The following is a 72,089-nucleotide window of genomic DNA, read 5'->3' on the forward strand; positions in this document are numbered from 1 at the left end:
GTGTCGAAACGCGTCGGGAAGCATTACTTGCACCCCACATTGCTTTTTTCTTATTAATTCCCTTTTTTGTGATCACTTTTTAATAAAACCTATAGTTTTTTTTTGATCTACACTATCCGGAGCCCTCTTTTTTTTTTTTTTTTTTTTTTTTACTGTTTTATATACCATCCGCATGAGCCCTTATTTGAAAGTGGAGTCTGGATACATCGGGTTTCCGAAATATCATCGCCCTTGAGTGGGAAAATATCGGATGGCAACTACCGGGAATACCTACCCCCACCTGGGACCGAGGACGCCTATAAGAGGATTATATACTACGACCTATCTCATCAAAAGCTGGAATACAATCCTCTGGGATTACAAGCGCTTTAGACCCACTGTCATAGAGCATGCAGGTCCAACATTCCTGGTAAGAGTACCTACCTTACATTTATCGAGTGTTGTGTCGTCAGATACCACTACAGACAAACAGATTGTTGCCGCTGGTCCTGTAGCCACCCTGGCCCATGGTCTTATGAGAAGATTGGCCACTCTTGTTTGTTATAATAAGAGGACTCTTCTATAGACTGATGAACTGACAATTTATTTTCCAGAATTGATGCTATGTAATCCCATTGTTACTACAGTACACATTTATAATTGTATTCATAGTGCATTGGGCATTGCACATCGTACACAATGGTGTTCACGTTTATCTCACAGTAAGTGTGAGACCTTTTTTCTTTCAGCACAGGTTGTTTATATTCACTTAAAAACAGTTTTGAGCTTTTTGGTGTTTACCTTTTTAGCGCTACTTTTTTTGTTTCACATTTATAGTAACCTTGTTTGTTTGATTGTTAGCTGCTAGTTCTATTATAGCAGCGCAGTGTTTTCCCCCTTTTTTTTGCTATATAATGGATATGGGCTGAAAGTGCACACTCTCCGGTTTAATTTGAGGGTATGTACATCCAAATCGGAGGAAGGCTTTTGGAATTACAGCTCTTTTACGAATAGCCACCCACCCCCCCCCCCCTTTTTCAAGGGAATGAAAGTAATTGGACAATTGAATCAAATGCTGTTTCATGGTGAGGTGTGGGCAACTCCTTCGTTATTTCTTCATCAATTAAGCAGGTAAAAGGTCTGGAGTTGACTCTAATGCCACGCACACGCGATTGGAATTTTGGCCCACAAAAGACAGATGACAGTTTTTTGTCAGGAAATGCGACCATGTGTACACTCCATCGGAATTTTGCTGGCCGAATTCCAGCCAGCAAAAGATTGAGAGCATGCCCTCAATTTTTGGGTCGGGAAAAATTCCTATCCGAAAATGCGATAGTCTGTGGAAATTCAGACTCACAAAAAACCCACGCATGCTCAGAATCAAGTATGAGACGGAGGCTATTGGCTACTGAACTTCCTTTTTCTAGTCCTGTCGTTCGGGTCGTACGTCACCGCGTTCTAAACGGTCAGAATTTGGTGTGATCGTGTGTACGCATGACAGTTTCAGCAGAACTCCGTCGGAACTCCCTCCTAAAAACCATTGGGGTTTATTCTGATGGGAAAACCGATCGTGTGTATGCGACATAAGTGTTGTATTTGCATTTGGGATCTATTGCTGTGAAGCTACATCATGCGTTCAAAGGAGCTGTCCATGCATGCGAAAAAGGGCATTGTAAGGCTGAAAAAAACCTTCAGAGATAGCAGCAACATTAGAAGTGGCCAAATCAACAGTCTGGTACATCCTCTTTAATGAATTTTAATGCGCACAAACACAAATAGAAACCTAACATAACGACGGGTGGGAAGAAGATCCCAGAGAGGCACCAGTGGGCAGCTGTATGGGGGGGGGGTAACACTTCCTACTGCCTGTAAAAGCAATCCACTGGCTAATTGGCCACTCGGATAGCTTTTTGCATACAAGCCGATTGCCTCCTGTAAAAAAGGATACCAGGATGATGCCAGTAGCTGCAGCCATCATCACGGTATACCATTTGAAAGCTGCAACGTACAGTACAGTACTATCTGAATGTTAAATTTAACCAGTTCCCAACCAGCGCACGCCGATGTACGTCGGCAGAATGGCACGGGCAGGCAAATGGGCGTACCTGTACGTCCCTTTAAATTTACCGCCCTGCCATCGGGAGCGCTCCGCCTCTCGTGCTGGTTGGGACCCCCGTGAGTCCGGTCGTGGGTCCCGCGGACTCGATCGCCGTGAGCATACCCTAATCGTCTCACGGGGCGGCCGAATGAAGAAATGCCGTTGTAAACAGCATTTCTCCATTCTGCCTAGCAACTAGTGACACTGATCTCTGCTCCATGTGATTGGAGCAGAGATCAGTGTTCACTAAATGAAAGCCCAGCCCCCAACAGTTAGTAACACACCCCTAGGAACACTTAACCCCTACACTGCCACCCACTGGTTAACCCCTTCACTGCCAGTGTCATTTACACAGGAATCACTGCATTTATATAGCAGTGATTGCAGTATAAATTACAAATGTGTCAAAAATGTCCGATGTGTCCGCCATAATGTCGCAGTTACAATAAAAATCGCTGATCGCCGCCATTACTAGTAAAAAAAAAAATTATTAATAAAAATGCCATAAAACTATCCCCTATTTTGTAAACGCTATAACTTTTGCGCAAACCAATCAATAATCGCTTATTGCGATTTTTTTTACCAAAAATATGTAGAAGAATACGTATCGGCCTAAACTAAGGGAAAAAAATGTTTTTTATATATTTTTGGGGGATATTTATTATAACAAAATTGTCGTTCTATTTTTGTTTATAGCGCAAAAAATTAAAACCGCAGAGGTGATCAAATACCACCAAAAGAAAGCTCTATTTGTGGGAAAAAAAGGACGTCAATTTTGTTTGGGAGCCACGTCGCACGACCGCGCAATTGTCAGTTAAAGCGACGCAGTGCCGAATCGCAAAAAGTGGTCTGGTCTTTGACCAGCAAAATAGTCCGGTCTGTAAGTGGTTAAAGAAATACTAACAATATACACAATATACAATTACGCTTCACTTACGCAAACAGTCTTTCTTCTACAGAACAAATAGCACAACTGACTTTCCTCACCTTCTCACAAGATTTATTTCAGTTGCTGCCATTTGATTAGTCCCCAGAACAAGAACTGTGATTGGCCAGTAGGGTTTGCACTTAACATCTGCTTCTTAACCACTTAAAGATGATATTACAACTTTCAAGTGGTATACCGGGATGATGCCTGCAGCTACAGGCATCATCCCGGTATTTATTTTTATACAGGAGGTGATCGGCTTTTATGTAAAAGTAATCTGAGCAGCTAATTAGCCACTGAATTGCTTTTATAGGCAGCAAACGATACAGGTGTATGGGCAGGGCCCTGCATGGCGAATTATTTTTAAATTGTTATTGCGGGTGCGGGGAGAAGATCCCCTGCCCATTGTCAAAGGGAGGGGAAGGATGGGGGGGGGGGGAGAGGCTTCAGACGCTGGAACATGTTACATGGTCACTGCAATGTGGACACTCTTCTGGCTTGCCTCTGTTTAGAGAGTATCCATTATATTTAGTGATGGTGTATTTTACAAACAGACTATGGCTTCAGAAGGCCAATTGACCGACAGAACTTGTTATGTAGGGTAATAAACCAAGGATGGCCAGCTGCTTAACCTACCATGTCATTTTTGTCATCATCCACTGTGTTTGGGACCGTAGATGACCTCAGGGAAGAGCATAGGTGAATGTCAACACTTTTGGTATTTTTTAAAAGCTTTACCTCAGGCAAACCAGTTGAGACAAATATAGGAGCTGTTTTACCTGTCAACGTTTTTGCATTTCTGTCTGTCCAGTCCTGACGTTTGTACAGCTCAACCAGACAGCCGACCCTGGTTGCTGCCCTTGACTTTGCTCTACTGCAGTAAGCAATCATTCTAAAGCCTCATACACAAGATCGGACTTTGTACAAACTTTCCCGTGGATTTTTGTACAAAGGGCGTCGGCCGAGATCTTGTATTGCATACACACGGCAGGACTTTTTCAGCCAACTTTCACCAAATCACGTGGTTTTTCTGCTCTTTACCGCCACCTTTGGTCAACTTCTGTATTGTTGTCTGATCTTTTGCATTGGTTCTGAGCATGTCTGTTTGTACTTTATACTAAAGTCCTATGGTTTTCTGTACACACGATCAGACTTTGCTCCATCAGACTTTTGTTGCCAGAAAGTTTGTCCGTTCGCACAGCCAACAAAAGTCAGATGAAAACCGAAAAAGTTTGTCCGATGGAGCGTACACGCGGTCGGATGTTGCTCCAAAACAGCTAATTTGCATGTTTGTTGTCAAAAAGTCAGATCGTGTGTACGGCCTTAAGTCATCTCCCACCCCTAGACTGTGATTGGACAGTGAAGGAGCAGGAGGACAATGATGAGGTCACCTGTTTGCTCTTTCTGTCAGCGTATTTCCTTTTAGCTCGATTGGCTAGCCCTCTTCCAGTCTGGGTGTTGCTGTACAGGGGGTTACGAAAAGCTGATACCAAGGCTCCATTCACACTAGTGCAATTTCAGATGCGGCTTGAGTGGCACAGACGACGCATGATAATATAAATCACATTGGGGGTTATTTACTAAAGGCAAATCCACTTTGCACTGAAAGTGCACTTGGAAGTGCAGTCGCTGTAGACCAGAGGGGGACATGCAAGGAAAATAAAAAACAGCATTTTAGCTTGCACATGATTGGATGATAAAATCAGGAGAGCTTCCACTCGTTTAAGATCTACCCCTTATGCCGCATACACACGACCGGACTTTTCAACGGACTTTCGGCTGACTTTCCAAATAAACGGACTTGGCCACACACAATCACGCCAAAGTCCGACGGATTCGACCGTGATGACGTAGGACCGGACTAGAATAAGGAAGTTCATAGCCAGTAGCCAATAGCTGCCCTAACGTCGGTTTTTGTCCATCGGACTAGCATACACACCAACGGATTTCTCAATAGGAAATGGGTTCCGGCGGAGTTCTGGCCGAAAAATTTGAAACATGTTCTATTTCTAAAGTCCGTCAGATTTTTGAACAGCAAAGGTCCGATGGAGCCCCACACACGATCGAATTGTCTGACAGATTCGTTCCTGTCGGACCTTTGCTGTCGAAAAACTCCAGTCGTGTGCATGCGGCATTAGATTTAGATCGACTGCACTTCCAAGTGCACTTTCAGTGCAAAGTGGATTTGCCTTTTCGTTAATAACCCCCAATGTTTGGGGGTGGAGCTAGCAGCCGGCATGTGAGCAGCTCCGTGCAGGACAACAGATCCTTCGATCATCCTGGGTGTCACGGACACTGATCCTGCTCCACACAGCCTCCGTTACACTACCGTGACCCGGCGGAACACAGCGGCATGGTAAAATACGGGCGCACACTTCTGGAATCTCCCGCTGAGCACCTCTCTCAGTTTGCATGGGGCTCTCAAGATGGTGGCGGCCATGAGGCGGACGAACGAGGCCCTGGTAACACGCAGCAGAGCGGCGCTGGGAGATCCTCCTCACATCCTGACAAGGTGAGCCCGCTACCCCCTAGAGCTGAGGGACCACGCAGGGGTCCCTCCAAAGACAGGCTACCAAGGGAAGAACTAGACGGTATGGCCCATACAGAGGGGGAGGGTGAGCCCTCCTTGAAGCAGATTATGGAGGCTATATGCACATGTCAGGCCGCACTAACTGAACATATAGATGGCATAAGAGCTGAAATGTCTTTCCTAAAGAATGATGTGCAGAATATTAGAGAAAGGGCCACCAAAGCTGAACGGCGAATCAGTGACCTGGAAGATGTAGTGCGCCCACTGGAACATAAGGTGCAGGATGTTCAATATGAAGTGACTGCTCATACTGATAAGCTGGGGGACATGGAAGACCGCCAGAGGAGGAACAATATCCGCCTTGTAGTTTTCCCTGAAAAGGCTGAGAGCAAACAACCTGAGGACTTTCTTGAGCTATGGCTTAAGGACAATATGGCGGAAACTACTTTTTCGCGCCTGTTTGCCATAGAGAGGGCTCATAGGGTGCCATCAAAACCCCCCCCCCCCCCTCCTGGTGCCCACCCACGGCAAACGATAGCCCGTCTCCTGCACTTTAGAGACCGTGAAAGCATCCTGTGTGCCGCACGCACAATAGGAAACCTGCAATACAATGAAAACAGAATCTCTATATATCCTGACTTCTCTGCGGCTACACAGAAGCAAAGAGCCAGCTTTGTGCATGTTAAGAAGAGGCTCAGAGATCTACAATTGGCTTATAGCATGCTCTACCCGGCGAAGCTGAGAGTGGTAGACAAGGGTAAAGTCTCCTTCTTTAACTCCCCTACTGAAGCATCGCGTTGGTTGGATGCTAGGGTGGCGTCCGAACCCTGAAGCTGGAAGCTGACAGCATAGTCTACATTCTTTGACCAAACCTGCAACAGCGTGACATCTATTCCTGCGATTAGCCAGGAGGCTGAAGATTATTTCCTTCTTTATGTTGTGACACTGCAATTATAAAGTAGCTAGTCCTGTGTGGTTCTGTCTGATATCTCGACGAACCGCCTCCACCGCTCCTCCAAGATAAGTTGGGGTATTTTTTTCTCTCCCTATATTTTTCCCCACATTTGGATTGTTTTTTTCTCTTGTTCTACCTTTTTCTAAAAAAAAATTTTTTTTTTGGATAGTAAAGGTCGCCTTCCTGACTGTGCCCTGAACTATACTACGCTAGGATTTGTTCCCTTTTTGGGGTTCTCCTGGTAGGGGACAGTGGGCGAAGGAGATAGAGGAACTCTCACCCTGAACAAAAGGGGAACATTCTTTTGCTGCCCCATTCCCCCCTTCTTTTTCTCCCTCGTCTCGGGAGCCCCCCCCCCCCTTCCCCCTCTTTTTGGGTTTTTTCCCCCCTCATTTTTTTATTTTTGATGTTTTGTCCTCTATTTAGTTGAATACAACCTATGACCCCCTGAGGTCGATATAGCTATGGTTATGGGGTATAGGCGCACGACATGTTTGGGTTGTGTGCAGGGTGGGATGGGATGGGTAGTTTTGTTGTGCTGGTTGGTGCTGTATGCTGTTGTCTCTCTCTGTTTGAATCCCCTCAGGTTGGAAAAGCTGGCCAAGACCTGGATAGGTAATGCTCTCCCAATGCATACGTTATATTATAACTGTCTTATACATGGTACGTGAAATAAGTATACTATCATGGAATGTCCGTGGTATGAACTCAAAGGTAAAACGCTCCCTTGTCTTTGATTTTATACGATGCTATAAACCTCATATAATCCTGCTTCAAGAAACATATCTCCAGGGTTCTAAGGTTATGGCTCTAAAAAAAGCCAACATTATGAGAGTCATACATGCTGAATATTCCACGTACTCCCGAGGGGTGGCTATATTAGTTACAAAAAAAGCAGCGGCACATATTATGCAGGTTAAATCAGACCTCAATGGCAGATATGCTATATTAGTTTGTCAAATGTTTAATGTGTGTTTGACTCTGGTATGCATGTATGTTCCACCGCCATTCTCCTTCCAAATATTGGACAGTATTCTACATGAAGCTGTACCGATAGCACAAGGCCCACTGCTGTTAATGGGAGATGTCAATGTGGTGTCGGATGGGGTTCTGGACAGGCATGGTTCTGGACAGGCATGGATGTGCATCTGGCTCAAGTAATACCCTTGCATCATGGCTGGACAGTTATGCTCTCACGGATGTGTGGCGCTACAAAAACCCGGTGGTCAGTGCATACTCGTGCCACTCGGAGACTCATAAGACGTTGACTAGAATTGACATGCTTTTATCCTCAATAGATGGTCTCCCCATTATCTCCGGGGTTAGGTACCTTCCCAGGGCGCTGTCGGACCACTCGCCTTTGGAGGTCACGCTGGACCTAAATATCCCTACTGGGAGACGACAATGGCGACTGCAAACACAGTGGCTGCAGGAGGAATATGTGACGCTGAAATACAAGGAGGCTATGGGTGACTATTGGAGGGAGAATGGTGCTGTGACCACGATACACACACAATGGGAGGTCTTTAAAGCTACCATTAGAGGAATTTTTGCTAAAGAGACGAAAGACTTTGCAAAGGACCTGAAACAGCTAGAATGTGACATTACTCTGGCAGAACAGACATACATACAGGACCCATCCCCTGACACTTATAAAGTATGGCAGGACCTGACGAGACAGTTTAGGTTGCTTCTGACGGATCAGACCACAAAGAAACAGCTCCGGCAAACCCGCTCCATTTTTGAATTTGGGGACAAGGGTGGCCGCTTGCTAGCCTTTTTGGCGAGACCACTATATGCTCCGACATCTGTATTAAGTCTTAGACGCCCAGCGGGCGACTTAGTGACTGATCCGCAGGATATCCTAAACACGTTTTTGGATTTTTACTACGACCTCTATCAATCCCAATCCAACTGTACAGACCGAGACCTCGCCTCTTATTTGGAGGATATAGCTCTCCCACTGCTGCCCCTAGAGGACAGTGCTACTCTAGAGCATTCTATCACCTCAGAAGAAATAGCTGATGCCATTTCCTCCTTCAGACCGAGTAAGTCACCCGGACTAGACTGTTTCCCGGCGGAATGGTACCAGCTCCATAAGGAGAGTTTAGTCCCTCGCTTTCTAAAAGTGTTTGTGGCTGCAGAAAAAGAAGGTATCTTGCCGGAATCCATGCGCGAAGCTTTGATCGTTCTGATCCCAAAGCCCGGCAAGGACCCACAAGAATGTGAATCGTATAGACCGATCTCTTTGATCAATACTGATGTCAAAATACTGGCCAAAATTTTGGCCTGTAGATTGCAATCGGTGATTCTCAAACTGATCAACTCCGATCAAACTGTTTTTATCCCAGGCCGCTGCACTCAAATGAACCTCAGGAGACTATGTGAATATGCAAATTTCCCATGCTAATATCGGTAGCCGAGTGATAGCCTCACTCCATACAAAAAAGGCTTTCGATTCGGTTGAGTGGAACTACATGTTCTCCCTACTGGATAAACTTGGTTTTGGACCGAGGTTTGTGAACTGGGTTAGATTGCTATATAATGACCCCCGAGCATGTATCAGATTGAACGGACATATTTCGAACTCTTTCCGGATTGGGAGGGGGACACGGCAGGGATGTCCCCTATCCCCTCTCCTTTTTGCTCTGGCCATAGAGCCCCTGGCAGCCAAACTTAGGACTCGGGGTGACATTGAGGGACTTTTGGTTGGGGATCTGGAGGAACGTGTTTCGTTATACGCAGACGATATGCTGCTCTGGAGGACCCTGACCAATCGCTAGCCAATGCATTCCGGGTGATCGAGGAATTCTGATACTTTTCTGGGTTTCGGATTAATTGGGCCAAATCAACGCTGTTTCCCCTGGACCCGCAGCCAGGTTTAATGCCTCCTCCTCGATGTCCCCTGACAGTCACAACCCAATTTAAATATCTAGGGATACACGTTCAATAGCCTGTCGAGTCATTCACGGAGGTGAATCTCTGGCCGGTAATTAGAGACTTTAGGGACAGAATACAAAAATGCTAAACTAGAGCTAAAAGTGGGACTTTATATGAGGCGATATAAGCTATATATATACACCTCCATCCCTGATATCTTGAAAAATAAAAAATAAAAAAATAAAAAGAAGTGGGACTTTATATGAAGCACATCACTAGACCGAATGAGCCAATCAATATACACATTGTTTATTGTCAAAAGTCATACACATGTATATCACCATAAATAGTAAATTGATATAACAATAAAATGATGGATCTCAATTGATAAATATAAACATAATATAGTATTACATGATTAGTTCAATATAGAAACATTGTAAAAAAAATCCATAAATGTCAATAAATAAAATCTAAACATTTAATGATAATATACAATTAATTCAATATAGTATACACATATAGTAATAGACTTTTAGTATGTAGACCGAGGTATAACTACCGTGTTTCCCCGAAAGTAAGACAGTGTCTTACTTTCTTTTTATCCCCAAAAGCCCCACTATGTCTTACTTTCGGGGTATGTCTTATATTGGAAAAAAATTGTTGAATTTTTTGTTTTAACCATAAAATTAACATTTATTAACAACCTGAACAGTATTGTATTCACCACAAAACAGTTTTATAAAAGGAAGTGCCAAGAATGTCTTGTTACAATATTGCATAACATGTAAAACAATGAAAAATGGTAAGAACGAACAGTGGAATACTGGAGGATAAAACAGATTTATGTGTGATACAGTACCACCTGCTGTATTTAATCCAGTGTGACACCTGCTGATACCCACTGGGTTACATACAGCAGATGATACCCCAGTATGCCAGTGTGTATGTTTTACTGATGTATGATTAATACTGTGTGCATTACCGTATTTTAAGCAGGAGGCGGCAGTGACAAGTGCAGGGGACGGCGCAGTGACGTATGGAGAGGGGGACGGCTCAGGCGTGGGCAGGAGGCGGCGCTCATTAAGATCAGAGGGAAATGGCAGACGCGGCGACGTATGGAGAGGGGGACGGTGCGGACGTGGGCAGGAGGCGGCGCGCAGCTAGATGAGAGGGAGGCGGCAATACCCCCGTGTTTCCCCGAAAGTAAGACATATGTCTTACTTTCGGGGTACGGCTTATATTAGCCGACCCCTCTGAAACTCCCGATACGTCTTACAATCGGGGGTGTCTTACTATCGGGGAAACAGGGTAGTAGTGACATTTGAAACATTAACAATAATGGTAGATTGGTTCATTAAGGTAGGATATAGTCCAGATATGTATAGATAAATACTGTGACAATGCATCATAAAAAAGCTCTACGCGTTTCGTGGTTACAATACCACTCATCAGGAGCAGATGCAGGATTTTTGGGGTATCTATAATGAAATAAAATTACCAAGTGAATAACATTTTAGATTTTAGAGAAACGTTTCTCTAAAATCTAAAATGTTTTTTACCTTCTGACGCCATCATCAACATTTGTACCTATTTACTACAGATAGGTGAGATTGCTTGGGACTTGTGTGGCTCCCCTCTCCCTTCTATATCGGTATATTCTGGATTATTATATTCACTTGGTAATTTTATTTCATTATAGATACCCCAAAAATCCTGCATCTGCTCCTGATGAGTGGTATTGTAACCACGAAACGCGTAGAGCTCTTTTATGATGCGTTGTCACAGTGTTTATGTATACATATCTGGACTATATCCTACCTTAATGAACCAATCTACCATTATTGTTAATGTTTCAAATGTCACTACTAGTTATACCTCGGTCTACATACTAAAAGTCTATTACTATATGTGTATACTATATTGAATTAATTGTATATTATCATGAAATGTTTAGATTTTATTTATTGACATTTATGGATTTTTTTTTTACAATGTTTCTATATTGAACTAATCATGTAATACTATATTATGTTTATATTTATCAATTGAGATCCATCATTTTATTGTTATATCAATTTACTATTTATGGTGATATACATGTGTATGACTTTTGACAATAAACAATGTGTATATTGATTGGCTCATTCGGTCTAGTGATGTGCTTCTTTTTATTTTTTTATTTTTTATTTTTCAAAAAATGGAAGGAACTCCCGCTCACTTTATTAGGAAGAGCTAACTTGTTTAAAATGATTTATCTCCCGAAATTCCTATATATACTCTCTAATGCCCCACAGTTTATCCCTAAGAAGACTTTCGGATATATTGACTTCTTGCTGACCTCCTTTCTGTGGGGTGGCAAGGCAGCTCGAGTATCGCTGACCATTCTGCAACTACCGGTGGGGAGAGGGGGTCTGGCAATCCCAAATCTTCGCATGTACTACTTGGCATCACAGCTAATTCAGGCTCACTGGCGTATGTTTCCGCAGCTGAACAATGCTGCGACGGCAGTGGAGGCAACTGCGGCATCCTCCTACGAGACGCTTTTAAATTTCTTCTTTAGGCTGGGTTCACACTGCTGCGGGGGGAGATCCGGATGTGATTCGCACCGCAAATCACATCCGATCTCCGTAGCGATGCGAGTACAGCCATACAGATAGTATGGCTGAATTCGCAGCGCTCCCACAGCAAACTCGCACGGGACCCTTTTTTTGGTCCGCAACAGAATCGGATCGCATGGGGGTTCACACCATGCGATCCGATTCCTGTGCGAGTCGGCAGATCGCACTGCGATATGCGGACGGATCTGGGGGTGTCATTAACATAACATTGACACTCCCAGCCGTCCGCATAGGGCAGTGTGAACTGCCGGCGGGAGTAATGCGATGCGGGAAAACGCTGCGGATTCGCGGCGTTCCCGCATCGCAGCGGTGTGAACCCGGCCTTAGAGGTGAAGTGCCAACGGAAAGTGGCATGACTGCACTCAAACCAGCTAAACAGGTGCTTGAGACATGTACAAGACATATACAGGACGCACCCTCCTATCTATCGCCAAATGCCCCTCTGTGGTTTAACCCTTGTTTGAAAGATTTTTTCCTCCTGGACGATGGACATAAGTGGGCGAGGCATGGCCTTGTCTATTTGCATCAGCTATTTGACAATGGGGACCTTAAAACATTTGCACAATTGAAGAGAGTTAGATATTCCTGACTCATGGGCATTTCAGTATGCCAGACTAAAAAATGCGGCTCATGCTCAATTTGGGACTGGGCCAATACTTTTGGAAAACACAAGAATAGAAAAATTGCTTGCAGAACCAGAACACACAAAAAAACAGCCCAGTTAGGAAAAAATGAGGAGCAGATGGACGGAGGTGATTCCAGAGCTGACTGAGGCCCAGTGGGAGGAAGTTCTAACCTCCTATGGGCCCACACAGTCATTTCAGCTCAGGACAAACTTATACAGTTACGATACCTTCACCAAATGTATTATACCCCACACAGATTATTTAGGATGGGCAGAAGAGATGACCCTATTTGCCACAAGTGCCAGGTGGCAGATGGTACCTTTATTCACATGGTGTGGGAGTGTGGTAAAGTAAGACCGTTGTGGTCACAGGTGTACCAGTTTATTGCAGACACTTTTGATCTCCCGAATATATGTAGCCCACTCTTGGGACTCCTGGGGGTAATAGAGGACGAGGTGATGAATAACAATACGAGACAGTTTTTAAGATTACTGTATTACTATGTCAGAAAACTTATAGTCTTGAACTGGATAAAGAGAGAGGTTCCACCTTGGGGGAGGTTGAGGTGGGTCTAAACGGGGGGGGGGGGGGCAGCGGATCCAGGATGACCCTTTGAGGGAAGGCACTGTTCCGTTTTTCAGATTTTATTAGAAGTCTCTGGTTGAAAAGCATTGGTTCGGTGGAATTGGTAAATATTATCGAAACAAATTTCTGATACTATATAAATTTTTCGGTTAAAATTTACTATATTGAAAGTCCTTTTTTTCTTTGATCATCTGCAGAATATACAATATAACTACTCCTTTCGCCAGGGCTCTGTTGTCTTTTACCCCCTGAAGAAGACCCTGACTCTCTGAAGGTCGAAATGCATTGGGGCAGCCCGGGTGCTATTTGCAACTTTTGAAAAAGTGTTGTATTTGTAAATTGTTCCTATAACCGATTTTGTATTAAATGTTGCATATACCGTATATACTCGAGTATAGGCCGACCCGAATATAAGCCGAGGCCCCCAATTTACCCCCAAAAAAACTGGCAAACGTATTGACTCGTGTATAAGCCAAGGGTGAGACATGCCTGTCCATCCCTGTGTGTGTGTCCGTCCATCCCTGTGTGTCCGTCCATCCCTGTGTGTCCGTCCATCCCTGTGTGTCCGTCCATCCCTGTGTGTGTGTCCGTCCATCCCTGTGTGTCCGTCCATCCCTGTGTGTCCGTCCATCCATCCCTGTGTGTGTGTGTGTGTCCATCCATCCATCCATCCCTGTGTGTGTGTGTGTGTCCATCCATCCATCCATCCCTGTGTGTGTGTGTGTCCATCCATCCATCCATCCCTGTGTGTGTGTGTCTCCATCCATCCATCCATCCCTGTGTGTGTGTGTCTCCATCCATCCATCCCTGTGTGTGTGTGTCTCCATCCATCCCTGTGTGTGTGTGTATCCATCCATCCCTGTGTGTGTGTGTCCGTGTGTGTGTGTGTGTGTGTGTGTGTGTGTGTGTGTGTGTGTGTGTGTGTGTCCAGCCTACCTGTGTCCCGAGCCTGTGTCCCGTGCCTTGCCTCCTTGCCTCCGTCCCGTGCCTTGCCTCCTTGCCTCTGTCCCGTGCCGTGCCTTGCCTCCGTCCCGTCCCGTGCCGTGCCTTGCCTCCGTCCCGTGCCTTGCCAGGATCGCCGCTCTTCGTCGGCGCCTCGGCGGACATTCTACCATTCAAACGCCGCGCCTCCGCCTTCGCCTGTGATAGGCGGAACACTGAATTTCCCAGCAGCCTGTGTTCCGCCTATCACGGACATCGTCTCATCCTCGTCCGTAGTACGAGGATGAGACGATGTCCGTGATAGGCGGAACACAGGCTGCTGGGAAATTCAGTGTTCCGCCTATCACAGGCGAAGGCGCGGCGTTTGAATGGTAGAATGTCCGCTGTCTGTCTGCTCGACACGCTGATCGAGCAGGCAGACAGCGATGACTCGAGTATAAGCCGAGGGGGGCACTTTCAGCCTCAAAAAAGAGGCTGAAAATCTCGGCTTATACTCGAGTATATACGGTACTCTTTATCCACTGATATGCTATAATATTATATACCAGAGCCTGTATTTTTAATCTATGATGGTAAATAAGCCGTTGAACCAATAAAACAAATATAAATTTTTACGAATTTATTTCTGCTTCTTGTTGCTGCCTGAAAACCCCAAGGGGAACTCTTCTTTTTATTCTCTCAAGAGAGAGGTTCTTACCTTATCCGCATGGAAAGGACTGGTTAACGCAAATATTACCCTGTACAGAATGACTTATGAAGCAAGAGGTAGTAAGAAAAAAATTTAACAAAATATGGGGAAGATGGATAAATTCAAAGGAAACTACACCATGCGACATCTAAAGGACATGACTATATTCAATGAGAGATGCTACTGGTGAGGGCATATCTGGGGGGGGGGGGGGAGATGACGGCACACAGCACAAATAGGTGTGGGGGAATTAACCTCCATGGTTTTGGTTTATAAATTGTTTTTTTAGTTAGTTTTTTGCTTTGCCATGTCACATGTTAATGGACGATATGAACCGTACCGAATACGGGTAAATGGTAAATTATACAGAAAAAAAAAAGCTATACGTGCTAACATATCTTTATCTGCGGACCGTGCAACCTTGAAAACAGTACATACTGCTGCTGCTGCCCTGTTGATTATGGTTGAGAATGTATTCTGTAAAATGATGCTTTCTTTTTTTAAGGTATGTAGACTTGGCAAATAAAACTTTTTATAAAAAAAAATAAAATAACCCCCAATGTTTCAAATGATGCACCTTCACACATCAATGCACATGAACTTTGCCAATTTTGGAAACGGTTCCTGTACTACTTTTGGTGAAATTCCAGTTGCGATTTTTGCCCTATAGAATATGCAAACCACATTCAAGTTACCTTACAAAATCGCACTGAAAGATCAAATCAAAGTTGGATCGCAGCAGTGCGAACCTAACCTAAATCGACTTTAAGCGCTTACATTTAAAAAATCCAGAATAATATACTCAAAGAGGCGCTGGGAATTTTTAGACTTGCACTTGCTGTCAGATAAAGGAAAACTTTAAACAAGCTCAATAGCTCTGGTGAAGCGGCTCCCACACAGCAAGGCTTCCCGCGGTGGACACCCAACAATAGCTCAACCCATAATACCCTGTTTCGCCGAAAATAAGACCTAGCGTGATTGTCGGTGATTGTAGGTCTTATTTCCAGGGTAGGGCTTATTTTTGGGGAAACAGGGTAGGGCTTATTTGGGGGGTATTGCAGCCAACACCGACAATCACGCTAGGTCTTATTTTTCGGGGAAACAGGGTAAAGAAGCACCAGACCAAATTCTGATAAATGAGCCCAAGATAAGCTTAAATGTGGATAAAAAAAAAAAGTCATATAAAAACATCCAACAGCATTTTGAGGGAAACCCCACTCCACCTTCTTTACGACTACAAGAATAAGCTAATTTGTTTTTATAGGACTTTTTTTTTTTTTTTTTCAAAAATTTTTATTGAAATTTTGGCAAAGAGAAAATTTTGTTAGGGTTACAACAGTCAGAACTCCGGTGTTCTGACATATAGCGTCCGGCCATCTAGAAGTGTCCGCCCCGTACTGCACAGGCGCAGCGCTTGCGCAGTACGGAGCAGAAGGAGATTCATAAAATCTCCGAAGATGAACGGCGCCTGCGCTGTGAGTCGAGGTGCAAGCCCCACCATCCAAGTGGACATAGGGCTGCACATATTAGAGGACCGCTCGCCACGCTTCGGGCATGGCCTCGCTGAGCTCGGCTCTTTTTATTCTGACTCTATGTCCACTTGGATGGTGGGGCTAGAACCTGGACTCACGGCGCAGGCGCCATTCATCTTCGGCTATTTTCGGAATGTGGTTGTCCTGTGTACTGCGCATGCGCAGTACACAGCGGACACTATCCGATGAGGGACATTATGTGATAGGACACTGGCTTTACAAATACCTCTACATCTCTAACCTTATCCCAAAATACCAACCAAGCCGCTCTCTTCGGTCATTCCAAGACCTTCTGTCCTCTAGCTCCCTTATCCCCTCCTCCCATGCTCGCCTCCAAGATTTCTCCAGAGCTTCTCCCATCCTTTGGAACTCCCTACCCCAATCTGTCCGGCTCTCCCCTAATCTATCCATCTTTAGGCGATCCCTGAAAACCCTTCTCTTCAAAGAAGCCTATCCTGCTTCTAACTAATACACTGTTTTACTTCCTCCATCAGCTCATCCCCCCACAGCTATTACCTTTTGTATCAATTGACCATTCCTTTTTAGATTGTAAGCTCTAACGAGCCGGGCCCTCTGATTCCTCTTGTCTGCCCTAATGTTGTAAAGAGCTGCGCAAACTGTTGGCGCTATATAGAACCTGTATAATAATAAATAAAAATACAGCGAATGACAAACATCTTTCCAAAACTAGAATGATTGTTAAAGATGGAGAAAATCAAAATGAATGCTGTGAAGCTTAGTAGCCTCGCACCGTCACAATGGTAAGCAGGACGGAGCATCTAGAAAAAATTATTACACAACTTACAGAGAGAAACTTCTCAATTCACTATGCAAAATGCACACACAAAAAAAGAAGCCATGATTACCAACTATAACCATTATAAAAGAGGAGAAGTCCCCAGCAGGAGGAACCTCAGACATGACAGAAAAGAATGGAGTAAAGAAAAAAAAAAGCTGAGTCACAGCTCTGTGTCCATTCAGACACAGAGCCCGGACCCCGCCCTGCCCCCTCTCTCTGCCGATTGGCTACCTGGCTTTGATTGACAGCAGCGTAAGCCAATGGCGCCGCTGCTGTATCTCAATCAATTAGGAAGGAGAATCTCAGGCGGTTGAGACACTTGTGGACATCGCTGGATAGAGAGGGACCTCAGGTAAGTATTAGGAGGGGGCTGAGGGGGGGGCTGCACACAAAAGGCTTTTTACTTGATTAGAATGCAAGAGGAAGTAAACGCTGATGGGTTTTACCTTCCTCTTTTGCTCCCTACAAATTAAAAGCATAATGGGCTAGTATGCATTGCATACTAGCCCATTATGTGACACTTACCTGCAAACGAATCCGTTGCTGTCCCCTGTGCAGGCCGCGTCCATCTTCGCCCCTCTTCCTACCCGGGGGGCCACGGACTCCGGCTCTGTGACTGGCCGGAGCCGCGTGGCGTCACTCCCATTTATGTGCACGGGAACCGTTGCTGGGGGAAGAAACGGCATAGAGGTCAGTTTCTTCACATTGCATGCACCGATTACATCATCGGAGCACTGCAAGTGAAATATCTCCTAAAGGGCGCACGTTTAGGAGATATTTCCACTACCTATAGGCAAGCCTTATTCTAGGCTTACCTATAGGTAAAAGTCACTTGGGAGGTGGAGGTTTACAACCACTTTAAGATAAAAAAAAAAAAACCTGCCTTAACAACCACTTTAAAGAGGAACTGCGGTCTGCTCACATACTTTGTAATAAAAACATCTTTGCCATTCTGAAGCTTCCCTCCAACCACTTTGCATATTATTTTATATATACTGTGATTCTCTGTACTTGACAAATATGCTGCAGAAATCTCCCTCCACTGAGTCTGGCTGCAGCCATTTTAACTGTGGGCAGCAGAAGCTGCTGCCTGTTCACTTTCTGGATTTACACAGACCCACAGGAGGCCCACCTCCAGCTCTGCAGCTCTCATTGGCCCTCTTATGACTCCCCCCTTCCCTTCCTGGCAAAGAGAGAGAGAGCGAGCTGTGCATGATGTCATAAGCTTAGGCTTTTTGCCAGACAAGAAACAGGAGTGGGCTGTATAAAGGATTTAAGAGTAGGGTTGCACCGATACCACTTTATCAAGATCAGGTACAAGTACCGATACTTTTTTTCAAGTACTCGCTGATACCGATTACCGATACTTTTTTTTTAATGTCAAGTGACAGTTTTCAAAGCACAATACAGACTAACGATATCTTCTTTATAATTATGGGCACTGATATTCAGGACTGATAGGTGGCACTGACTGATGGCCACTGATTTGCGGCGCTGATGGCTGGCACTTATGGGCACTGATAGGTGGCACAGATATGTGGCACTGACTGATGGGCACTGATTTGCAGCACTGATAAGTGGCATGTACTGATGGGCACGGATTTGCAGCACTAATTACTGGCACTGACTGATGGCCACTGATATTCGGCACTAATGGCTGGCACTTGTGGGCACTGATAGGTGGCACTGACTGATGGACACTGATTTGCAGCACTGATAGGTGGCACTGACTGATGGACACTGATATGCAGCACTGATGGCTGGCACTTATAGGTGGAACTGTTTGGTAGGCATGATAAAATAAAATCGATGATAGGTGATGACTGACAGTGAGTATACAAGAGCCCATTTTGATACACCCTGCACTCGGCCTCAGTAAGCCTACTCAGAATGCAGCAGCGGACATCTTCTTACACCCAGCCCATATAGTTAGTGAACTATATGGGCTGGGTGTAAGCCTTTGTACACACGGTCGGAGATTCCGACGGAATGTGTCCTATCGGACCGCTTTGTCGGATATACCGACTGTGTGTGGTATGCATCGGACTGTTTCCGTTGGAATATCCATCGGACCACATTTTCCAACTTGCTGGAAATATTTTCCGACAAACTGGTCCGATAGGACATACTCCGATCATGTGTAGAGAATTCCGATCGGACAAAGTGCCACGCATGCTCAGATCAAATTCCTACATCAAAGCTATTGGCTACTAGCCTGAACGTAGTCCCATCGTAACGAAATTATGTCATCACGTTCTGAAAGATCGGATTTTTCGACAACTTAGTCCGACCGTGTGTATGCAACAGTTTCGGACAAGATCCGACGGATTTGGTTGTCGGAATCTCCGATCGTGTGTACAAGGGCTTACAAGATGTCCGCTGCCGTCTTGTGACTGCAGACCACTGAGGCCGAGCTCAGGGTGTACCAACATGGGTGTCACCATGTACAGCCTCTGACGTAGACTCGGGCCGTCCCTTCCGTTAACGATTCTGGTCACCGATGCTGGTGATGGATGCACGCGGCTGCGACCCACACTCCTGCCCACAGGCTTACCTTCCTCCGCTGCACTGCAAGGACTCACTGTGCCAGGACTTGCGCTCTGCCTTCACCCACCCACTCTGCCCGCCCACCGACTTCCGGGAATGCAAGGTATCTTGGGGGGGAAGCATCGGGAGCATTTGCTCGAGTACAAGCACTCGGGCAAATACTTGGTGTCAGCGTCAATACCGATACTAGTATCGGTGCAAGAGTATTTATTTCATCGTAGCAGTCCAAAGACAACAAACCAACATGTATCTAGCATCGGTGCAACCCTATTTAAGAGTATTTATTTCATCGTAGCAGTCCAAAGACAACAAACCAACGTGTATCAGTGGCTATAAGGTTCTCCTTCATAAGGGTTAAAGAGACTTGAAACCATATATGTAAATGATATTGATGAAAGAGGAAGCTTATATCCCCTGAAATATTTTGGATTCTTGAAATTGGACTTCTGTGACGAAAGAAAAACTCTGGAGACTCATAAACCCTTGGCGTTACGCTCATTTTCACTACAACTTCTAATGTTCACCCGAGGCCCCTTCGTGTTGTGCAGCTTTCTAACCAAAGCCACTGTAGTATTCCCAGTATAGACTTACAGTATCTTCACTAAACCAACTCTGGATCCAGTGCCTTCCACCTACATCTTTCGAGCAATAGAGCTTGACAGAGGTTTCCAACCCTTTCCTAAAAAAAAAAATAAAGCAGAAAGTTGTTTACACAGATCTACATATAAAAAAAAAAAAAAAAAAAACAATAAAAATACTGTATGACCATAAAAACATCATAAGCCTTAGGCCTGGCTTTAGTCAAAGCATGTATTCTGTTGTTCGGAGTACAAAAGGCAGAGTTGTTCTTGGCATAATATGAACCGTTTGACGCGGGGGCAATGTGCAGGCTGTGATGAATGATCTCTGATAAATGAGTTTTGAGTTCTTCTCCAAGCCATGAGCACTGAGCTGATTCACTGACTTGCTGAAATCACAGTCAGAGGTCGTGGGAAGGAAAGTTAAGTTAGCTTAAAAGTGCCATTCTTAGTTCGCTCATCGAATATACTACCCCTGCTCATTTCTAAAGAGCCTATGACAAACATAAAGATAACATTCGATATTGTATATTGTGTGCTCACACACTGGGGCCAAGTTTATCTTTAACCGCTTGCCGACCAGCGCACGGCGATGTACGTGGGTACAATGGCACGGCTGCGCAAATGGGCGTACCTGTACGTCCCCTTAGTGACGCAGCATTGTGAGCGCACGTGCGCCCGCCGCATACTCCGTGACCGCGTGTCCTGCGGACTAGATGTCCACCGGTGTCCCGTGATCACGTCACGGAGAGGCAGAATGGGGAGATGCCTTTGTAAACAAGGCATTTACCTGTTCTGCCTAGCAACATGACAGAGATCACTGCTCCCTGTCACCGGGAGCAGTGATCTCTGTCATGCCCTAGGTAGCCCATCCCCCCCCCACAATTAGAATCACTCCCCAGGACACACTTAGCCCCTTGATCACCCCCCTAGTGTTTAACCCATTCCCTGCCAGTGTCATTTATCACCTCTGCGTTTTTTTTTATTTTTTGAGCTATAAACAAAAGAGAGAGTCACAATTTAGAAAAAAAAAACAATATTTTTTACTTTTTGCTATAGCAAAAAAATAAATTATTTCTTCAGTTTAGGCCAATATGTATTCTTCTACATATTTTTGATAAGAAAAAATTGCAATAAGCCTGTATTGATCAGTTTGCGCAAATGTTATAAAGTCTACAAATTAGGGGGAACAATATAGGGGGAAAAATTAGAGGGACTGAGACATTGCAGCGAACAGATCAGGCACTTTTTTTGGGACTAAAAATGCACAGATTACTGTGTAAATGTCACTGGCAGGGAAGGGGTTAACACTAGGGGGTGATCAAGGGGTAAAATGTGTTCCCTGGGAGGTGTTTCTAACTGGGGGGGAGGGTGGACTGACTGGAGGAGGAGCAAGATCACTATTCCTAAATAACTAGGAACAGCAGATCTCTCTCCTCCCGTCAGAACAGGGATCTGTCTGTTAACATTGACAGATCCCCGTTGTGGCTCTTTACCGCAATCGCGGGTGGCCAGCGTACATGGTGGCCACGTGCAGTGGGTGCGCACCCGCTATGGCTCTTAAAGGAGCTGACGTACAGCTAGGGCGATTTGCTGGAAGGAGCCGGCCTTCTGCAGTAAAATGATGGCGGCTGGTCGGCAAGTGGTTAAAGGAATCCCTTGGGGACCCCCTGGTCACCAGAACCAGTGTCCCCCATCTATTACTTTTCTGGGGACAACCCAAAAAGTTGTGATTTTCTTTTACTTTCACTTCCAATGATAATGGTAAACAGGACAAAAAGAGAGGGAGAATCTCCCTAACGGGGGGCACAGGCAGCAATAAAAACATGTTCCAATGCCTCTCCACTCCATCCAAAACAAAATGATGCCTTTAGTTATACTTTAATTCGATTATTATAAAGAATGACTCTGGGGGGAAAAAAAATAAAAAATTCTTCCCTTATGGTGAGGCTGCCCCCATTCACATCTAGAGCAGTGGTTCTCAACCTTGTCCTCAAGTACCCCCCCAACAGGCCATGTTTTCAGGTTTTCCTTTATCTTGCACAGGTGCTTTAAATCAGAGTCAATGGCTTGGTATTTTGGACAGAGAAATTCCCAAAGCACCTGTGCAAGAAAAAGGAAAACCTGCAAACATGGCCTGTTGTGGGTACTTGAGGGCAGGGTTGAGAACCACTGATCTAGAGGACAAGAGCCGTTTTACAGATGTTGGGTGGAGACTGTGGCGCACGCTGAAGTCTGTTGCCGCATACACGCGATCGGATTTTCCGACAGCAAATTGGATGCGAGCTTGTTGGCGGAAAGTCCGACCGTGTGTATGCTCCATCGAACACTTGTTGTCGGACTTTCCTCCAACAAACGTTGGCTAGCAGGTTCTGAAAATTTTCCGCCAACAAATTTTTGTTGTCTGACTTCCCGATCGTGTGTACACAAGTCCGTCGCACAAAAATCCACGCATGCTCGGAATCAATGCTCACCAAACACAGCAGAAGGGGCCCAAAGGGTGGCGCGTGACTACTGAACTTCCTTGTTATCGGCTTGTAGGTCACTACGTTCGTAATTGTTGTCCAACATTTGTGCGACCGTGTGTATGCAAGACAAGTTGGAGCCAACAACCTTCAGACAAAATTCCACGGTTTTGTGTCGGAAAAACCGACCGATAGTGTGTACGGAGCATTTGGCTGCTGTCTCCTGGTGAGCAGAGGCTTCTATGTAAGTGTCTTTGTTTGTATACTTGGTTGGAAGCATAATCGGACTCTAAGGTAAATAAATGGCTCCTAGCACACCAACAGACTTAGATCGGTAATAAGTATGGTGAAAAGAGTGCAGTGCTTAAAAACCAATGAAAACACCAAACTACAATAAATCAAACAGCTCATAGTAAGTTAGCAAAATAAAGTCCACCTTCCAATAAACAAATTCGGGCCTATCTTCCATTCACAAAAATGCAGAGAACCACGTTAAGGGTACCACACTGCAGTGTTCCTTCACCGCATGTTCTATAAAACAGGCTTACCAAAATAATTTGACCCTCTTACTCAGAGAAGTCAATATATGTATGTGAGAGACCCTCCATGGCACAGAGTAATCGTCCTTCTATATGGGTCTCCGTTAATTAGTCTCCAAGGCTGGGTTCACACTATTGCAAATTGGATGTGGGTTGGGGGGGGGGGGGGAGGGGGTTAATTGCACAGGTGTTCTTTGGGTCTTTTGGTCCATTTCAGGCCCAAATTCAGCCAAAGATTTGGTCTGAAATCAGACCTGCAATGGTGAATGGAGACGCACCGGAGTGGCTCCGTGTTATAGTGTGAACTTAGCCTTAGGCTCTACAATAGCCATAAAAGGAAAGCCAAAGTTAACAAAAGAGGTAAGGCAGACTCAATGGACCACTTAGGCTTTTTTTTGCCGTCACTTTTCCATGTGTAAAGGAAACTTGGAAGTTCTAAATATAATTGTATTCTATTTTGTATGTATTGCACACTGCCCTCCACTGTGCACACGGTACTAATAATGTTTTCAGTACATATTTGCATTCTTTCGAGTCCCGATTAGAATTAGCCTGCCTATGTTACGCCCCTTCTTACCATAAACGTACAGTTGTAATATTAATGTGATACCTACATAATCATGTGTATAAAAACCTTCAAATGAGTCATAACAAGGCAGAACAGTTATTTGGAACGATACAGAGTATCTTTTGTATCTGTTCCCTACTGCAGTAGTTAATTTGGAACCACTAATCAATATGAGGATAGGAGTTGCCCATCTATAAATCCCCATGTAAAACTGTAGTCTAAAAATAACCATAATACTTACATACATAAAAGAAACATTGCCTGCAACAATATCATGCCTTTCCTGGGGCTCAGATCGACCGCTCCTGGATTCCAAGATACATGACAACATCACGAACGTCAGCTTCGACCTACGCATTTCACCACAAATTACATCTTCAAGGGCGTGACGTCTTCCACGCCTCCGGAAGACGTCCTTTGTGACAAAATCCGCAGGCAATTCCCCGGTGTTGGGCTTGTGCATGAAGATCACTGCTGTATGGTGTTGAAGCACAAGGATGTTATACTTGGACTTTGCTAAGCAAGTAATGCCGCGTACACACGGGCGGACTGTATGGCGTACTTAGTCCGTCATACAATCCGACGGACAGTCCGTCATACTTTCGACTGAACGGACTTGACCACACACGGATGCACAAACAGTCCGTCGAAAGCTTGCGCAATGACGTGTACAGCACGTACGACGGGACTAGAAATAGGAAGTCCAATACACAGCAAAGCACCCTTCCGCCGTGTAAATCCTTTCTGAGCATGCGCCATTCTTAGTCCGTCGAACTAGCCTACTGACGAGCGGATTGTCCGCTGAAACCAAAGTACGACGGACAGAATTTCGAAAAATCCGAAATACTTAGTACGCCAGACTGCACGCTGAAAAAGTCCGCTGAAGCCCACACACGAGCGGACTGTCCGCTGAAATGTGTTTAGACGGACTAAGTACGCCATACAGTCCGCCCGTGTGTACGCGGCATAAGAGTACCTTGGACTTTTATTCCTTTTACAAATTTTGTTTCTAAGTTATGTTAGAATTGTGGAAGGGCTGCATTATATTTACTGCTCATCCAGAGTGTTTTGCACCTCAGCCAAGAGGTGTTGAAGCTATGCCTAAGACCAGCCCCTTGGCTGCATTCCTTCATCCTTGCTTATGTTCCAGCAGCCTTTTTGACTCCAAAGTCTCCAGTGACCCCAATTACTAGTGACTTCCAATGATTCTACAGCATCCCGTGTCATCCAGAGACCCCGGACCATTCTGTGTCTTACTTTGACTCAAGTACACTCCATGACAAATGCAACGCCACACAGCCCAAGACATGCTGGTCTTTCCTGGACCGTCTCTCAGTGGATACAAACCTTTGTCCAGGACATCGATCCTGTTCCACTATTCAGTTTTAATCAAGGACATTGCTATATACACATATTATATCTTGAATATACCGTATTTTTTCAGACCATAAGATGCACTTTTTTCCCCCAGAAATATGGGGGAAAATGTGCCTGCGTCTTATGGTGCGAATATACGCTTGGCACCGCCGCGCTCCGCGGCCTAGCTCCGGAGCGGCGGCCATCTTAGTGCACCCGGCGTTTGCAATGTGATCGCTCTGTCAAATGACAGAGCAATCACTTGTAAACAAACCGGCGTCATGATGATCAGATGGCAGCAGCACTGTGGGCTGCATCTGTAGTGCCCACAGCGCTGCTCTGTGACAAGTGCAGTCACAGCCATCCCTGCAATTACTTTCTATGGTAATGGTCACTCTGCATTTCATGGGCACTGGAAAATATTTTAGTACACCATTTGGTTCAGAATATTTTTTTTTCTTGGTTTCAACCTCTAAAACCTAGGTGCGTCTTATGGAGAAAAATAAATAAATACGGCAATTGAACTAATCCATGCCCATACAAGTCTGCATCAAACCAATGGAGATATTGCATTTCCTTTATTATTAGGTTCCTTATTTTCAGTTATCTACCACCATCATTTGGAAAACTTACAGATGAAGTCCTTTATTAGATGCAAAAAAAAATAATAATTAAAACTCTTGAAGAAGTCTTGTTGGGGGGGCGTAACGTGTATAGGAGTGGAACCTGCTGATGCTGTCATGACATTTTATATCTGGGAACTGGCAGTGAGCTGAAGTAGGGAGTTATATGTGATTTTTACAGATCTTTTAGGTCAGTATTTTTAACCCCTTTTTATTGTAATAAATTACATAAGGAGAGCACCATTAGTCTTCCCTTTTAATTTTATTCCATTCCTTTGATTGAGAGCTGTGGACAAAGTCTGCTGGAAGAGTAATTATTGGAGGTCCAATACAGAGTTAAGCAGACCCACATAACATACACTTCAGGCGATGTTTAAAAATGTCTACAGGTTAGCAGTTTTGAGTTACAGAGGAGGTTTAGGCCTAGAATTATTGCTCTCGCTCCACCGATCACGGCAATAGCTCACATGTGTTGTTTGAACACCGTTTTCTGATGCGAGCGCTACTCACATATATCATATCATACATTATATATACACACACACTTAGTTTTTTTTTTTTGGGTCACTTTTATTCCTATTACAAGGAACGTAATAGAAAATAAACAGCATGACAGGGCCTCTTAAATACGAGACGTGAGGCCTTTTTGACCCCAGATCTCATATTTACACTAAAATGCAATGCCATGGAGCGAAGCAGGGGCCACCTTCCCCTCAGTCGGCAGCCAGGCATCCACAGGACAGGACGCGATCATCTCCGCCGCTTACCGGCAGGGCCCGGTAATCGGCGGAACTGACCGGAGTGCGGCGGGTGGGAACCTCTCCCACCGCCAATAAAAATGGTCTTGCGGCGAATCTGCCACAGAGACCACTTTATCTTAAAGAGAAAACGCATGGTGTTCCCGAAAATACCAGGGGCTATGGCAGCTAGCTGCTGCCATAACTCCGGTATTTAGCATCAAAGTACAGACGTACGGGTACGTCGTTTTGCCTGAAGTGGTAAAAGTGTAGAGAAATGTAATGTGCATTCAACTGCATGGTACCACACTGTGAAGATAGGAAAGCGTCTACAGTTTAAGCAAGTGCATTTGACCGACTCCTGACATGGATTAAAAACCTTCCCCTAAGTAGCATCTACATTCATAATAAAATATATGCGAGGAGAGGCCATCCTGATGTGAACAGAAGCCAGCTGACACATGCACTAAGAACCCTTTCACAACAGGGCGTTTCGCAGGCGCTATAGCGTTAGAAATAGCACCTGCAATACGCCCTAAAGAAGCTGCACCATTGTTTGTAGTGTGAAAGCCCCGAGGGCTTTCACACTACAGAGGTGCGCTGGCAGGACGTCAGGGAAAAGTCCTGCCAGCAGCTTCTTTGGGAGCGGTGTGTTTACCGCTCCTCCACATCTAAATCAATGGGGCAGCGCTGTAATATTGCCGGCAAAACGCCGCTATTGCGGCGTATTGCTGGCGGTTTTAACCCTTTTATCGGCCGCTAGCGGGAGTTAAAATCGCCCCGCTAGCGGGCGTAATGCGCCGCAAATCTGAAGGTAAAACTCCGCTTTACCGCCCACGCTATGGGCGGTGTGGTGTGAAAGGGGTCTTCATCTTTTATGCCATTGGAGGTTCAAAACGGTTCTAAAACAACGATGACAGTTGGTTGCAAAACTAGCAACTTAATGCTGTAAAAATAAAACGGTTGGCCAATAAAAATTTTAGGAAGATGGTTGCCTGGTGTGCCCAGTACATATAAAAGAAACTCCCCAGAATAAACCATGGCACACGTTGGTCAGGAAATAAATCACAATACTTTATTAGAAAAGTCAGCATTGAGTGCAATTCCTCATGAAACTTTTAAGAAAAACATTACAGCTATGAAACAAAAGTAAGCAGAAAAAGTTGGCAACATACAACCAATGAGAACTCATGTCCCAATAATTTTTTTTATTTACCTTGGACTTTAAACAATTTTTAGGTCTCGTCTTTAAATCCACCAGACCTGTCCAAAATTCCAAAAGAAGAATCAGAATTTTGGGCCTCATTTTCATGTCCTTGTCCAGAAGCAGAATACTCGCCAAAATTATAATTCGGTCTTGTTTTTTCATCATTTTCAAGGCGGTTCATGAGACCCAAATACAAAGTATAATTAATAAGGTATTCTGCAACCAATCTCTGGTCTTCTCTCATTTTTCTCAATTTGCAGGCCACGGTCTGACCCAGCATATCCAACTCATCTTCCTTGGTGTTGAGCAGCTCTGTGACTTGGGTAAGAAATTGTTGGCCGTTCAAATCTTCAACTTGACCTTTTCTCCGTCTCCGGCGTCTTTGCTTACGAACTGTAGGTTCAGTGGCTGTCTCCTCCTCCATCTTCCAAAAAGATAAAAAAAAATAATAATAATATTAATGTAGACAAATAGAATATCATAACGGTCATGTAAAAAAATAAAAATAAAAGAAGCCTAGTACATTAACCACTTGCCACCCACTAACATACCGTTACCACCAGATCTAGGTGATCAGTACCCAGTTGCTGTGAGTAGCGGGGTATCATGCCATCGAATTGTACCAAATGTTAAACAGTCACGAATGGAAGCCATTCATGATTGTTTTGCTTACTACTATGATGCTGTGATTAGCCCACAGCTATCACATGGTACCTGGGCCAATCACAGCACCCAGTAACATTTGATTTAGCCAAAGACAGGTCACAATAGTTAGCAATCTGTCATGAATTAAAGCATAAACTATTGCTTACAACAATGAACATGGTTATAAAACAATAACCGTTAGGAAATCCCTGATCCGCTCCCCCAGAGTAGTACAGTGTCACTAGGTTGACATTGAACTACTCTGATGAAGGGAAAAAAAAAAAAAAAAAAAAGGGTCACTGGCGCCCCTGCACCTCTGGTCACATTCGGTATTGCACAACCCAAAGGCTTGAATCCTGCTCGTCTTGAGACACAGCTCGCAATTCAGGTCAGGATAAATAAAAATATATATATCTATCTATCTCTCTCATATTGCGAAACGCTCGTAAACTGAGTTACTCGTAATCCGAGGTATTACTGTTCACTAAATTTATGAAGAAAAAAAAAAAAAAAAAAAAACACTTTGCAAGCAATTTACAGAAACTAAGAAAAACATGTTTCTCTCTCCCCCCCTCTAAAAATTAGTAATTTATATAGAAAATATAAACCCCAGTGCAGTGGGAGGAGGGAGGGGGAGAGGGAGGGGGAGAGGAAGAGGGAGGGGGAGGGGGAGAGGAAGAGGGAGGGGGAGAGGGAGGGGGAGAGAGGGAGAGAGGGAGAGGGGAGAGAGGGAGAGAGGGAGAGAGGGAGAGAGGGAGAGAGGGAGAGAGGGAGAGGGGGAGAGGGGGAGAGGGGGAGAGGGGGAGAGGGAGAGGGAGAGGGAGAGGGAGAGGGAGAGAGGGAGAGGGAGAGGGAGAGGGAGAGAGAGAGAGAGAGAGAGAGAGAAATTGCTAAAGTAGCGCAGTGCTGAGGGGGTAAAACCTGTCAGAAGTCAAATGGTTAAAGCTAGTTATTACTTTGTTTTTTTAAAAGCTGAGCTCCAAGTTTAAAGAAAAAAAATAAAAAATATTGTACTTCTATTAAGGGGGGGGGGGGACAAAAACAAACCAAACACACGCTAGGAGGCCAATGTTCTGGGAACATTTATTTCCTTTCTGCTAAAGCTCCATCTAGTTTCAATGCCAGCTAACCATTCCATATACTTGGTCCCATCCTTCTAGTCTTAAGACTACAAGGGGATGTGGTATGGACACGCACTGCATTGCTTTAAGATGAACGTCACCCAAAAAAGGTAAGTTCCGCTCGTTTAAAAACAAGCAACTTTTGGTGGGGGGGGGGGGGGGCGCACGGCAGCGAGCGGGTACCTGGTTTTGACAGATACCTGCTCCCACTTCCGGTCAGATGCGCCACAGCAATCTGAGCTGTGTTCAAACCAAGAATCCTTATAATGAAATAGTCAGCAGCTACAGTATTTGTAACTACTGATTACATTTTTCTTTCCGTATTTGGAGAGGAAATCTCCTTTCCTCTAGACGTAAAGAGTGCCCCCTTGTCCTCTTTGTTGACTGTAAAGAGAATAACACGACACCAAGTTCACTATATGGACCCCTTGTATATTTATACATGGTGAATGGTGATCATATCCCCTCTTATCAAGAGAGAATAAATTCAGTTCCTCTAATCTTTCCTCATAGCTGAGCTCCTCCATGCCTCTTATCAGTTTGGTTGCTCTTCTCTGCACTTTCTCCAGTTCCCCGATATCCTTTTTGAGAACTGGAGCCCAAAACTGAACTGTATATTCCAGATGAGGTCTTACTAATGATTTGTACAGATGATATCTCTGGAGTACATACCTCTCCTAATACAAGAAAGGACTTTGCTCACTTTGGAAACCACAGCTTGGCACTGCATGTTATTATTCAGCTTATGATCTACCAACCCCCCCCCCCCCCCCGATTCTTTTCCACTATGGATTCCCCCAGTTGTACCCCCCTAGCATGTATGATGCATGGATATACTTAGCCCAAAAGTGCATAACTTTACATTTTTCATCATTAAACCTCATCTGCCACATAGTCACCCAATTAGACAGAGCATTGAGGTCGGCTTGTAAATTGGAGACATCCTGTAAGGACGTTATTCCACTGCATAGCTTGGTGTCATCTGCAAAGACGGAAAATTTTACTTTTGCCCTTGTGTGAACCAGCACTTAGTTTCCACTTCGGTAAAATTGAACACCGCCACCAGTTCCGATACATATCCTAAACTAGCCTGACTTAGTTGACCCTTAGGCTAACCACAAGTTTTCCCACTCACCCAAAACACCAAGCCATAGTCTAAAATTTCACCATATGAAATATAATATAGGGCAGTTATGTATTCATAAAAATAAAAAATAAAAACCCATCACACTATATATTAACATAAAAACAGAACTAGCACAAAGTACCTTATGCTGTCTTTATATCGGCCTCCTGTTATTCCCTGTCAAGTAGCACCCAGCCAAAGACTGGGAGGGTCAGTACTCTGCACCAATCAGGGCTCTAATGCTTTAGCACAAGAATTTAGGAAGATGGGTGAAAAACAGTATTCTGCTGCTCAATCACTGTCCTGGAACAGGCTGTAGTATCCAACTGCAGTGTACTCTCCAAAGACCAGGACCTGGCTATGGTGTCTGACAGGTGCCTGTGTCACAAGGTGGTCTGAATAGAAGTACAAATCATTTGGCAACCAAAACTATTAACTTTAGGCTTTAACTGTATTTAGTTGAAAACGGAAATAAAGCACACAAGTTTACACACAATACCAAAACACCCAAAAAAAGTGAAGATGTCATTGTCAGTTTTTGATATTGTGTAACAACTTTTAGATTTCTTAATAAATACATTTTTGATTTGTTAGCTTCTAGTTCTTTGGTTTCAAAAATAAAAATATTCCCTACTAAAGTCCCATCTAGCTCTGGACTTATTTACAACTTTACCAGGATTTCCTAATCTCCGATTAGATGTGGCCCTTCAGACTTGATAGCTCACACAATACTTGTTACTTACTGGATTGGTGCGCATTTGTTCAATTACTTTTACAGTTTGTATTTTCTTTATAAATAAAATTATAACATATACACACACACACACACACACACACACACGTCACCAACTCGCAGACAAACATTTTGCAACCGAGTTATCTGCAGTTTTTGCTCATTCCATTGCAGTTTTATGAAGTGCCTTGGTGAAAAATGTTACTCATTTTATAAAATGCCATACAAGACAATAGTTTCCCACATAAGAAGAAGAGGTTGCTACCAATCTCTGTAATTATTGTTTCTAAACAGCTATAATAATGATGTCTGCTACAAAAGCAGGCAAAGTCCAATATAAGTAGGTGTGCAAAATGCAGTTCATGTTATTACAAGTATTTGAACATTATTAGGTTTACCACTAACCCATGAAAATGGCTCAATCATGGCTGCTAATTAAATGCTGCTAAAAACCGGCAATTACAGTGCGGGGGTCATAGAGCAGAGCTTGCGGTCCCATGAATGATTCAGGTACAGCAAAGGAAGGAGCCAATAAAAATGACAATGATAGAACTTGAGTAATAAACAGGACACTGCTCCTGGTCTGCCTGCATTACAGGACTCAGTAAACTGGCGTTAGGAAGGTGCTAGGACAGTTCATAACTGCTCCAGGCATGTACAAAAGGCATTCCGGAAGGCTGCACTATTCAGATTCAACTAAGGCCATTTTTTACACCCATAAACATAAAAGCTGTGAACTCACGAGTTGGAAGGGGGGGGGGGGATGGGCAAGACATGGCAACCTGTGCATGAAATGCATTACCATGTCTTTCTCCCCCACCACCCCCCCCCCTTGATGTTGCTGCGTTTGATATGTTCATGGGAAATAAAGATGGCCTTTAATCACTTGGTGGGGGTCGAGAGAAGAGAAACATTTTTTACACACACACATAGTGTGTGTGTATATATATATATATATATATATATATATATATATATATATATACACACACACACACACACACATACATATATATATATATATATATATATATATATATATATATATATATATATATATATATATATATATATATATATATATATATATATATATATATATATATATATATATATATATATATATATATATATATATATATATATATATATATATATATATATATATACACACACACACACACATACACACCAGCACACTATAAAAACAGTCAAAAAAAATAAAATAAAAAAAAATGTATCCATCAATTTAGGCCAATATTTATTCTGCTATTTTTTTTTTACTCTTTGTAAATTTATAATTATGTTTAATTCGTATGTAGCACCGTGACCCTGTGAGATACAGCATTTCGTTCTACGGTATGTCCTCACATATAAATGACAAAGCTTGACTTGATTTTTGGTAAAAAAACAAAAAAAACAAATTCCAATAAGCGTATATGGATTGGTTTGCACAAAATTTACTGCGGACAAATATGACACTTTTTTGGGACCAGTGACTCCAATACAGTGCTAAAAAAAAAAAAAAAAAATAATAGTAATCACTGCCACTGTATAAATGACACTGGCAGGGAAGGGGTTAACATCAAGGGCAATCAAAGGGTTAACTGTGTTCCCTGGGTGTGCTTTCTTACTGTGTGTGGAATGACAGAGGAAGAGAGGCATCTGTGTTCCTGATTCCTCTCAGTCATCAGACACCCCCCCCCCTTTGCAGAGACTCCCCAAAGTCATTGATATGTCATTTATGTAATCCTTTTACACTTCTGTATATAAAATAGTTTAAAAGCTTTCTGCAGCACCTTTACTATATATTTACGAGGTTTGGAGACCTCTGTGTTATGCAGTAACATGCCATTTGTCAATGAAACCATTCATCACTCTGTCAATTATTACATATCTATGGCCTGTAAAGATTATTAACCTTTAGGATACAAGTAAGGTCACTATAAAATTAATGAGATGCATGTGTAATACACAGTGTGTGTATAATTATCTATATTCACACACACAAAATTGTTCTCATAAGTTTACATACCCTGGCATCATTTATGATTTCTTGGCCATTTTTCAGAGAATATGAATAACAAAAAAACTAAAAATTTCACTCATGGTCAGTGTTTGGCTGAAGCCAATTACCAATCATCTGTGTTTCCTCTTTTTAAATCATAAATCACAACAGAAACTACCCAAATGACCCTGACGAAAAGTTTACATACCCCAGTTCTTAATACCGTGTATTGCCCCCTTTTAACATCAATGACGGCTTGAAGTCTTCTGTGGCATTTGTGGATGAGGCTCTTTATCTTCTCAGATGGTAAAGCTGCCCATTCCTCTTGGCAAAAAGCCTCCAGTTCCTGTAATTTATTGGGCTGTGTTGCATGAACGGCATGTTTTGTGATCTCCCCAGAGAGGCTCAATGATATTGAGGTCAGGAGACTGAGTTGGCCCACTCCAGAACCTTCACTTTATTCTGCTGTAGCCAATCACAGGTGGACTTGGCCTTGTGTTTTGGATCATTGTCATGTTGGAATGTCCAAGTACGTCCCATGCGCAGCTTCCTGGCTGATGAATGCAAATAAATTTTCCTCCAGCAGTTTTTGATAACATACTGCATTCATCTTGCCAACCATTTTTACCAAAATTTCTTGTGCCTTTTGTAGCTCACACATCCCCAAAACATCAGCGATCCTCCTCCGTGTTTCACAGTAGGAATGGTGGACCTTCCATCATAGGCCTTGTTGACTCCTCTCCAAATGTAGCGTTTATGGTTGTGGCCAAAAACCTACATTTTGATCTCATCACTCCAAACGACTTTGTGCCAGAAGGTTTGTCTCTGTGCTGTTTGGCGTATTGTAAGCGGGATACTTTGTAGGCAGTTGCGTAGTAATGGCTTTCTTCTGGCAGCTCGACCATGCAGCCCATCTTTCTTCAAGTGCCTCCTTATTGTGCATCTTGAAACTACCACATTGCATGTTTTCAGAGAGTCCTGTATTTCACCTGAGGTTATTTGTGGGGTTTTCTTTGCATCCCAAACTATTTTCCTGGCAGTTGTGGGTGAAATTTTAGTTGGTCTACCTGACCGTGGTTTGGTTTCAACAGAACCCCTCATTTTCCACTTCTTGATTAGAGTTTGAACACTGCTGATTGGCATTCTCAATTCCTTGAATATCTTTTTATATCCCTTTTCCTGTTTTATAGAGTTAAACTACCTTTTCCCGCAGAACCTTTGACAATTCTTTTGTTTTCCCCATGACTCAGAATCCAGAAACGTCAGTGCAGCACTGGATGAAAGATACAAGGGTCTGTCAGGAGTCCACCTTTTATACACACACACACACACTAATTACAAGCCAACAGATCACAGGTTAGGATGGTTACCTTTAATAGCCATTCAAACTCCTTTGTGTCAACTTGTGTGCATGTTATCAGGCCAAAATCGCCAGGGTATGTAAACTTTTGATCAGGGTCATTTGGGTAGTTTCTGTTGTCATTATGATTTTTTTTTTTTTTTTTTTTTTAAAGAGTAAATTGATGGATAACAAATGGCTTCAGCCAAGCACTAACCATGAGTGAAAAAAGTTTGCGTTATTCATATTATCAGAAAAATGGCCAAGAAATCATAAAATTCTGCCAAAATAGAGAGATTATATATATATATATATATATATATATATATATATATATATATATATATATATATATATATATATATATATATATATATATATATATATATATATATATCTCAATGACTAGTAGGGATGCAAGAAGCAGTTATTTGGGGTTGCTCTTGTATTTCACAGACTTCTTATCCCACTATTAAAGCTTGTGTGGATAGGTTTGCTGAAAGCAGGTCAAATGCACTTGACACAAGTGTGACAACAGGGATAGCTGACTGTTCTGCAGAGTCATCACTTTATTGAGGTTAGACTATAGTCTCTGGTTCATTTAACCACTTAAGGACTGAGCATCTGAGATTTGTTGTTTACAAGTTAAAAACAGATTTTTTTTTCGATAAAACATTACTTAGAACCCCCAGACAATATACATTACCCCCCCCAACACCCTAGAGAATAAAAAATGGCGGTCTTTGCAATACTTTGTCACACCGTATTTGCGCAGTGGTCTTAAAGCGCACTCTTTTTTGGAAAAAAATACACTTTTTTTTTTTTTTTTATTAAAAGACATCAGTAATGTCAGCCCAAAATACAGAGGAGGTCTAGGGCTAGAATTATTGCTCCCGCTCTAGTGATCGCGGTGATACCTCACATGTGTGGTTTGAACACGGTTTTCAGATGCGGCGCTACTCATGTACGCGTTCGCTTCTGCACGCGAGCTCGTCGGGAGGAGTTTAAAAAAATTCTCTCATTTATTTTAACTTATGTTAAAAATAAAATAAGTCACTTTTATTCCTATTACAAGGAATGTAAACATTCTTGTAACAGAAAAAGCATGACAGGACCTCTTAAATATGTTATTTGGGGTCAAAAAGACCTCATATTTACACTAAAATGCAATTAAAAAAAAATAAAAATGGCCCTTTAAGAGCTGTGGGTGGAAGTGACATTTTGACGTAGCTTCCGCCCTGCAGTTTCATGGAGACGAGTGGGGGCCATCTTCACCTCACTCATCTCCATGCACAGCAAGTGACAAGACGCGATCGGCTCCGTCGCTGCAGACTGCTCGGGTAAGCGGCGGAGGGGGATTGCGAATCCACCGCAAAGACCAGTTATGTAGCAGACCGCCCACTGAAAAGGAGGATACTAGGGTTATGGCAGCAGCTAGCCTCCTTCAAACAGCTGACTTAAAACTGCGGCAGGCGGTCCGTAAGTGGTTACTAGAAGTCAGATTATATCCAAGCTTTGGGCTTTAAAGGTGAACACTTTAGTATTCAGGTTCCTCAGCCTTTTCCAAATTATTATATATCTCAGTCTTCAAATACACTTCATAAGGACATTTACATCACACACAAAGGTAAGGCGGAGTTTACAGTGCATAATGTGCACATGTACATCAAGAAGTGCAGGTCTTTTCAACGCATTCATTATTACATCAAGCAGCACGTTTAATATTGATCACGTGGATGCTTACTTAAAAACACCCACAATGTAATTACCTAATTTGTTTAAGTCATAAATTATCTACTAACGGCCAAAACCAGTGGACACCATTCTGTACTCCTACCCCAAGACCTTACTGCTGCTTTTGAGACAGTTGACCACCCCCTAGACGGAAAAAACCTCCACGCCTTTGGTCTCTGTGACTGTACTCGTCGCCGTCTCTTCCTACGTATCCAAAACGCACCTAAGCGTTACTTACAATTCTACTTCCTCCTCTCCCCTTCTCTCTGTCGGGGTCCCCCAAGGTTCTGTTCTTGGACCTCTCATAATTTTCAATCGACACCTCCTCCCTGGATCAGCTTCCAATACTATCTCTACGCTGAAGACACCCAAATCTATTACCCTACCCTTCAGCTCACTCCCTCCTCCTACTCACATATCACTAATTTACTAAAAAGTTATATCAGCCTGGATGTCACACCACTTCCTCAAACTCAAATCAAAAACCAAACTTATTTTCCCTCCCCACGTGCCCCTTCCCCTGATCTCTCGGTCAAAAATTGATGGCACAACTATAAGCCCAACCCTACATGTGAAGGTCCTTGGTGTAGTTCTGAATTCTCCTTTAAGCCCCACATCAAAATCGCTGTCCAAATCTTGCCGCATCAACCAACGCAACATCTCCAAAATACGCCCCTTTCTAACCAATGACACAAAGCGCTTAATTCACTCCCTGGTCACCTCTCGCCTTTACAACTCCGTTCTCATTGAATTACCTCTACATAGGATATCCCCCTCTTCAATTCATCATGAATGCTGCTGCCAGACTCATCCACCTTACTACCGTATTTGCCGGCGTATAAGACGACCTTTTACACTTAAAAAAACTGAGCAAAAAGGAGGGGTCGTCTTATACGCCGGGTCAGCTGCTGGGATGCCTTCTAGATGTCCGGTAATACTGTATGTAGCTTCGGCTACATACAGTATATACCACTGAACCAATCCCAGTGAGCGATGTATTCAAATGAATACAGAGCCTGCTCGGATTGGAGCAGCAATCTCTGCCAATCCGAGCAGGCTACACACAGTAGCCTGCTCCGATTGGCTTTGAGAGTGAGGCGCGGGCTGATGATGCAACAGCCTCCGCCAATCCCAGCAGGCTTTGTATTCATTAATAGAATACATTGCTCGCCGTGATTGGCTCCAGCACCAGAAGGAAGAAGGAAATGGCTCCAGCAAGAACGAAGAAGAAGAGGGATATGAAGCGTCAGAAGCCTCGGAATCGGGGGTCGTCTTAAACGGTGAGTACGGGCAAAACATTTTAACTGTGCAGGTTTTTAGGGGGTCGTCTTATATGCCGGGTCGTCTTATACGCCGGCAAATACGGTAATCATTCTGCATCTGCTATTCCTCCAGCAATCCCTCCACTGGCTTCCGCTCACCCAGCGAATGAAAATTCTAAATACTAACAAAGCCATCCACAACTTAGCCCCCAGCTACATCACTAACCTGGTCTCAAAATAGTGAGCCAATTGTACTCTTTATTCCTCTCAAGATCTCCTGCTCTCTAGATCCCTCGTCATCTCCTCCTTTGCTCGCCTCCAGGACTTTTACCGAGCTTCTCCAATCCTATGGAACTCGTTATCCCAATCCGTCTGGTTATCTCCTACTCTATTAGCTTTTGAACGATCCTTGAAAACCCTCCTCTTCAGAGAAGCCTACCCTACCCACACCTAACAAATGTATGTCTTTTCTCCATCAGCTCATAAGCGCCCCCCCCCCCCCCCCCCCGGTTATTACCTTTTGACCCTCCCTTCTAGATTCTAAGATCCAACAAGCAGAGCCCTCTAACTCCTCCTGTATTGAATCTGTACTGTCTGCCCTCACATTGTAAAATGCTGTGCAAACTGTTAGTGCTATATAAATCCTGAAGGATAATATATTTTTTTGCATATTAAAAAAAAAAAAAAAAAAAAAAAAAAATCTCATATAGAGATCTATCTATATCCAACACATACACTTTGGGATTATCAAACTATTACATGAATTAGGCTTATTAAAAGTTCACCATTTGGAAAAAAATAAAATAAAATACACTTATTTATTATTTGAAGAAGCCTGGAAAGCATTGAATCCATAGCCAGTGGATCGGGGTGCAACACCAGGCACCTACAGACAAGCCCTGCCGCTTTCAGCCCATACCTCCAATAGGGGCTGACCATTTACAAGCTGCAGGGCTTGTGAATGAACTACAAGGCTGCTCATCAGTGACCTTGCAGTCCATTCAGAACTACAAGCTGTCAGCCGCAATAGGCGATGGAAGTTGTAGCTCACATAAACCCCGCACAGCCTTGTAATTTACAAAAAGCGACTGCGGGCGCAGAGAGAAGATCCCCAGCCCGCTGAATTTGACCTGGTATCAACCTCTTGCCGTCACCATACAGCAGGATTGGAGTGCGAGAGAAAGAAGCGGTACTATTTAGTTAAGTTCATGGGCTGACAAGGTGTATGCTGATAGCAAAATAAAAATAGGGTGACCAAGAGATGAGGTCACATCAAGACACTTCTCCTTTCATAGTCTAGTCACAAGCTCTAGAAAAGTATGCTAACCGACAAATGGGCAGCCCAATTTACATTCTGGCACACTTTGTGTGTAGGGATGACACCTTTCCACAACCGCCAATCAAGACAGGCAAAATCCAGCACCCGCAAGAAGCTGGGTAAAAGTGCCAGCGAATGCGTTTACAAGCACTATACTATTGAAGCAGAGGCAATTATTTACCCCCCTCCCCAACCCGTGAGTGACATACCAGCAAAATGTCATATATTCACTGTATGTGTGCCTAATAAATCAGATAAACCGCCATCTGTCAGCATAACAGCCATTTACTTACTGTGCAAGTCTTGCTGTGTTCTGGAAAAGATACAGCAACAGGCCAAATCTGTAACCTTCACTCACTCCGTCACCAAGATGAATTCAGGAATGCTGTAAAATAAAAATGTTAAGATACTTTGGTTACAAATCCCAATTATAAAAATATGTAAAGAAATTCTAGCGAAATGAATCATTTGATTCTGGGTGGAGTGGGGGTAGCGACATGTTAAAGATATAAATTAAACCCAAACTCCATGCATTTAGAAAAATGCAACCTTTGCGGTGCGGCCACCTGCACTACAATGGATAGATGCTCATTACGTTGAGATGTGCACACTGCAAACTTACATTATACCCCATGTCAGCCACCCTCCTCCTCTCCCCAAAGCTCTGGTCTGTGGGCATAGTCTCAGCATCATCACATAAAATACAGGGCAAATACCACTGTGTTGTATGTTGAGGAGGCTGGGATGCAACCATTGTCGATTGTGGCTTACAGGGCAGGCTGCGGGAGATCAGTCGCAGTGCTGGGAGGGACAGTGTTGGAGCCAGGAGTAAAGCAAGTGTTTACCGTGTAACCCTGGACAGAACAAGGATTTAACCCTTACAGTTCTGGTGAGGGGGGGGGGGGGGGTCATCACACTGCATGGGTGTTTTTAATTTCTGGAGTTAGGGAATGTAGTTTTAATCAGTGGATATCACTCAGATGGATGGAGATGGATGGAGATGGATGGGATCCCCCCGGCTAGACTTGTACTGAACAGGCTGGTCTTGCTGACACAAGTTCCCCCATGAGATCAATTTGACAAGCCAAGGTTTTCCCTGCTCAGACCTCAACTGTTGGTGCAGAACCTCATTGCAAGCAGGTTTTATTCACATTTTGGGACTGTATGGCCATCCAGCAATTTTGGCTGGAGGTCATACAATGAGTTCAGTTGGTCACGTCAATACATGTTCAACCCCTCAGATGAAATCTTCTCCTGGGCCTGTTTAGACTCCATAGCTCGCAGCCAAGGGGTTACGTACCCTACTTTTATTATTGTTGCATTATGCCAGGAAGCATATTATTCTCTCATGGGAAAGGCCTGCCACTCCAACTATACTGGCCTGGAAATCGTTATTAAAACGTTACCTTTATATAAAAGCTACATATGCCAGGAGAGGTGCCCCTACATTTGATAAGGGGGGGGGTTGGGTAAACAGTCTACGGTATCGTATTAAAATGTGTTTTCTATGTTTCTCCATGTAAGAATTACTTAGGATTGTTGTGTCTTTTTGAGCCCCAACATCCCCCCTTGAGGGAAGGAAGCGGTTGCATTGACTATTTGGAAAATGCGGCTGTTCCGTTTTTTTATAATCCAAATTGCTCCATTATGGGGACTGGTCATTAGTTTGATGTGTACATATTGGGGGTTATTCATGAAAGGCAAATCCACTTTGCACTTGGAAGTGCAGTCGCTGTAGACCCGAGGGAGGACATGCAAGGGAAGAACCCCCCCATCATTTTAGCTTGCACATGAGTGGATTATAAAATCAGTAGAGCTTCCCCTAATTTTAGATCTACCCCCTCAGATTTACAGCGACTGCACTTTGCACTTGTAGTGCAAAGTGGATTTGCCTTTCGTAAATAACCCCCAACGTGTCCATGATGATATGCACCTCTGTGATAGAAATGTACTTTAACCACTTCAATACCGGGGGGGGCTAATACACCTTTCTGCCCAGACAAATTTTCAGCTTTCAGCGTTGTAACATTTAGAATGACAATTGCGGTCATGCGCTGCTGTACCCAAACAATATTTTTATCATTTTTTCCCCACAAATAGAAATTTCTTTTGATGGTATTTGATCACCTCTGTGGTGTCTTCACTGATGAGGAAGTACTAATAGGTGGCACTGGCAGGCATCACTTACGGGCACAGAGTGCCATCTTTAATGGGCAATTGCCACCCCTGGTGGGCATGGCTGGTGGCCTGCACTACTAGTTAGTGCAGACCCCCCCCATTCAGGAGAGCAGCCAAATCGGCTCTCCTCTACTTCAGCGCAAGTAGAGGAAGAACCGATACGTGGCTTTTCCTGCTTGCACTGCGATCAGCTGTGATTGGACACAGCTGACCACGTGGTAAAGACCCGCAGTCAGAGGATTTTTAACTAGTTCGGGGGGATGCAGTGTGTCAGGCTCACACAATCGCTGCTCGCCCCCCCGTAATCGCAGCTTATCCTGCTGAACATCACATGACGCCCAGTCAGGAAAACGGAACCACTTCCAGGCCGTCATTCTGTTATAGGCCAGGCAGAGGTTAACCACACACGAAAAAGGAAAGTTTTAGTTTCTGTCATTAGATTTTGCAAAAAAATAATCTTATACATTTTAACCAAAATTGTATTCTTTGGTGAACAATATTCACCGATTTGGGTTATTTACTCTGTAGGATAATTACATATTTTTCAATTTCCCTGCTATAAGGCTACTTTCATACTGGGGCAGGGTTATTTGTTTTAGCGTCGCTTTACTGCTGTTATAGCAGCAGGACGCTTTTAATCCCCACTAGCGGCCGAAATAAAAGCGCACGCAAAGTGCTGCAGCCGAAGCGCTTTGCAGGTGCTTCTGCAGCAGTTCCCATTGATTTCAATGGGCAGGGGCGGTGTATGCAACGCTCCTGCACCGCCCAAAAGATGCTGCTTGCAGGACTTTTTCCAACGTCCTGCAAGCGCACCGCCCCAGTGTGAAAGCACTCGGGCTCTCACACTGGGGGTGCAGGGGAGGCATTTTCAGGCGCTATTTTTTTGCCCAAAAGCACCTGAAAAACACCTCCAGTGTGAAAGGGGTCTTAGCAAATATTTTTACTGAATGAGTGAGTGTGTAGACACTGTATTGTTGTGATTAGCTGTGATTGGCTGTGATTGGCCACAGCTAAATCACACAGTACAAATAGGCTATGTGATTGGCACTGTCTGTACTGTGATGTGATCTCAGACCAATTCACAGCTAGCAACACAATTGTATACAATGAATGGCATGATAAAGGAAGCTATTCATGGTTTACAACCGTCATGTGATCTGCTGCGATTGGTCACATGACACTGGCAGTAGGCCGGTATAGCGATCGGACATCCGATGCATCCGCGATGGACGCAGCAGGTTACAGATCGCGCTGGAGAAGCTGGGTGAGGCACACATTCTCAGCAGAACTTTATATGACATCCTCCCAAAACAATAGGGACGGTAAAATGACGCAGACAGGAAGCAGTTACTATTTATTGAGATGTATTGGCTGCTAGTGCATTGTAGTGCTTGTTTGTTTTATGGTTACAGATTTAACAATAGTATACAAAAACGGTTAGAAGCAATAAATAAATAAAAAAAAAAAAAAAAACACCCCACACAGAAAAGAGAACTCTTCCATTTGGGTAGAAAGGATTGGAGGTAGCAGGGTGCAAAACAGACAGTGAAGACCATTTACTCCCAGCCGCTCATTGGAGCGGGCTCCACCCTCTGCAGATACTGAGCGCTGTCACCCTCCTGCTCTACTTACTCCAATCAGGAGGGGCATCAGCTCTAAGATCGCAACAGAATCTGCCCCATGTAAAAAGTGTGTGTAATATATATATATATATATATATATATATATATATATATATATATATATATATATATATATATATATATATATATATATATTCCCCCCCCCCCCTGATTTTATAAATGATCAGGGCAAAAAATAAATAAATAATAATTCGGAAGAATTTACATGTATTGCACCCGTCAGAACCAACACTAGGACTGTGTCGGAGTTCGATGCTTACTATTTACCAAGAGCAACACAACGCACAATGTATATATAGTCTCACGTGCACAGGCTCTAAAAACTTGTTTAAAAGAAACAAAATAAATCCCTATTGAAAGATTACTTCCATGGCCTGGATAAAAGGCTATTTGAACCTTTGTCCCTTTCTTACAAACGTCGGCGAGTAAAATCTTGAATTAATAATGAAGCCCGGTGCTGAGAGAAGAAAACAATAAAACATAAACTCAATAAATCAAAAAGTAAACAGAAAGACATCACGCCTTGCATTTCCTCTAGAAGGCCATTGAAAATATGTATGAACAGGTAACTGGGAGTTGGAGCCAATATCAAAATCACACCCCTGCCAACCATTCTCACCTGGGTTTACAGAAACAAACCATAAACAGGGCATATAAAAAAAACTGGCATGGGCCCTCAAGGCTTAGCCTTGCCACTGCTACTCAGTGTGTAGGATTTCTACAAGACAAATAGAGTATGCAAAGAAGCACACAGGCAGGGCCATAACCTTTACCTGCAATCACACCCTTTTTGCGGTAATCTCTGCCAATTATAGTAAAATGTCCTTAGGATGCCTTCCACTGATGCTATCGCACACTTCAAATACAGAGCCATGGAAAAGCAAGGTCACATTTACCTGCTTGGCTGAGCAAGACACTATAATTAGAGGAGGGGGGTATGGCTTGGAATTTTAGAAAAAAAATAAAAATAAAAAAATAAAAAAGAAATGTACCGGTCAGAATTTTTTTTTTTTTTTTTTTAGTATGCAATTAAAATACTTGCATGTGCCTTAAAAAGAAGCATTTTGCAGAACAGGAACGATGCAACAGCTGCGATCATTTTTTTGGTTTACAAAAAAGAATAAAAAAATAAAAAAAAATAGTACTGACTGAAAAACTAAATCATGGATTGTAAAGCCTCGTACAGGTGATCAGAAAAATCATAAAAAATAAAAATAAAAAAAAAACTGCTTTCAAAAATCGTACGATAGTCGGATTGTTTAACCACTTCCCGACCGCTGCACAACGATGTACGTCGACAGAATGGCACGGGCAGGCATATGGGCGTACCTGTACGTCCCTGCCTTCCCGCGGGTCGGGGGCCCGATCGGGCCCCCGCCCGGTAACTGCGGCGGTCGGTATTCGTTCGCGAGTGATCCGGGATGAGGGGGCGGCCATTCATTCATGGCCACCCCCTCGCGATCGCTCCCGACGAATAGAAATCCTTCGTGACATCACTTCCTCTCCTGTAATGTAAACACAGGAGAGGAAGTGATGTAATCTCTCCTCCGTGTCGGTATTTTTCGTTCCGATACACAGGAGAGAGGATCGGTGAGTTGCACCAACACGACACTTCACAGTAGAACATGCCAGGCACACTCACACCCCCCCAATTACCCCTGCCCCCCAGTCACAGTGACACCAATGTCTTTTTTTTTTTTTTTTTGCATTGGTGTCATTTGTGACTGTAATAACTGTTAGGGCAGTTAGGGTTAGCCCCCTTTAGTTCAAATGTAACCCCCTAACCCCCCCAATAAAGGTTTAACCCCGTGATCACCCCCCCGTCGCCAGTGTCACTAAGGCTGGGTTCACATTGCAGCGGTTTATGAGAACGAATGTGATTCGCACCGCACTGCAGTGCAAATCGCATCCGATCTCTGTGCGATTCGAGTTCAGCCATACAGATAGTATGGCTGAATTCGCATCGCACCCGCCGCAAATTGGCACGGGACCCTTTTTTTGGCCCGCAGCAGAATCGGATCGCATGGGTGTTCACACCATGCGATCCGAGTTTGCAGATCGCACTGCGATATGCGAACTGATCTGGGGGTGTCATTAACATTTCACTGACACTCCCAGCAGTTCGCATAGGGCAGTGTGAACTGTCGCCGGGAGGCATGTGATGCGGGAACCCGCCGCGCATTCGTGGCGTTTCCGCATCGCTCCAGTGTGAACCCAGCCTAATAAGCGATCGTTTTTCTGATCGCTGTATTAGTGTCACAGGTGACGCTAGTTAGGCAGGTAGGTATTTAGGTTCGCCGCAGCTTTTTATAGCGCCAGGGACCCCCATATACTACCGCATAAAGCCCCCTGATTGCCTCCTAGTTAACCCTTTCACCAGTGATCACCATATAACTGTTACAGGTGACGCTGGTTGGTTAGTTATTTTTTTATAGTTTCAGGGCACCCGCCATTTATTACCTAATAAAGGTTTAACCCCCTGATCACCCGGCGGGTGTCATTTGTGACTGTAATAACTGTTAGGGCAGTTAGGGTTAGCCCCCTTTAGTTCTAAGGTACCCCCCTAACCCCCCCAATAAAGGTTTAACCCCGTGATCACCCCCCGTCGCCAGTGTCACTAAGGCTGGGTTCACATTGCAGCGGTTTATGAGAACGGATGTGATTCGCACCGCACTGCAGTGCAAATCACATCTGATCTCTGTGCGATTCGAGTTCAGCCATACAGATAGTATGGCTGAATTCGTGTCGCACCCGCCGCAAACTCGCACGGGACCCTTTTTTTGGTCCGCAGCAGAATCGGATCGCATGGGTGTTCACACCATGCGATCCGAGTTTGCAGATCGCACTGCGATATGCGAACTGATCTGGGGGTGTCATTAACATTTCACTGACACTCCCAGCAGTTCGCATAGGGCAGTGTGAACTGTCGCCGGGAGGCATGCGATGCGGGAACCCGCCGCGGATTCGTGGCGTTTCCGCATCGCTCCAGTGTGAACCCAGCCTAATAAGCGATCGTTTTTCTGATCGCTGTATTAGTGTCACAGGTGACGCTAGTTAGGCAGGTAGGTATTTAGGTTCGCCGCAGCTTTTTATAGCGCCAGGGACCCCCATATACTACCGCATAAAGCCCCCTGATTGCCCCCTAGTTAACCCTTTCACCAGTGATCACCATATAACTGTTACAGGTGACGCTGGTTGGTTAGTTATTTTTTTATAGTTTCAGGGCACCCGCCATTTATTACCTAGTCTCACTAGTGTACCCCTAAATTTAGGGGTGTCTACTTTCCAAAATGGGGTCATTTGGGGGGGGGGGGGGGGGGGGGTTTGTGCCATCTTGGCATTTTATGGCCTTCAAAACTGTAACGCCCTTAGAAAGCCTGAAGGCGGTGCTTGGTTTTCGGGGCCCCGTACGCGGCTAGGCTCCCAAAAAGTCCCACATATGTGGTATCCCCGTACTCAGGAGAAGCAGCAGAATTTATTTTGGGGTGTCATTTCACATATGCCCATAGCATGTGTGAGCAATATATCATTTAGTGACAACTTTGTGTAAAAAAAAATTTTTTTTTGTCATTATTCAATCGCTTAAGGGGAAAAAATTAAAATATTCAATGGGCTCAACATGCCACTTATCAATTTCATTAGGGGGTCTACTTTCCAAAATGGGGTCATTTGGGGGGGTTTTGTACTGCCCTGCCATTTTAGCACCTCAAGAAATGAGATAGGCAGTCGTAAACTAAAAGCTGCGTAAATTCCAGAAAACGTACCTTAGTTTGTAGATGTGACAACTTTTGCGCAAACCAATAAATATACAGTTATAGACTTTTTTTTTTTACCAAAGACATGTGGCTGAATACATTTTGGCCTAAATGTATGACTAAAATTGGGTTTATTGGATTTTTCTAATAACAAAAAGAAGAAAATATTTTTTTTCAAAATTTGCGGTCTTTTTACGTTTATATCGCAAAAAATAAAAATCGCAGAGGCAATCAAATACCATCAAAAGAAAGCTCTATTTGTGGGAAGAAAAGGACGCAAATTTTGTTTGGGTACAACATTGCATGACCGCGCAATTACCAGTTAAAGCAGCGCAGTGCCAAATTGTAAAAAGACCTCTGGTCATTGACCAGCAAAATGGTCCGGTCTGAAAGTGGTTAATCAGTACAGCCGTCGTTCTAAAGTGCAATACAAATGCATTACAACACGACATCACTTCCGAATTTTTATTCTGCCATAGTCGTACGAGGATTTGTGACTTCAGTAAACTTTTCAGACGCTATCCAAGATTGGCATGCAAAAAATAAATTGCGTCGTCACCGCGTATTACGCTAGTCCCATAAGTAACGTGCTGTTATCGAGAGCCGGCCGGCTCAAATTTTCTTATTGCTGGTTGTATTCCATGTAAGTGTCTGTTTAAGCTTAATAAATTTAAAGGGTTTTACACTATGCTTGCTTTTGTTGTTTTATGAGGATCCATTTTTCGTGTCCTATCTTATGAGGATTATCACCACTGTGGCTGAGGAGTCCGGTGTACGGCATAGAGACCCTAGGCTTGGTTATAAGCCATAGGCACCCCCCCGTAATAAGGCTACTTTCACACTGGGGCGTTGCGGCCGCTAGTGGGGCAGTTTTAAACCCCGCTAGCGACCGAAAAAGGGTTAAAACTGCCTGCAAAGTGTCACTGTAGCGACGCTTTGCAGGCGGGTTTGCAGCGCTGCCCCATTGTTTTCTATGGGAAGGGGCGCTTTAGGAGCGGTAAATACACCGATCCTACAGTGCTCCAAAGATGCAGCTTGCAGGACTTTTTTGACCATCCTGCAAGCGCACCAAGACAGCAGCGGCTGTTTCAGGGCGCTTTGGAGGCACTATTTTTTAGCGCTGTAGCGCCTGCAAAGCACCCCAGTGTGAAAGGGGCCATACCGATCTGGTAAGCGGTAGCGTGTGCTTAGGTGGCGGCACTTCCCTATTTCTGAGGGGTTTGGATCTTAGGTCACCGTGGAGGACTCATCTTTATAGACTACCACTTCTGAATTTACTAAAGTTTCAGTAGTCACCATTAGCACATGCAGCAATAATCACGGAAAGTTTCTCTTTTATTTTTACAATCTTTTTTTTGCTACATATAATTTATTTTTGTAATTTTTATATGGACTTATATACTACCACCATTTTTTGGTTGGAGAATATTATCACTATTGTCACTTGATTAAGTTGACAATTTGTCATCATGTTTTTTTATCTGTCAATATTTTATTGTTTAGCATCATTCCAACACTATTGGGACAATTTTTCTTCTTTTTATGCTTTGAGTATAAGTTTCCATTTGCCTCATCGGCATATTTGGTTTACTTCCTTTTTTTTTTATTATTGTTTCAGTTTATTCATTTTTTGTTGCATTTACATTTAGTTCACTTTTTAGTACGCACAATTTGTATTTATTTTTAGTACGCACAATTTGTATTTATTTTTATTGTACTTGAATGGTTAGTGCTTCACGGGTCAATTTATTTAGCGCAGCTTCCCTTTTTTATAGTCTTGTGTTGTATAACATCTTGAGTTGCAGCTCGGTATAGACAGTTAATAGGGGAAGTTTTTTTTTTTTTGTTTTTTAACCGAGGATAGTGCATAGCAGTGAATAATAAAATAGTAATAATGAATATTAATTTTTATGAAGAATAATAAATTATAAAATTTTATTATGGTATGGAAATTGGAAAAAAAAAAAAAAAAAAAAAAAAAAAAAAACACTACGTGTCCAAGGGACCAATCTACTTGTCTCAAAAAAATAAATAAAGGCTTGAATCCCCCCCCCCCATAATAAATAAAATAGGTGGTCTTTTCCTCTCTTTTTTTTATTTTTTAACCACTTTCAGACCGGACCATTTTGCTGGTAAATGACCAGAGGTCTTTTTACAATTTGGCACTGCGCTGCTTTAACTGGTAATTGCGCAGTCATGCAATGTTGTACCCAAACAAAATTTGCGTCCTTTTCTTCCCACAAATAGAGCTTTTTGATGGTATTTGATTGCCTCTGCGATTTTTATTTTTTGCGATATAAACGTAAAAAGACGGCAAATTTTGAAAAAAAATGATATTTTCTACTTTTTGTTATTAGAAAAATCCAATAAACTCAATTTTAGTCATACATTTAGGCCAAAATGTATTCAGCCACATGTCTTTGGTAAAAAAAAAGTCAATAATTGTATATTTATTGGTTTGCGCAAAAGTTGTCACATCTACAAACTAAGGTACGTTTTCTGGAATTTACGCAGCTTTTAGTTTACGACTGCCTATCTCATTTCTTGAGGTGCTAAAATGGCAGGGCAGTACAAAACCCCCCCAAATGACCCCATTTTGGAACGTAGACCCCCCCTAAGGAAGTTGATAAGTGGCATGTTGAGCCCATTGAATATTTTATTTTTTTGCCTCAAGCGATTGAATAATGACAAAAAAAAAAATTTTTTTTTTTTTTTTTACACAAAGTTGTCACTAAATGATATATTGCTCACGCATGCCATGGGCATATGTGAAATGACACCCCAAAATAAATTCTGCTGCTTCTCCTGAGTACGGGGATACCACATATGTGGGACTTTTTGGGAGCCTAGCCGCGTACGGGGCCCCGAAAACCAAGCACCGCCTTCAGGCTTTCTAAGGGCGTTACAGTTTTGAAGGCCATAAAATGCCAAGATGGCACAAACCCCCCCCAAATGACCCCATTTTGGAAAGTAGACACCCCTAAATTTAGGGGTACACTAGTGAGACTAGGTAATAAATGGCGGGTGCCCTGAAACTATAAAAAAATAACTAACCAACCAGCGTCACCTGTAACCGTTATATGGTGATCACTGGTGAAAGGGTTAACTAGGGGGCAATCAGGGGGCTTTATGCGGTAGTATATGGGGGTCCCTGGCGCTATAAAAAGCTGCGGCGAACCTAAATACCTACCTGCCTAACTAGCGTCACCTGTGACACTAATACAGCGATCAGAAAAACGATCGCTTATTAGGCTGGGTTCACACTGGAGCGATGCGGGAACGCCACGAATGCGCGGCGGGTTCCCGCATCGCATGCCTCCCGGCGGCAGTTCACACTGCCCTATGCGAACTGCTGGGAGTGTCAGTGAAATGTTAATGACACCCCCAGATCAGTTCGCATATCGCAGTGCGATCTGCAAACTCGGATCGCATGGTGTGAACACCCATGCGATCCGATTCTGCTGCGGGCCAAAAAAAGGGTCCCGTGCGAATTTGCAGCGGGTGCGATGCGAATTCAGCCATACTATCTGTATGGCTGAACTCGAATCGCACAGAGATCGGATGTGATTTGCACTGCAGTGCGGTGCGAATCACATCCGTTCTCATAAACCGCTGCAATGTGAACCCAGCCTTAGTGACACTGGCGACGGGGGGTGATCACCTCAAAGCCGGGGGCTCAATTACCGGCCGCCTGCGGCGCGACGCGACCGCGCGGGGGGGGGGGGGTCCACGGAGACGGGATACTGTGTGTTTAATGAGAACAACCACTATATTGTATTGCCCTGTGCTTTTATACTTCATTAATAATTGTTAATGAATTTTAACTTTGAATTTAATAAATATTTGTAATAGAATCTTGTATCCTATCTAATAATGTCTATCATCTAGCTATTATTTGCACCGTCAAAATCCCGAATTCCCTTTCTTGTTTTTGATTCATGTTTCAATTCTCAGGGATGTGGTGCCTTATCTATTAGGTGTTTTGTGATGTTGAACCACTAAAATTGTTCCACTTTTAAATATTATATTATTATTACTATATATCGGGGTAATGACATAAAAAGAAATTCATGGTGGTCCGGTCGCTAAAATTTTCATTCTTTTGATGTCCGAATTTCAAGTTTGTTTTATGACTCAAACTCTGTAGTCATCTTATGTCTAGCAAAAATATATCAGCTGCCCCCCCCAACATCAGAGCACCCCTTTACGCCAGGTGTCCCCCGAAACAGTGCCCCTTTACGCCAGATGTGCCCACACGAGAGCACCCCTTTATGTCAGGTGTCCCCCAACACATTGTCCCTTTGCGCCAGGTGTGCCCACATCAGAGCACCCCTTTACGCCAGGTCTGCCCTCAACATTGTTCTTTTGCGCCAGGTGTCCCCCGAAACGGCACCCCTTCACGCCAAGTGTGCCCACACAAGAGCACCCCTTTGCATCAGGTGTCCCCCAACACATTGTCTCTTTACACCAGATGTGCCCACATCAGAGCACCCCTTTACGCCAGTTGTCCCTGAAACAGCGCCCCTTTACGCTAGGTGTGCCAACATCAGAGCACCCCTTTACGCCAGGTGTCCCCCGAAACAGCACCCCTTTATGCCAGGTGTCCCCCGAAACATTGTTCTTTTACGTCAGCTGTGTCCACATCAGAGCACCCCTTTACGCCAAGTGTGCTCACACGAGAGCGCCCCTTTGCATCAGGTGTCCCCCAACACATTGTCCCTTTACACCAGGTGTGCCCACATCAGAGCACCCCTTCACACCAGGTGTGCCCACATCAGAGCACCCCTTCACACCAGGTGTGCCCACAGATCGGGTTCCCTCAGTGTATCCTTATAGATGAGTTGTGATCCATCACAGAACACCAATAGACTGGTAGAGCCCATCAAAGTAAACATTGTACCCACACCTCATGGTTCTGTCCCTGTAGTCAGCCCGGGGGAGGGGCACACAAGTGACATCATTGGTTGCTAGTACAAACAGCGATCCTAGCAACCAATGACTGCCGAGCAGCAGAGATCCAGCGCCGCACACTGGCGGGCTGATGGTGAAAACCAGAGCGTCTCTCAGCCCGCCAATTTATGGCCGCTGCTACACTTTATTTAGAAATATGTCTTTATTATTATTTATTTTTTTATATAAAAAATTCAAAATTGCATCTTTTTATAATATATTATTATGAACCTATCTTATTTAAAGTTTTAATGGTGCATGTCATATGTCAAAAATATTTTTTTTAAGATTATACATATTTATTTTTTACTTATTATGCACCATTACATTAGAAATTATATAGATTCTATGTAGACATGACTGTGGAGTGTTTCTTGTTATCAGGACCCCCCTTGTCCTGCAGTGTCTCCCCCCCCTTTCCTCCCCCAATAAAGGTCTCCATCACCACCCCCCCCCCAGGATTAGTCCTCGGTGCACGTCCCTCTTCCCTGTCATGGACGGAGGGACCTCACAGCCCTCTTCTCCGTCCTCCGGCCCTGTGCACTCTCAGCCAGTCCCGCAGTATTACCTCACAACTCTCCGCACACGGCCGCCATCTTGTCCCGCCTCCTCCTCCTCCTTTTCTCCTCAGTCACAGATCCCGCTTCCCGCTCTCGCACTGCACTGTGGGAAGGCTGGTGAGCCGAGCGCGCTCCCGCCACTGCCAGTGGATGAGGTGCGCGCGCGTCTCTGAGGCTGAGTGTGAAGTTCCCTCATAGCTAGCCGTGTAATAATAGAAAGAAAGAAATAAAATAAAATCTGTTATAAAAAGAAACACAAAGGATGTCATTAGCTCCCTTCATGGACTGTGAGGGGAGCTGACAGCGGTCACTTATTACCTCAGGTTCTTCCATGGACTATGAGGGGAGCTGACAGCAGTCCGTCATTACTTCAGGTCCTCCCATGGAGAATAAGGGGAGCTGACAATCGTCGGTCATTACTCCAGGTCCTTCTGTGGACAGTGAACGGAGCTGACGGCGGTCAGTCATTACCTCAGTTCTCTCCATGGACATTTAGGGGAGCTGATGGTGTTCAGTCATTCTCTCAGGTACCATAATGGACAGTGAGGGGAGCTGACAGTGGTCAGCCATTACCTCAGGTCCCTCCATGAACATTTAGGAGAGCTGATGGTCAGTCATTACCTCAGATCTTTCCACAGACATTTAGGGGAGCTGATGGTGGTCAGTCATTATCTCAGGTTCCATGATGGACAGTAAGGGGAGCTAATGGTGGTCAGTCATTACCTCAGGTCCCTCTATGGACAATGAGGGGAGCTGACAGCGGTCAGTCATTATCTCAGGTCCTTCGTCGTCAGAAATGGCAAGAATGTTCCAACGCAGCTAAACGCAGCTGCATGTAAACACACGTAAACGCAGCTAATCGCAATGTACAACTGCAAGTGAACACTGTGCCAGGATTCTCTGAATTTCAAAAATAACAAAACCTGTTTTTAACAGCAGCAGAACAGCCGCCCCTGTGAAAGGGGCCTTAAGGACAGGCATGAGTTGTGTGCTTTGTTAAAACATCCAAATTGTATATTTCACCACATAAAACACATTTTTGTGGCTTGCCGACCACAATACGTACAGTATCTCACAAGTTTTGTAAATATTCTATTATATCTTTTCATGTGACAACACTGAAGAAATTACACTTTGCTACAATGTAAAGTAGTGAGTGTACAGCTTGTATAAGGCCCCTTTCACACTGACGGACCATTCAGGTCTTCCTGTCAGTTTTGACGGCGGACCTGAACAGGCGCTCCATGCTAGTCTATGGAGCGACGGATGTCAGCGGTGACCTGTCTGCTGACATCCGACCTGATCCGATCCACTAAAAAAAGACGGATGCCTCTACATTCGTATCCTTCCCTATCGGATCGGGTGAGATCTGATGATCTGATCTCTCCATAAGAAGCAGCGGCGCTCTACAGGCCCCTTCCTGCTCAGTGAGGAGAGAGGGACCTGTAATCTGCCGACTCAGCAGAGATCAACGGAGAGATCTCCCGCTGAGCCGGCAGAAAGAGGTGGATTCCGAGGCAACGGATCCGCCTCGTGAGAATGATATCAAACAGTGTAAATTTGCTGTTTCCTCAAAATAACTCAACACACAGCCATTAATGTCTAAACCACTGGCAACAAAAGTGAGTACACCCCTAAGTGAAAATGTTCAGATTGGGCCCAGAGTGTCAATATTTTATGTGGCCACCATTATTTTCCAGCACTGCCTTAACCCTCTTAGGCATGGAGGTCACCAGAGCTTCACAGGTTGCCACTGGAGTCCTCTTCCCCTCCTCCATGACGACATCACGGAGCTGGTGGATGTTGGAGACCTTGCGCTCCTCCACCTTCTGTTTGAGGATGTCCCACAGATGATCAATAGGGTTTAGGTCTGGAGACATGCTTGGCCAGTCCATCACCTTTACCCTCAGCTTCTTTAGCAAGGCAGTGGTCGTCCTGGAGGTGTGTTTGGGGTCATTATCATGTTGGAATACTGCCCTGTGGCCCAGTCTCCAAAGGGAGGGGATCATGCTCTGCTTCAGTATGTCACAGTACATGTTGGCATTCATGGTTCCCTCAATGAACTGTAGCTTCTCAGTCCTGGCAACACTCATGCAGCCCCAGACCAAGACACTCATAGTTTCATAGTTTCATAGTTAGTAAGGTTGAATAAAGACACCAGTCCATCCAGTTCAACCTGAGTGAGTGTCTACAATTGTCCCCATCCCTGTACATTGCACACTCATGTTGGTCCCTGACTCCCTACCCTCAAGGAGCCCACAATCCAAGGTCCCCATTCATATCCTAGGGCCAATTTTGAACAGAAGCCAATTTACCTACCTGCATGTGTTTTGGATTGTGGGAGGAAACCGGAGTACCCGGAGGAAACCCACGCAGGCACAGGGAGAACATGCAAACTCCAGGCAGGTAGTGTTGTGGTTGGGATTTGAACCAGCAACCCTTCTTACTGCTAGGTGAGAGTGCTAACCACTACACCACTGTGCCGCACCACTCCCACCATCATGCTTGACTGTAGGCAAGACACACTTGTCTTTGTACTCCTCACCTGGTGGCCTCCACACACGCTTGACACCATCTGAACCAAATAAGTTTATCTTGGTCTCATCAGACCACAGGACATGGTTCCAGTAATCCATGTCCTTAGTCTGCTTGTCTTCAGCAAACTGTTTTCAGGCTTTCTTGTGCATCATCTTTAGAAGAGGCTTACTTCTGGGACGACAGCCATGCAGACCAATTTGATGCAGTGTGCAGCGTATGGTCTGAGCACTGGCAGGCTGACCCCCTCCCCACCCCTTTAACCTCTGGAGCAATGCTGGCAGCATTCACACATCTATTTCCCAAAGACAACCTCTGGATATGACGCTGAGCATGTGCACTCGACTTCTTTGGTCGACCATGGCGAGGCCCGTTCTGAGTGGAACTTGTCCTGTTAAACCATTGTATGGTCTTGGCCACCGTGCTGCAGCTCAGTTTCAGGGCCCTGGGAATTTTCTTATAGCCTAGGCCATCTTTACGTAGCGCAACAATTCTTTTTTTCAGATCCTCAGAGAGTTCTTTGCCATGAGGTGCCATGTTGAACTTTCAGTGATCAGTATGAGAGAGTGAGAGCGATAACACCAAATTTAACACACCTGCTCCCCATTCACACCTGAGACCTTGTACAATTTCTTCAGTGTTGTCACATGAAAAGATAGAATAAGATAATTACAAAATTGTGAGGAGTGTACTCACTTTTGTGAGATACTGTATATATACATTGTGGTTTGCAAGTGGTTTACCGGGATTACGGCTGAAGATATCTGTCATAACCCCAGTATCGTTTTTTGCAGCCGTTATCTGCTTTCTCATGAAAGTGGTCCGAGTGGCTCATGAGTCTGTGTTTCTCAGGCTTACCGTTTCCGCTGGTTTACCCGTGAAACGATCTGACAGTGCGGCCGGCTTCTCCTATAGGCAATCAAAGAGTAGATACTCTCTCATCACCTCTATGGCCTTGGAGGACCGGACACTACTTTCCGGTCCAGGCTGCAAGTAAATAATTGTTATTTATTTTCTAATGCAAATGATCAAACGTATTATTATTTTTTTTTTATCTTTTGCTTTTAAAGGTAAATAAGAGATTTGGAGTCCTGTCTTCCCTAGTTCTATTACAGGGGACGTTTACATTCCTTGTAATAGGAATAAAAGTGATCAAAAAAAATAAAAATAAATTAAAAGGACATTGTAAAAATGTATATAATAAATAAGAAAAGAAGCAAACTCATATGTAAACAGTGTTCGCACCACACATGGGAGGTATCACCGTGAACGTTAGAACGAGAGCAATAATTCTAGCACTAGACCTGTGACATAAAAAATTGCAATGATCGCCATTTTATTTTCTAGGGTCTCTGCTAAATGTATTTGTATTTGACAGAATTAGAAACCATAACTAGAAATCTCAAAAGATGGTAAAATCAGATACAATTTTGATTTGATTTACTGTATTTAATTCAAAGTCTCAAAACGCATTTTATTTTGTGAAATTTGGTAATCCAATCTGCAGAGGACCCCAAAGTAGTTTTTCTAGGGATGGGCCCAAGTTGTCTGCTTTTTGGTAAAACATCCAATTTTTTTATTTCACATAAAATGTGTTTCGTTGCTTTAAAATCAAAATTGTTTCTGATCTTAACAGCTTTTAAATTTTCTGATAATGGTTTCTAATTCTGTCAAATACCCAATGTATCTTATGGCACTTTTACCTACAGACATCCATTTTATTACCTTGAATTGAGGAAGTGGCAATTTAAAGCCACAAAATGCATTTTATTTAGTGAAACAAAGAAAAGGCTTCACTTTCTGATTCCCTTACCGAAGATGGCGGCTGCAGCACCCAACAGCCGAGGGATAGATCGGCTTTGGGTGCCAACATCACGGCGCCCTGGACAGGTAGGTGTCCTTATTTTAAAAGTCAACAGCTGCAGTATTTGTAGCTGCTGACTTTAAAAAAAAAAATTGTCTGGCCTCCGCTTTAAGGAATGATCTTGCTCACTGTCAGTGCTAACAGCTTTTCCTTGTGTCCTGAGTGTATCCTGTATCTGACTTCTGTTGATGGCCCGGCTTGTTACTGACCTGATCCTGGATTCTGCTTGTACCTCTGCCCACCTTTTCCTGACTTTGGCTCTATTCCTGAACACACGACCGCTTCTGTACCTCATTGTCCGCCTGCTACTGACCTCGGCTACCTAGCTCTTGCTTCTGACTTGGCTTCTTACCACTTCTTAGTGCCTCCTTCAGCTGTCCTTCATAACCGCTCCAGTCATCACAGTGTGATTCTGCCTAAAGCCTGCTAAGAGCTTCGACAAGCCACGCTTCCAGAACCTGCAGTGCATGCAGAGTGCCCTTTTAACGTCGGCTGGTCCAGAGTGCATCACATCTGCTCCTGACCTGATGTCCTACCTGACTTCTCAAGCCTGCATCTTCTGCTGCAAGTTCTGCTATCAACACCTGCCAGCACTCCTGTTACTCCTGTCCCTTGGCGCCATCTGTTCCACTTTTAGTGGGGCCTGGGCTGGAGATACAAGAGAGACCAACCTCATTAATATACCGTAGTCTCCTACCAGGTACGTGAGACCCTGTGTGGAGACAGGTTTTCTCCACCAGCTCACTTGGAAGGTCGCATGTTCGCCACCCCACTATTTGACCGCAACCTTAACAGATGTATGTAAGTCCACTTTGACCTTTTTTTCCTCTTAGACTGGATTTACTCTCTATGGCTTTTATCCCTTTTTGTTACATTATAATTTGATTTTGGTCTACTACACTCTAAGGCAATGTTTCTCAACTCCAGTCCTCAAGGCGCCCCAACAGGGCATGTTTTTATGCTTTCCATTACTTTGCACAGGTGATTTGATTATTTTCACCGCCTTAGTAATTACCACAGCCAATTCGTCTGAAGGAAATCCTGAAAACATGACCTGTTAGGGTGCCTCGAGGACTGGAGTTGAGAAACACTGCTCTAAGGGCCCTCCCTCCCTCTCTCCTGTCTCTTTTCCATATCGGTGTTTACTCTGAGGTATATCGGAGACCCCTAGCCAACTCTTCAGGATCCTTTGGTCCACATTCAACCACCACACCCTAGACCAGCCTTTCTTATTCAGGGTTCCATGAAACCCTAGGATTCCTACAGAGTTTTTTAAGGGTTCTTTTTAGCAACGGCTGCCTCTCAGATAAGTTCCCACGGCTATACTGTAAATTCTCCCCAATGAAGATTAAAGTAAGGAGCATTCTTCCTACTGACCACCAATGTAAAGGGTATTCTTCCCATTGACCACCAATGTAAAGGGGATTCTTCCCACTGATCACCAATGTAAGCGGTGATTCTTCCCAATGACCATCAATGTAAGTAGCGTTCTTCCCGCTGATCATTATGCTTATGTATCATGAGCTGCTGATATAGTAATTATTAGCAGGGGTTCCTTGTGACCATACAAATTATATTAAGGGTTCCTCCATGTTAATGAAGTGTCACTGGAAAGGGAGGCAACCAAACCTTGGCCGAATAGGTCTAAATTACCCAGCAATGCCGGAACGAGATACAGGAAGCCCCTTTTGAGATCTCTCCAGAGCACAAAGAGGCAATTCAATTATCTAACTAGCTGTGGCTGCAAGGACTCTAACAGAACATTTCAAAACTAGGGTTCCATGGAGCCCTAGGGTTCCTCCAGAGGTTTTTAGGGGTTCCTTGGAAAATTAGCAGTTTCTTCTTCTTAGATAGGTTCCCACTGCCATACTGTATATAATCTTTTTAGCTATCTGTAAGGGAGGATTGATCCTACTGACCATCACATGAACGTACCATTATAATTTTTAGCAAGGATTCCCTGAGGCTGAAACATTAATTCAAGGGTTTCTCCATGTTAGAAAGGTTGAGAAAGGCTGTCCTGGACTCTACATAGCTCAGTTCATGGAGGGCATACCAGTATGTCCTCCCGTAACAACAGGGGAGCGCACCGGCTGTATAGGTACAGTGGCCAGGCTGCAAGAGGTTAGATGATGTCCTTCATCACATATTACGTATAAAAGGACATTTGTGGAGGAGTCAGGATTAGGACATATCTTGTTAAAAGCATACAATTAATCGTGTGTAGCACTCAGCAGCGCCAGTTAATAACTCTCAGTTCACTGCTAATAGCATGCTAAGCTCATAAACTGCCAGCTCCTAATTTCCTCAATCTCTGCACGCAACATCTTACGTATTGCCGCTGGTCTCTCAGACACAATGGAACATTGTTTTCTCTTTTGCATTATTACCTCTGTCCTGATCTGTTACATAATATAAAGCGCCGGTGCTGTTTGGATGGATATCAAGGCCTGTTTATAAAAGCTCAATTTTTTTACTCTCCCACAGGAAATATCCCAATTCCTTCGCTTGCTTTGAACAGTTTCTCAATTCGTCTTTTGCTGTTGTAGTACTACCCTTTAAAGAGCCGCTGAGTATTCTGGGTACCCTGTTCAATACCGAGCCCTGAGCAGAGTGTTGCCCCATCTGACACCACCAAAATACCTTGGCCAGGTGACTCCCTGGCTGTCACACAAAGGATAAACCCATCCACACTGATGAGATAAATGTTTAACTTGTATGAATGTCACCGAAATAGCAAAATAGGCAAGAGAAAACAATTGGCTAAGTTTGGCTAATGCCGCGTACACACTACCGGACTTTTCGACGGACTAGGTCAGACGGAATGAATCCGTTGGATATTACGATTGTGAATGGGCTCCAGTGGACTTTTTTTTCCCCAAAAGTCTGACGGACCTAGAAATAAAACATGTTTCAAATCTTTCCGACTCAAGACGGGTCGAAAAATCAGTTCGTCTGTATGCTAGTCCGACAAACAAAAACCGACGCTAGGGCAGCTATTGGCTACTGGCTATGAACTTCCTTATTCTAGTCCAGTCATACGTCATCACGTTTGAATCCGTCGGACTTTGGTGTGCTTGTGTGTGGTCAAGTCCGTTCATTCGGAAAGTCTGTCGGAAACTCTGCCGAAAGTCTGTCGGGAAGACCGCCGGACCTAGTCCGTCAAAGTCCGGTCGTGTGTACGCGGCATAAGTTTTCCAAACGGCAGAACACCAACAAGAAGAAGGCAATATAAAACAATATAGTACCACTGCAAGCCACTGTACCACTGTAAGCCACTGCCACCCATCCTGCAGGATTGAAGATTTTTGAAGATTTAAACATGAGCTCCCAAACCGATAAACTTTCCCCAAGTGATTGAATGAGATGAGAAGAAAAGAAAAAACACTGGGCTCTCAGGAATTTAGACAAGTACATTTTTTCCAACAGATACCCCAAACACATGAAGAACTCTTCTGCCGTCTAGTTGGGGCCCTTATGTTGGTGCACAACACAGATGTAGTCTCTTTGAGGAAAACGGAGTTGCCTAAGGGATGGTAACATAGCTAACTGAGTTCACCTTTAGTAAACACTGGTGGGGTGAAAAGTAACTTAAATTAAATCAGATGGTAATAGATATTGCTTTGGAAGAAAGAAGGGGGGGAGACAGATTTTGGCTGAAGTTTGTGCCTTTAAATGTAAACCAGCGCTTGAAAAACTAATTTCTTCCTTGGATAGCTTGAGTCTGATGTAGAGTGTGTGTGTAGTATTCCTGCCTAGCAGGGAAGCAAAGGGGTGAATTCTGTTAGACATGTGCACTGCCGAAAAATTTGTTTGTTTTAGTTTCATTTGATTTTTTTTTTTTTTTCGTTTTTCAGGTCATTCGTTATGATCGCAATTCGTAAATTCAAAAATGCGTAAATTCCTAAACTCCTAAATTTGTAAATTCGAAAATTTGTAAATCTGAAAATCCAAAAATAAGAAAGAAAATCTTAAAATTCTAAAGAATAACTAACTAACTAATAATAACTAACTATTAAATTATAGGTATTGGAATTGTCTTTCAAATTTGGCTGTTAGTGAACGTAACGAATGTGAATTTACCTGAAGTTACAAATTATCCAAAATAACGAATGCCGCATCTAAACAAATGGAACGGAACTAATTAATAAATAATAATAAAAAGTTTTTATTATTTTTATTATTGTTAGTTATTATTATTAATTCATTACGTTCAGTAAGAATTAAATTCTTAATTTTTTCTTTTTTTACCCAAATATATGTAGCGGCCTAAATAGTTTTTTTGTTTAGTTTTCTTTTAAATTGTCGCTCTTTCTTTTGTTTATAGCGTAAAAAATAAAAGCTGCAGGGGTGATCAAATACCACCAAAAGAAAGCTCTATTTGTGTAGTGAAAAAAAAAGGACATCAGTTTTGTTTGGGTACAGCATCAGGCGACCATGCAATTATCAGTTAAAGCGACGCAGTGCCGTGTCGCAAAAAAAAAAAATGGCCTGGACAAGAAGGGGGGGGGGGGGGTAAATCCTTCCCGAGGCTGAAGTGGTTAAGTACTCTTGTGTGAAACGAGGCCTAAAATTAAATATGAACTGACTCAGTGATTTCCTAACCACTTGCAAAACTGTGCATTACCCTGGGATTACGTAACTGTAATATTGAGTTGTTGAGTTTGTCAAGTGTTACCGATCACTAGCATGCTTCACTCCAACAGCTACATCCAATGTGGTGTAAAGTGGCATGACTGTACTCAGTGCACATTAAATGGAAAAATCAAACCCCTGTCACTGCACACTGCAGTCATCCGTGTCTGCAGACTAGGAAACTTGAACAACATTTTCCATTATTATTATTATCCATGTATATTATACAGTATATATTACCAAAGCTTTACAATATAAGACTGGGTTCTACACTACTACACGCACAGCAGGGGTCCGGTGCGTCTCCATTCACTGTTTCAGGTCCAATTTCAGCAGGAATTTTGGGCTGAATTCTCAACTGAAAAGGACCGAAAGACACGCAGGACTCCTGTGCAATATGCGGACAATATGCGGACATATGTGAACCCGCTGCACAGAGAGCCGGTCATAATAGGGTTGCCACCTGCCCAAGATTCACCCGGACAGTCCGGATTTTGAACCATGTGTCTGGGTTTCAGACTGCATGAAACCTGGACACATTTATTCACACCGAACTGTGGCTAACTGTCCCGGGGAGAAGGAACACTCTACTACCCCCCACCCCCTCCACAGAGTTGGGGTGATCTGTTGATTTGTCACACAGAGCACTAATCAGAAATGGCCAGATCCTCTGGCCCCCTCCCCTTAAGGAGGGAGGGAATACCTCCATCCACCTAATTTGTGTGGATAGAGGAATCAGTTTTTTTTTTCATTCAGTCCACAAATCATATGTTTTGGAAGAGTTTTATTTTTTTAACTATTGTGCTGAGGTTTATACATGTCTGTGAGAGTCTTACTTGTGGCACAGCATTCTAAGCATGTTTTATGGGTATAAGAATGTTCGGGATTGGCTTGCAGAAAAGGTGGCAACCCTAGGTCATAATCTCCTGCTATGCGAATCAGATGCGGGGAAACCCACATCCAATTTGCATAAGTGTGAACCCGGCCTCAAGGGTTCAGTACAGTTACAAAACAATGCAATAGACATGTGCACGACCGAAAAATATTTTTTTTTATTTCATTCTTGTTTTATTGGTTTGTTTGTTTGTTTGTTTTTTTCTTGTTTATCTAATTATTCATTATGAACGGCATTTGTTGCTTCAGATCATTCAGAAATCCGGATGCATCCATATTCGTTCCGTTCCATTTGTTTAGATGCGGTATTCATTACCTCGGATAATTCGCAAATTCGGATGCATTTGTATGCGTTACATTCGCTAACCACTTGTCGACCGCTGCACGCCGATATACATCGGCACAATGGCAGCGGTGGGCAAATGGGTGTACCTGTACGTCCCCTTTAATTGGCGGGGCTAGCGGGCGCGCGCGTGCCCGCCCCATTCGGCGTGGCCATGCCTGCGGGACCAGCAAAATCGATGTCCGCCGGTCTCCTGCCGATCATGTCACGGAAACGCAGAAAGGGGAGATGTAAACAAGGCATTTCCCCGTTCTGCCTTGTGACATGACAGAGATCTACTGCTCCCTGTCATCGCTGTCATGTGAGTGGAATCCCTCCCCCCCCCACAATTAGAATCACTCTCTAGGACACACTTAACCCCTTGCTCACCCCTCAGTATTAACCCCTTCCCTGCCAGTGTCATTTACACAGTAATCCGTACATTTTTATAGCGCTGATCGCTGTATAAATGACAATGGTCCCAAAATAGTGTCAAAAATGTCAGATCTGTCCGCCATAATGTCGCAGTCATGATAAAAATCGCAGATCGCTGCCATTACTAATAATTTGTGGTATTGAGGTGGGGGTGAGGTGTTGGGGGGGCACTGCAGACCTGGGGCTCAGGTAGACGTGATGTCATGGAGTCACAGGTACAAGTCTCAACTGATTTATACAGGTTACACTTTTGCTACCTTTATAACTTGAATTATATATAACTTGATCACCCCCCCAGTATTAACCCCTTCCCTGCCAGTATCATTTACACAGTAATCAGTGCATTTTTATAGCACTGATCGCTGTATAAATGACAATGGTTCCAAAATAGTGTCAGAAGTGTCAGATCTGTCCGCCATAATGTCGCAATCATGATAAAAATCGCTGATCGTTGCCATTACTAATAATTTTTTTTTAAAATCATAATAAAAAAGCCATAAAACTATCCCCTATATTATAGACGCTATAACTTTTGCGCAAACCAATCAATATACGCTTATTGCGATTTCTTTTTACCAAAAATATGTAGAAGAATACATATCGGCTTAAACTGAGGAAAAAACATTTTTTTTATATATTTTTGGGGGATATTTATTATAGCAAAATGTATAAAATAATGCGTTTTTTTTTAAATTGCTGCTCTTTTTTTTGTTTATAGCGCAAAAAATAAAAACCGCAGAGGTGATCAAATGCCCCCAAAAGAAAGCTCTATTTGTGGGGAAAAAAAAGGACGTCAATTTTATTTGGGAGCCACGTTGAACGACCGCGCAATTGTCAGTTAAAGCGACACAGTGCCGAATCGCAAAAAGTGGTCTGGTCTTTGGCCAGCAAAATGGTCCGTGGCTTAAGTGGTTAATAAACATTGCCGGCTGCTTTTTTTTTGGCAGCTCCAATTACCGGACTTCTTTAAAACTTCAGCTGTCAAAAGGGGAGACCCCGCTGTCAGCTCAAAGAGCTAAGCCTGAAAGTATCAGTTTCAGGTATCTGCGCATTTGCATGAGTACCGATTACTTGTGCAAATACTCGGTATCGGCACCGGTACCGATATTAGTATCGGTCCAACCCTAGTTTTAACTAATATTCACTTCAGGCCTAAAAATGTGCAAAAAAATAAATAAAAAAAGGGTAAATCTGCCTTATTCTACCATCTCTCCCATTTTTTTCTGTGATGCACCAAATGCCTATGGTGTCTTTGACCATAAGTGCCATTTAAAAAAAAAAATCTAAATTTTTTTTTCATGTGGGGGAGTTCCAGTGTTACGTTGTGCTCAAACCCCCATTCCAAACGCCTCCACTGAGTTTCGAGTCAACTTTGAAGAATAATGAATTATCATAGTTCCTTGAGGATAGGAGAGAGATTACATAGACTTCTTGCATCTCTGGGAGTCTCCTTCGTTGCGTAAGGTTAGAGACATTCTGACACCCCTATTCAGGTGCTCCCATGCATGTGCCTTGCTCGTTCATCTCAAATACCAGTGCTCTGGCCAAGTCAGGTTTTCCTAACAGGCCTGAAACCTAAGAACTTTTCCTAGACAAAAGCTCGACAGCAGGAAGGTGTACGGAGTTCACTGAAAGGGGCCATTGTCACCGACGCCTTGGGAAATGCATGCAGAGATCTGCCTCGTAGGAGAGGTTTTTGTTCCATCTGTGGTCTCCACTTAGGCTTGTTGTTTTCTCCGGGAACAAAAGTTTAGGTTCATGGTTTGTATCTTAAAAAAAAAATAAAAAAATGAAGAAAAACATACAATTATGTATGAAAATTTACGTTGCATCATGCATGTTAGTTATTGCCAGGAACGTTGGAGTGAGAGCAATCATTTTTGGGCCATCATTCACGGAAACTCTGAAGTGATAACCTGTAAAGGCTTTTGAAGCATCCCTTTTGGACACTTTTGAGGACCACTTTTTTTTTTGTTATTGCCATTTTACAGGTATGCCAAAGCTTAAAGCGGAGAGCTCCACCCAAAAGGGGAAGCTTTTGCTCGTTCGCAACTTATGCCCCGTACACGCGGTCGGACTTTCCGACGGAAAAAATGTGCGATCGGAGCATGTGTTGGATCCATCGGACTTTTTCCATCGGAATCTCCGACACACAAAAGTTTGATATCTGGATCTATAAATTTCCAACAACAAAATCCGATCGTGTGTAGACAATTCCGACGCACAAAGTGCCACGCATGCTCAGAATAAATTACGAGATGGAAGCGATTGTCTACCGGCTATTGAACTTCCTCTTTATAGTCCTGTACGTCACCGTGTTTTTGACGATTGGAATTTCCGACAACTTTGTCCGACTGTGTGTATGCAAGACAAATTTGAGCCAACATCCGTCGGACAAAATCCGATGGATTTTGTTGTCGGAAATGTCCGATCGTGTGTACAGGGCATAATAATGCGCTAGATTTCAAATATATGCTTCATAATAAACTCCAGTGGATAAGTGACACATCGCGATCTTATAAAATATATGTAAAAAAAGTCCACATGCACAATAATAAACATAAATATAAAACTCTTGAATGCTGAGGAGACGTGAATAAACTCAATCCGTGCTCCGTGACAGCCTCCGCAAGGAATAAGTGCTGACAGATAATCACCACCACCCCGTGTGCAATGCCTGCTCACCTCAAATAAAGACCCCACTTGGGCCTATTGGCACTTTCAATAATAATCCTGTCAGGGCTGGGCTCAGCCCTTCCTTCTCTGAGCTTGCCGCTCAGCTGTCGGCTAATTGCCAGCTCCTATCTCTCCACAGTTACTCAGCTGTTGATGATATCCTGCTCGTCAGTCCTGCCTACTTAAGCCGTCCAGTCCACAGGATCTCTGCCTTTGCCTTGGTCAACATCACAGAGACTATCCCCTGCGATCCTGTTCAAGACTAGCTTTGCTGACATCCCTTCTGGCTCCAGATCCTGCTTGCTGTTCCACTACATTGATCCCTGACTTCTGGCTTGGCTGACTATCCGTTCCAGTTACTGAACTTTGACTATGTTTTGACTATGTTTGTTCTTTATACTTTTATTATTAAACAAGCGTGATTTCACTGTACTTCTGTCTCGGCCTGATTTCATGGTTTCTGACAAATCCACACAAAGATCAGCTCGATCATACACGGGTTTTCAGCTAATGGCTCCAAGATTACCAGGACTTCTCCATAAGAAGTAACTGTCTCCAAATTCAATTTCTCAAAGCAAATAAAACATCATCATCGCGCAAGATTGCTTAAAAAAAAATACTTGCTTTTAATTAATAACATCATATGCACTCACATTTGAGCAGAAATAAAACCGCATATGAACGATCAGTTTGGCATTGGGACAGCTCTCCTCCTCACTACACATCCAGGGTAACGAGACACCGGAGGTGTCATCATGGGCTCCCTCTGACGCGTTGCGTCACAGGTCACGTGACTTTCCAAAGGGAAATCCTGGATTTCCCTTAAGAAAGTCATGTGACCAATGACGCAACGCGTCAGTGAAGCCGGTGTCAGCACCTCCGGTGAAGCATAAATTTTAAATCTAGGGCACTAGTATTTGTTTTTATTTATTTGTATATGTGGTGTCAGAACACATTTTAAATAGCTGCAGCTGTTTTTCATTTATATACTTTACATATATTTTTTAGGTTGTCGGTTACATCACTTTAGTAACTTATTTTAATTTTGCTTGTTTGCACCTCCACTGCCACTTTTTGGGGGAGGGGGGAGTGGGTACCTGGTTTTTATAGGTACTCAGTCCCACTTCCAGCCTGGGTCACCATGGCGATCTGAGCCGAAAGTTCGCACCCCCCTCCTTCCCACGCAAGCCCATTGCGACAGGACAGGCAAAACAAGCAATTGCTTGGGGCCCCGAGCTGGCCTGGACTGCACCTGCCTACACGCTGAACTCTGCATTATTTACTCCTGACTCATGCACTCTGCATTATATACTCCTGACACCTATCTCTGCAGTGACTCTGCATTAAAAAAATTACTTCTTAACTCTGTGTCACTTGAACCCTGCACTGTCCTAACCAAAATGTGTACTGCTCTTACAGGCTGAACCCAGCCTAGCAAGCCAGGTCAGAACTCAGCCCAGCCAGTCAACCTACCCAGAATTTATCTCAGCCAGCCTTGCAAGAACTCAGCACAACCAAGCCAGAGCAAGCCAGCCTGCAATACCAGTGGTTCTGCCTTCATGATGGCAATTACTCTACAGACATGAAAAACATTGTGCACGAAAGTGAATGGCAAGTTTGTGTCATGCCATATTTTTTTTTTATTTGGGATTACCATTTATGGTGTTACGTTGTGCACTTGACATGCATTGGTGGTACTTTTCCAGGACACTGGCACAGGGACATGTGCCAGGTTCTGGGGGGGTAAGGGGATGTTAGCTCAATTCCCAGTTTGGCCACTAGGTGGTAACCTCTAGTTGCTCAATAAATTTGGTTGTTGAGTTAAATACAGTCAGTTTGGGTAGAGACATACAACAGAAAGGAAGTCATTGCTGGGTTTGGTGCTGCCAAATCACTACCGAAAATGTGAGATCTTATCTTGCATACCATTTCTCAAGTAAGACATTGAAAATCTACTGGACTGGTCTCTTCTTTGTCTTTTGCCTATTTTAATCTGAAACCTGGCTTAGCCAGGTGGGTGAGGGGTGAAGATTTGTTCCATGGTGATGTACATGTGGAGCTGCACTGTACACTTAAAGAGGGAGTCCACCTAAAAAAAAAATCTTAAAAGCCAGCAGCTCCAAATACTGCAGCTGCTACTTTTAATAAATGGACGCTTACCTTTACTGGAGTCCAGCGATGTCGGCAGCCGAAGCTGAGCAACCGCTCGGCTCTCGGCTGCTGCCGCCGCCATTCTCGGTGAGGGAATCAGGAATTGAAGCACAGTGGCTTCACTTCCCGGTTCCCTACTGCGCATGCGCAAGTCGCGCAGCGCAATGAGAATGGTCCGCGCTGTCTCTGGGACCCGTGTGTGTCCCAGCAGACAGCGCGGCGGGACAGGAAGAGGCATAGACTCCTGTGAGAGTCTATGGCCGGAAGTGGGTGCAAATACCTGTCTTAGACAGGGATCTGCACCCCCTCCCCCCTGAAAGGTGTCAAATGTGACACTGGGGGGGAGGGTTTCCGAAAAGCGGAGGTTCAATTTTTGTGCGAACCTCCGCTTTAATTGCTCCCTCTGGGAGAGGAGGACTCACGCTAACACCAAAATTAGCGCAAGAAGCCGATTAGCAGTACCTGGAAATCAGGACTGCTGTGAGAAACCACGGGGCCCCATACAGATAACCTGACATGAGGGCCCTTACAGCCAATGCTTCAGTTATGAATGAACACAGTGAGTGATTGGTACCGATCATTTATTGTGTTCATTTGGGAGAGGAAGGGGTTGGTAAATATGACATATTTACTGCACCCTTCCCCCACTCTCAGTCTTGAAGGACCCTATTGTGCGCTTGCAGCTGCCGGCCGGAAGGAGGGGAGGAAAGCCGGAAGCACTACAAGGGGTGGGGGTAGCACACAAGGGGGCCTTGGCAGCAGGGAAAACATAAACGAATGGTGCACAGGGAGGGTGATCTGTGTGGCAGGGGAGAGGGGGGACAATTACTGTAACCGACCCTTTGTATGGCTCTCTCTGCAGCAGCTGAAAGCCAACAGGAGGGAAAGGAGAAGTAGCCAGCTTTCAGCTGCTGCAGAGAGATCCCTACAGGAGATCGGTTACAGTAATTGCCCCCCTGCTGCACTGTTCACCCTCCCTGCCCATATCTGATTAACCCTGCTTCCTGGACCCCTTTGCTAGCCCACGCTCTGTACATGAGGACTGGTGGTTACCCCCCTTATCTACAGCTCTGCCAGGAATGAAGCATTGTGCCATTGTTCATTTGGCTCTGCCTACAACCTCTTTAGAACTTTTTGACCATTGGCGTGGCACCTTTTCTGCTTCTTACATAGTTGGCTAGACCCCTACTCCTCTTTGGGGTACAAGTGAGCAATGCTCACTGCGTAAATTGAGCTGCCATGTAAAGCTCTTGGGTAAACTGATACATTCTGCTGGAGAGCTTGAGCCTTTGAAAAAAAAACAACAGACTTGCTGACTGGATCACCAGGGGAAGAAAGAAAGTCTAAAAAAAATGAAAATGAATGCAGCCATCACATCTAAGAATTGGTCAGCTGCAATTTAACCACTTCAGCCCCGGAAGGATTTACCGTATATACTCGAGTATAGGTCGATCCGAATATAAGCCGAGGCCCCTAATTTACCACAAAAAAAATGGGAAAACTTATTGACTCGTGTATAAGCCGAGGGTGAGACATGCCTGTCCATCCCTGTGTGTCCGTCCATCCCTGTGTGTCCGTCCATCCCTGTGTGTCTGTCCATCCCTGTGTGTGCAGCCTTGTGTGTCCAGCCTACCTGTATCCCGAGCCTGTGTGCTTCTGCACATACGGCGGCCATGCCAGGATCGCCGCTCTTCTCGTCTGACAGACGGCGTCGGCGGCCATTCCACTGTTCAAAAGCCGCGCCTCCGTCTGTGATAGGCGGAACACTCAATTTCCCAGCAGTCTGTGTTCCGCCTATCACGGACATCCTCTCATCCTTGTCCGTAGTATGAGGATGAGCGGATGTCCGTGATAGGCGGACCACTGACTGCTGGGAAATTGAGTGTTCCGCCTATCACAGACAGGGAGGCGCGGCTTTTGAATAGTTGAATGGCCGCCGTCTGTCTGCTCGACACGCTGATTGGGTAGACAGACGGCGGTGACTCGAGTATAAGCCGAGGGGGGCACTTTCAGCCTCAAAAAAGAGGCTGAAAATCTCGGCTTATACTCGAGTATATACGGTACCCACTTCCCAACCAGGCCATTTTTTTGCGATTCAGCACTGCGTCGTTTCAACTGACAAATGCGTGGTCATGCGACATTGTACCCAAGCGGAATTGATGTCCTTTTTTTCCCACAAATAGAGTTTTCTTTTGGTGGTATTTGATCACCTCTGCGTTTTTTTTTTTTTGCGCTATAAACAAAAAAAGAACGACAGTTTTGATAAAAAAACAAAACTTTTTTTTTTGCTTTTTGCTATAATAAATAAAATAAATGAATAAAAAAAACATTATTATTTTATTATTTTTTTTATTATTATTTTTGGTAAAAAAAAAAAAAAATAGGCGTATATTGATTGGTTTGCGCAAAAGTTATAGAGTCTGCAAAATAGGGGATATATTTATGGCTTTTTTATTATATATATATATATTTTTTTACTAGTAATGGCTGTGATCAGCGATTTTTAGCGGGACTGCGACATTGTGGCAGACAGATCGGAGACTTTTGACACATTTTTGGGACCATTGACAATTATACAGCGAGCTAAAAATAGCCATTGATATCTGTATAAACGTCACTGGAAGGGAAGGGGTTAATGCTAGGATTGCCACCTCATCCCTTTAAACCCAAACACATATGAATTATACGGTTCTGAGGCTAATTTAATGCAGATGAGACACCAAGTGAGTTTAATTACCACCCTAATCAGCCACAGAACCTTTGTAATTAATATGTGTTTGGTTTTAAAGGGATGAGATGGCAACCCTGGTTAACACTAGGGGGCAATCAAGCGGTTAAGTGTTCCGTAGAGGGGTGTTTCTTCCTGTGTGGGGGAGGGGACTGACTGGAAGTAGAGAAAGATCGCTGTTCCTGATCACTAGGATTAATATGTGTTTGGTTTTAAAGGGATGAGGTGGCAACCCTAGTTAACACTAAGGGATGATCAAGGGGTTAAGTGTTCCCTAGGGAGGTGTTTCTTACTGTGGCGGGGGGGGGGGGGGGGACTGACTGGAAGTAGAGAAATATCGCTGTTCCTGATCACTAGGATTAATATGTGTTTGGTTTTAAAGGGATGGGGTGGCAACCCTAGTTAACACTAGGGGGGATCAAGTGGTTAAGTGTTCCCTAGGGAGGTGTTTCTTACTGTGGGGGAAGGGGGGATGGGACTGACTGGACGTGGAGAAAGATCGTTGTTCCTGGTCACTTGGATTAATATCTCTTTGGTTTTAAAGGGATGAGGTGGCAACCCTAGTTAACACTAAGGGGCGATCAAGGGGTTAAGTGTTCCCTAGGGATCAGGCCTGTACTGGCCATCGGGACTACCGGGAGATTCCCGGTGGGCCGATTGGCTCAGTGGGCCGCTGGGCCGGTTGTCAGGTTGATCCATAGTGTGTGTGTGTTTTTTTTTTAACAACGGCAGCCACAGCCGCGGCCGCGGCTCCGCTACAGCACCTGGGCCGGCCCGCCACACAAGTTCCACCCCCTCATGACGCTGCCACCCACTAACCTTACTGGCAGCCTCCTTGTCCCAGCGTCGTGACGTTACACGCGGCCGGAGAGCGGAGGCGGCCCGGTGATATGGGAGGAGTCAGAGTGTAGCAGCTGCTGCCCAAGCTTAGCTGCCTAGCCTGGGACTGGAGAGAAAGCGCCGCCGAGGAGGAACCAGAACATTGCTCCAGGACTCCACTCCAGACAGCAGCACAGACAGGGTCAGGGTCCAGGGACAAAAGTCCATCACCTCACCAGTATCATTCAAGTAAGTAAGATAATCAAATACTATACTGGATGCAGGCTGCATGGCATGTCTGTGATATCTGTAATATGCAGCATGGTGGGGGGAGGGGGTAGGGGTAAATGTACTGCCAGTGTCCACGGTAATTGATTAACCACTTACAGACCGGACCATTTTGCTGGTCAAAAACCAGACCACTTTTTGCGATTCGGCACTGCGTCGCTTTAACTGACAATTGCGCGGTCGTGCGACGTGGCTCCCAAACAAAATTGACGTCCTTTTTTTCCCACAAATAGAGCTTTCTTTTGGTGGTATTTGATCACCCCTGCGGTTTTTATTTTTTGCGCTATAAACAAAAAAATAGCGACAGTTTTGAAAAAAAACGCATTATTTTTTACTTTATGTTATAATAAATACCCCCCAAAAATATATAAAAAAACATTTTTTTTCCCTCAGTTTAGGCCGATACGTATTCTTCTACATATTTTTGGTAAAAAAAATCGCAATAAGCGATTATTGATTGGTTTGCACAAAAGTTATAGCGTTTACAAAATAGGGGATAGTTTTTATGGCATTTTTATTAATATTTTTTTTTTTTACTAGTAATGGCGGCGATCAGCGATTTTTATTGTGACTGCGACATTATGGCG

At 43.9% G+C, this 72,089-nt stretch overlaps 1 long non-coding RNA gene across 1 annotated transcript; it reads right to left on the minus strand.

The window, feature by feature from the left end:
• Positions 1 to 27,629: 27,629 nt before the first annotated feature.
• LOC143929659 (uncharacterized) lies at positions 27,630 to 52,297 on the minus strand. The gene is made up of 3 exons (XR_013262559.1): positions 52,164 to 52,297; positions 39,363 to 39,454; positions 27,630 to 28,207 (listed from the first exon to the last, which is right to left on the minus strand). It is a non-coding gene; the product is annotated as an uncharacterized LOC143929659 (long non-coding RNA).
• Positions 52,298 to 72,089: the final 19,792 nt, after the last annotated feature.

Source organism: Lithobates pipiens, unplaced genomic scaffold, assembly GCF_037356315.1.
Source record: "Lithobates pipiens isolate NorthernLeopardFrog02 unplaced genomic scaffold, aLitPip1_a1.2 Scaffold_24, whole genome shotgun sequence".
Taxonomy (NCBI): Eukaryota; Metazoa; Chordata; class Amphibia; order Anura; family Ranidae; genus Lithobates; species Lithobates pipiens.